Source organism: Solanum pennellii, chromosome 4 (assembly GCF_001406875.1).
Source record: "Solanum pennellii chromosome 4, SPENNV200".
Taxonomy (NCBI): domain Eukaryota; kingdom Viridiplantae; phylum Streptophyta; class Magnoliopsida; order Solanales; family Solanaceae; genus Solanum; species Solanum pennellii.
The window spans coordinates 56,796,395-56,868,483 of record NC_028640.1 but is presented as its reverse complement, the minus strand read 5'-3'; the positions used below and the strand labels follow the sequence as shown (position 1 = coordinate 56,868,483).

The window sequence follows — 72,089 nt, the reverse complement described above, 5'->3', positions numbered from 1 at the left end:
TGGGACTTTCCTTACTTCAACGGTCCAACTTTCGATAGGCATATCTCCCTCATGTGATATCGAAAATGTGAAAACTTGGCGGCATTGGAAATAATTCTCTGCCGAATGAGTGGTCTTTACCAGCAAAAAGTGTGTTGATTTTGTCGTTCTATCGATAATCACCCAAATTGAATCATGTTGCCTGCGAGACCTTGGAAATCCTATGATGAAGTCCATATTAATCATTTCCCACTTCCATTCCAGAGGTTTTATATTTTGAGCGAATCCTCCATGTCTTTGGTGTTCTACTTTCAATTGCTAGAAATTTGGGCACTTGGCAACAAACTCAGTAATGCCCTTCTTCATACCTTCCCACCAATATATCTCTCTCAAATTGCGGTACATCTTTGTGGAACCCGGATGAATGGAAAATCTGGAGCAATGAGCTTCATCTATGATCCTCTCTTGGAGTCCATCCACCATAGGTACACATGATCTACTGTGATACTTCAGCACATCATCTCCCTTGTTCAAAAGTTAATACCCTTTGCTTATGAACATTTTGCCTTCAAATCAAGAAAACTGGGATCTTGGTCTTGATTCTCTTTCACTTCTGACACTTATGATGAATCAGCCCCATTTGTCACCACTATTCCTCCTTTTGTGGAATCCATGAGTCGGACTCCCAAGGGTGCAAGTCTATGCACTTCTTTTGCTTGTTCCTTCTTCTCTACCTTCAGATGGGCGGTACTACCCATAGACAACCTGCTTAAGGCATTAGCAATAACTTTAGTCTTACCTGGGTGGTAAAGAATGCTCATATCATAATCCTTGAGCATTTCTAACCACTTCCTTTGTCTGAGATTAAGCTCTATTAGAGTGAACACATATTGTAGGCTCTTGTGATCAGTGAAGACATCCACATGAACTCCATACAAATAGTGACTCCATATCTTCAAGGCGAATACTACATTAGCCAACTCTAACTCATGGGTTGGATAATTATTCTTACGAACTTTCAACTGTCTGGAGGCATAAGCTATAATCTTGTCATTCTGCATTAAGACACAACCCAAACCAACTTTAAATGCATCACAGTACACCACAAAACCATGAGTACCTTCTGGTAAGGTCAAAAATGGGCCAGTAGTCAACCTCTTCTTCAACTCCTGATAGCTTTTATCACAATCTTCAGACCATTGAAACTTGAGTCAACTTGGTCAAAGGAGATGAGATAGATGAAAACCTTCAAGAGACCTTCTATAGTAGTTATCCAAACCCAAGAAACTCTTTATATCATTTGGAGACGTGGGTCTAGGACAACTCTGAACTGCTTATATCTTTTGGGTATCAACTCTAATCCCATCACCGGAAACTATGTGGCCTAAGAATGCCATAGACTTAAGCCAAAACTCACATTTTGAGAACTTAACATATATCCTTATCTTTCAAAGTCAGAAGGACTATTTTGAGGTGACTAGCATGATCTTCTTCATTCCTTGGATAGATTAATATGTCATCAATGAAGACGATAACTGATATATATAAATAAGGTTTGAAGACTCTATTCATAAGATCCATGAATATTATAGCTTCATTGGTAAACCCAAAGGAAATGACAAAAACTCATAATGTCCATATCTAGTTCTGAATGTTGTGTTTGGAATATCACATCCCTAACTCTCAACTGATGGTAGCCTGATCTGAGATCAATTTTTGAGAAGTAGGAAGCACTCTGGAGCTGATCAGATCATTATCCTTGCAAGAGGATACTTATTATAGATGGTAACCTTATTCAATTGACGGTAATCTATACACATCCTAAGGGAACCATCCTTCTTTCTCACAAACAAGACTGGAGCGCCCCAAGGTGAGACACTTGGTCAAATGAAACCCTTATCTAACAGATCTTTCAACTGTTCTTTCAACTCAGGTGGTGACATTCTATATGGAGGTCTATCTCTCTCATTTCGAAAGACTTCTGGGAACTATTTCAGTACTGGAACTAATTTAATAGGAGGTATCTCAACACTTGAGTGATTAACTCGGACTAAGTGATAGACACGCCCCTTAGAAACTAACTTCCTCACCTTAAAGACGAAATGAAATGACCCTTAGGCACTGTGGAACTGCTTTTCCACTCTAAGACTGGTTCATTTGGAAATTGAGACTTAACTACTCGAATTCTACAATCAACTGAAGCATAGACATGAAGCCAGTCCATATAAGAATGACATTAAAGCCTACCATGTCTAACTCACTAAATCAATCATGATACTCTTGTGATTGACAGAAACGGGACAATCACGATAGACCCTTTCTGCTAGAATCGATGCGCCAACAGGTGTGGAGACACTGAATGGTTAACTAAGTTGCTCAGGAATAATATCAATGTTCATGGCAACATATGGAGTTACAAAAGATAAACTCTTTCCTGGGTCTAGCAATGCATAAATAATAAAGTCAAAGACTTTAATCATACCAGTGATCACATCTGGATAATTCTCATGCTCTTGGCGATTGTTGAGAGCATACAAGCGGTTGGTTCCCCTTCTAGTACCGTAAATAGATCCCCTAGGTTCAGTCATGTCTGGTGGAGCAACTGATGAAGACTAGGCTCTTTTACCACTTTCTTGCTTATTCTTTGGACACTCTCTCATGAAATGCCCGATCTGACCGCACTTGAAACAACCAGTGGAACCCTCATGAAAAACACCGGAGTGTTTTCTCCCACATTTAGCTCAGGCATGAGGATTACTACCCACTTGCGCCGCACTACCTTGTGAATATGCAGGTTTAGCTCTAGAATTCTTATCATAGTACTCACCCTTGTTCTTAGGTGCAGGTGCACTAGTAGATGACGGGGCAGGACCTTTTTGTTTTTGTTGGAAGGATAATCGGTTGGCATTACTCTATTGATGCCCAAAATCATTGCTCTTATGTTTTTATACTCTTTTTTGTCCTTCAGCTTCTCCCGTTCAACCTGTTGCACATAAACAATCAACCTGGATATGTCCATGTCGCCTATCATCATTGCAAATCTTCCCTCTTTTCTTAATATACGATCCAAGACAGCGACAAACAAGCTCATCATGCTTCTCATATCCTTAACCATTTCAGGAGCATAATGGGACAGTTGGGTGAAATCAACCCATACTCATGCACACTTAAAGAGTCCTTTTTCAGTGTAAGAAACTCTCGTACCTTAGCCTCTTTCAATTCTTGGGGGAAGAAATGCCCCAAGAAAGCCTCTTCAAAACAGGCCCAACTCGGATGTGGTGCATCCTCATCTCTGCCCTCATTCCACTAACCGAACAAAGTCCTAGCCATATTTTTCAGTTGATATACAGCAAGCTCAACTCGTTCAGCATCAGTAACATGGATCACATCAAAAACCTTCTTCAGTACCTCAACAAAATTCTACGGATCCTTAATAGTTATCGAACCTGTGAAACTTGGATGATTCATCCTCAAGAACTCACCAATCCTTGAAATGTCAGCCTCTTCTTGTCAAGATCCTCTCTGCTGCCCAACTTGATTGGTCACGACTTGGCTGAGCATTCTTATTGCCTCTCTAAAATCAGCATTAGAAACTTATCCTTGTGGTTGCACTTCAGGTTCATTGGGCAACTCTGGTTCCTCACATTCGTCCTAGTTGGACGACCTCTTAATGATCTTCGTGGAGGCATGGTTATCTGAAAACACGCGCAAGCACAAATTAGAAGAAAACTTTTAGAGATGAACTCTAACGCACGAAAAGGATATGAAAGAAGTGAAGTATTTCCTAAATGTCACATCCTCCTAATTATAGATTTGGCGAGCTTCACACCTATACTAGGACAGACACGGCTTCATAGACTCCTTAGGACTCTTAAACTCTATGCTCTAATATTAAGTTTTTCACTCTTCGGGCATACAACCTGGACGTGGCCAGTAGGGGTAGGCATTCGGTAATTCATTTCGGTTTTAGGTTCTTTTTCGGTTTTTGATTTTTGTACGTGTACCGAACACCGAACCAAAATAATTTGGTTCAATTCAATTTTTATTATTTCTGTTCGGTTTATATTATTTCGGTTCGATTTTGTTATTTCGATTTTTTTAATAGTCCTTTTTAGTGAACTTTTAAAAATTTACAATTTTTTTATTTGATTTTTCAGCTAAATAGGATAAAAATAATTACATCAAAGAAGTGCACTGTAGTTGCATCAAAGAAGTGAATTCATTTTTCAGCTCTGATTTTTTTGTTTGATTTTCCAGTAGTGTCATATGCCCATATCTATTAGTAAATGATTAACATCAAAGAAGATATCATAATTACCTTAGGCATTAATACCAAAGAAGCTCACATTTATGTAGTAAATTAAAATAACACCAAAGAAGGTCCCATCAAAAGTCAAAACGAAGTGTCATAATTAGGCATTAACACCACAAATTTATAATTCACAATGTCACTAAAACACATAATTTTTTCATTAACACTGTCACTAAAACAAAAGTGCATGTATTTAATGTCTTCACAAATACAATGATCAATTAATCATTCGAAAACACAACAACATAATAACAATCTAACAAGTAACAATAATGTCTTCCATGAGACCACTTTCAAGTTTCAACTTTCTAGTGCCAACATAACAAACAATAATGAGCAACAAACAATGTAACTTCTTGCCTTCTTCCATGAGATCAATTTCAAATGTCAACAATAACAAAAAACAATAATGAATTTTTTTGACTTTGTTCCATGAGACTACTTTCAACTTTCAAGTCTAAAGTGCCAACAAAAATACTAACAAACTTAGTACTTTACGTCTTTCTTCATTGTCTTGACTCTTGGACCTTTTAAAATAAAATAAATTGTTAGAAATACTAATTTTAAGATTAATAATGATATGATTAAATAAATGACATATTGAACTCACCGCTTGCAAGTCAATCATAAATCAACAATGGAAGAGTTTCTTCCACTATTTGTCATCTATATAAATAAGAAAACAAATATGTCATACAAGATACAACACAATAAATATTTTATTTTTTTCCAAAAACAGATAAAAAATAAAAAGTCTTTATGTTCAATTTTTCAAGAAACTTCAAACTTTTTCAATACAAATAGGCTTAGTTTCTTGTCTAAGCCAATCTTGAAAACAAATAAGGCATTGCACACATTTGGGAGTCAATGAACTTCTAAAGGGATCAAGAATACGACCACCGGTACTAAATGCACATTCGTATGCCATACTCGACATAGGAATATCCAATACATCTCGAGCCAACTGTGAAAGTATAGGAATCTAGGAGAATTAACTTTCCACCAAATCAAAATATCAAATACTCATATTCAGGCTCTTGGTCTTCAAGAAGATATCTATCCAACTTAGATTTAACACCTAAACTTCCGGAATCTTGCTTTTGTTTCTTCTTGTACAACTTAGTTCTTAAAGAATTTTTAGACACATTTTGAGAAAGACCACAAGTAAAAGAATTAGATGAGTCAGATGAAGATGATTGATTTTTAGGACCTTTTTCATACTTACTTACATATATCACAAACAAATTCTTTAAGTAATCCTCTACTTTCTTATTCACTATATTTTTCGTTTCTTCCCCAAGTAATTCTTCAAGAGCAAAACTAACATACACAAATTTATTGCGAGAATTCAAAACAGAAGCAATAAAGAACATTTTGTTCATTTTTTCAGGAGTACCCAAATATTTCTTGAACTTTTCTTTCATTCTCGAATCCATTTTACTCAAATTAAAATCATCACTTGTCATACATACTTTAAAATAAGCATCAAGTTCATATATATCCTCAAAATGAACATTACAAGTAACTTACCGTGAACCTGAAACTTTCAAAGTGAGTTATAAAATTATTCAAGAAACTTTGTGACATTCCTCACGTTAGCCCAATCTTCATAGTGAATTGAACTTGTGATACTTCCATCTTCACAAACATCAGTAGCAAGAAAAGAATTAAAATTACCATCATAAAGATTAAACCTCTCAAAAGCCTTCTCAAACTTTTTTGTTCTGTCCAACATCAACTAGGTGAAATTTCACCTAGTAGGCACATCTAAAGACAACATTTTATCACATTTTATCTTTTGCACTTCAACACATTTCAAGAAGTTTCTTGTCCTTGAAGAACATGATCTACATATTTCGCCATTTGTCTCACCCATTTGATAGAAGGACTAATCTCTTTCAAACCATCATGCACAATTAGATTAAGTATATGTTCATGCATCTCACATGGAGATGCTTACCTTCCATCATATTAGTTTCCCACATATCTAATTTTTTGGACAACTTTAAGACTGCCACTCATTTTAAGAGGCATTATCAACTGTAACAGTAAAGACATTGTCCAACTTCCAATCAAGTCAACAATTAATAATAGACTCGGCCAAATGCTCACCTTTATGATTAGTGATAGGAAAAAAATTCAATATTCTTTTATGAAGCATCCAATCCCTATCAATTAAGTGAGCAGTCAAAAACATATAATTGATTCTTTGCACCAGAGTCTATGTGTTTGTTGTGAGATAAATTCTTGGTTGTATTTCTCTTAAAGATTGTTTCAAGTTTATTCTCAATTCACCGTAAACTTCGTAACAATCCCTTGTTATGGTTCTACGAAAAGGAATATGAAACAAATGTTGGACTTTACTCATAAACTTCTTAAAGCCTTCTTATTCAACAAAACTAAAATGTAATTCATCCAAAATTATCATCTCAACTAAAGCTCTCGTACGTACCTCTTTCTCAAATTTCCAAGTCTCTAAACTGTACTTTGAATATTTAACAACTCTTTAATACCAGGAGCAATAGTCGGGGGCTTATACACTTTACACTGATAAGTCAAATGTTGTTTTAGTCCACTAGTTCCATTTCAAGTCATATTAGCAGCATAGTATTGTTTACAATGTAAGCACTTTGCTTTAACTAAAACCATTTTCAAAAAAAAATTCAAAGTGTTGCTAAACAAGAGATCTAGGATCCATTTCTTTTCTTCTTTTTGTTTTCTCTGTGACAATTGACACATCATTGCTATTAGTAGGTGTATTATCCGTAGAACCAACCATACTTATTTGATTTTGATTAGCCACACCCATATTTAATTGATTTTGTTCAGCCATCTATATAAAAAAAATTATTTCACAATAAATTCACACACTAACTAGTAACAAAAGCAAAAATCAAAAAGAAAAATAAATGAAAGAATAAATTCATTTTGAAACTTGTTAGCTTAAATTGAAAGAAGAAATACAGACTTGATGGTGGTCGCCGCCTACGGGAAGTCGGCTGGCACCTGTGGTGACTGCTGCCGCATGTTGCCGCCTGCCGTAGTGTCACTGCCTGCTGGTTGATTGGTGGTTGTTGCTACTTCTGGTCGCTGGTCGCTGGTTGTCGTTCACCGAAAAACGGAATGGGTCGTTGTAGATATGGGAAAGTGGAATTTTATTTTGGTCTTTCACCTTTGAAAGTTGAAAGATGAAAGGAAGATGGATTGGTAATTTGGAGCTTGGTGGTAGGTGTGGGTCTGTGTACTCTATAAAGTGTAAAGTGGATATTGGAAAAAGAAAAAGTAAATTTGAAAGTTTGACCTACTTTTACTTTTTAATTTTTTGTTTTAAATTATAATATTTATTATTTAATATTAATAATTAATATAATATAAATATATATTATAATATAATATTTCGATAAATCGGAATATCGAATAACACAAAATTACATACCGAAAACCAAATCAAAATAACAAAAATACAAAGATCTATACCGAATACCAAACCAAAAAATGAAATATCCAAACCGAAATATCAAAAAAAAATGGGATTTGGTTCGGTGTTTCAATTTTCTGGTTCCAGCTCTAGTGGCTGGCACTCAATAACCATTGTTGGTCTTGAGAGGACCCTTGTCCTAGCTTACTTAACTCAGCGGAATACTTAACTCAATGACATAGTCTCATTCAATAATGAAAATAAGTTGACCAAAATAGCATTTAAGTCTCATAATAGAATATTTGCAATATAAATAATGAGAGACTCAAAAACGAATTGTATGTCTTTCTATGAAGCCTTTATAATACTAAAATGGATGTTGTGACAGACCCCACAACATCCTATAAAAGAAAGACTGAAAAGCAAGTAAATGTGTCCTCTAGAATTCAATGAGGCTCACCACTGACTCTGAGTGCTCAGCTGGATCAACAAGGCGCAGGATGATGCTGATCATGATTACCTGCTTCTGCATCATAATACGATGCAGGTCAACTAGCATCACTACATTGAATGTACGAGTATGCGAGTTGGAATGCTAACAACAACTTAATCTTGAAAGGAGTAAGAACGAACACTTACCTTGACTCTACTCAACTCATGAATAACTAACTCATTTCAATATAAAGCAATTTAAAAACAAGTGCAATACATAGAAAAGTTGCTTGAAAACATGTTATACACTCTGAATATATATATATGGATACAATTAACTCTGAGATGTATGTAAAAATATAAATAAACTGATGTATATAAATAAATACATTTAACTTCTGTGTGAGTTTATCTAACCGACAACCATCACTTAAGATCTAGAGTGATGATACAACGATCTGCCTCATACGGTTCGCATCTTATACCCAGCCAAAGGTATAAGACCTAAACTGCCTAATGGATCCACTAGTCTACTTTAAAAAGGGTACATCTAAAAAGTATGACTCTTTTCTACCCATGGTGGCTACATGGTTCTATGAATATGAGTTATCTGAACTCATGTTTGTCCCCAGATTGGTGTTCAATACTACACCCAAAATATACTGGATCTTATGTTTTTAAAAAATATTGATTCTGTGATTTGAGATTACTGCGCAAAATACTTAACTCAAAGGCTATCTTGAAAATCTCAATTTCCATGCTTGCTTTATTTAGAAAGCTATTTTTCTTTAACTGAAAACTAGCCCTAAGTCTCTTTGGAAATCTCAGTTTCCCTTCTTTTAAATGTGAAAACATTTTAAGTTCTTTAGGGAATATTTAGTTCCCATATACTACTTTGAAGGAATACTTCACTTTACTCTGAACTGAACTCGAGATTAAGTCTTAAAAAGACACTTAAAACGTTCTAGAAAGACCTATGAAACTTGAAATGAATTTTTCCTTCTTATATTTATTCCTTACTCAAACTAATCTTTAAGTCTTAAAACAAGTTTGAAGTAATTGCAAAAGACTTCATGAAAGGACTTTAGGAATTCTCTATACTTGGCTCTAACTTTTCCTTAAATTTGAAGTTATAGATTCAAGGTTATAAATTCGTGTTTCTGGATGATTTCTATATTATTAAAAGTCATTTATAGTAGTTAGAATCATTAGGTTTTAAAACACCTTACAAGGGCTTAATCGGAATGAACTACGAAAACTGGCAAAAAACGCCAATTCAAGCGCGTCTTGGGTGTGCCCTGCCAGACACATTGGTTTGAAGATCCATTTGGGCGCACTACAGGCACGCTGCCCCAGACCCTCTGGTGCATATGGGGCGCGCCGCGCCTGACCCTGTCTAGGTGACGTATGACAAAATTTTTATTTCTTTTTTTCAACACTAAACCCCCTAAACCTTCATAGTTATTTTCCCAAACCCTTAGGATTATTAATACCTTCAATACCCAATAGATCTATATCAAAAAAACAATTTGGAATTACGAATAAAAGCAACAATAGGCATTCAACAACTCAATCAATAAGAATTCAACAATGTCCTTCAAGAACTTCACTATTCACATTCAACCAATTCGAAAATCGTATGATAGAAACAAGCTTGGTGTGTGGGTGAACTGACCCAACACTAAAAGATCTCACATACCTTGATAGGGATCACCCCCGACGAATTTCACTCGCAAACCTTGGCGTTCTTGGCGAATTCTTGACTTTTCTCCCTTTCCTTTTTGTTTTCTCTCTTCTCCAAGCTCTAAGCGTAATTTAATTTTTCAGTTTGAACTAAAACTTATTTTTAACCCAAATAAACCCCTAAAATAAAATAGAAAATTAATTGGTGAAAAGACTAGTTTTCCTTTCCTTAAATCCGAATTGGGACTTCCGTTACTTTTACAGTCCAACTTCCGATAGGTATATCTCCATCAAAGGATACCGAAAATGTGCAAACTCGGTTGTGTTGGAAAGATATCTCCAAGGGCTTTCCAAACTTATCAAGAACTACGCCTAACTCATTCTGAGCTAGAAGTTATGATCGTTTGAAAATTACCAAAACTCACTTTCTTAACTTAGACAATTTTTTTTTTTCCAGATTTCTCTTTCTTTCCAAAAATGAATTATTTTTAGTTTCTTAGTCTATTGCTACCTATTTCAAATGTGACATGTTACATAAAATACTTCCATCATTGATGGATAAATCTTCAAGATTTAAATTGGGTTAGCAATGAATCACAAAATTTGAGCTCAAATTTATTTTTTCTCGGTCGGGTGAATTGAACCAAGTGCACCATATTTTTGTTGTTGTTGTTGGAAAGTCTTTTATTTTAATTTTGCACAGGATTGAAAACATCCTTACTATCTATTTATGTTGTTGAAAGAGGTTGAATAATTGTTAACTACCAAAGGAACCTTAATTACCAACAAAAAAAATTGTTGGTAAATGTATCAAATTGGTTAGCAAATCTGAGTTACCAACCAAATGTCAACTTATATTAATCCGTTTCTAAAAGGCTCGTCGGTAAATATTACCAACTGATTTTAATTTGTTGGTAAACTTACCAATCAAAAATCAGTTGGTAAAACACCCAAAGATGTTGTTACAAAATTTTGAAACATGGCCCTGAAATTTTCGTTGGTAAATTCACCAACTAATTTTTGGTTAGTATATCGATAGTACCTTTACTAACAAATTGAAAAGGAGTTAGTAAAAAAAAGTTCTTCATTATTCGATTCCGTTGGTAATTATACTAACAAATATCTGATTTTCCGGATATATTAATAATTGATTTGCAATTTTCAGAAAATTTATGTTGGTAATTTACCAATAAATTTGAATTTTTTTTTGGTTTTTCATCCGGTGTCTGGTACCCACATTAGAGCTCGACTAAATTCGGATTCACGCCGGGAAGTCCTACATTATGAGGTAAAGTGTTCCCTAACAGAAGTGACTTTGTACCCGAGGAGAATCAAAATGAGACATCTTAGTTAAGGATGAAGAAGTACTTACCACTCCACCACAACAATTGTTGGTAACAAATTTTAAATACGTTAGCATGATTATTCGTTTTTCTAATAAATTTACTAATTGACTGTTAGTTTTTCTATAATATATCACTCAAGTTCAATGCTAAGTTAGTATTTGATTGACAATATGTTCAAAATATTATTAACTAAATCGTTATTCAATAGTAAAATATTTATTAATTTATTGCATTTAAAAACCTAAGAGCACCAATATAAATTCAAAAATAGTAATATCAATTTTATAAATCATATTTGAATGAAACAATGCTAAATCTATGATAACAAGTAAAATTAATCTCAATATGACATATCATTACATCAAAATTTTTAATTTGAGCACTTTGAACAAAAATATTGATCAAATCTAATTTTTGGCCAAAACTTAAAAGGTAAAACGCCTAACAGCACAACCTGAAAATGGAAGCCTCAAAACCTGAACCAACCAGCCTATTAGATATGAAAATGACATTCCTAAGATAATTGCGCTGACGAGGTTCTCATTTGAGCACATTAACCAAAAATGTTAATCAACGTCAAATTTTGACCAAAAGTTAAAGTTAACACGTCTAATGGTACAAACTAAATATGAAAACCTCAAAATCCAAATCAACAATCCTACAAGATGAAAAATGACCTTCTAGAGTTAGCCGCGCTGACAAAATTCGAATTTGAGCATGTTTCCCAAAAATAATAACATAATTCAAATTTTAGCCAAAAGTTAAAAGTTAAAATGCTTAACGACACAAACTGAAAATAAAAGTCTCCAAACCCGAATCAACCATCCAATGGGATCAAAACTGAACTTATATGGCTAATCCCAATGACAAAATTTCAATTCGAGCACAATTACCAAAAATATTGACTAAAGTAAAATTTTGGCCAAAAGTTAAAAGTTAAAATGCCTAACGGCACAAACTAAAAGTGGAAGCCTCAAAATCCGAACCCTCTATCTTATTACATAAAAATGACATCGTATCTAACTACACTGACGAAACTTTCATCTAAACACTTTTATCAAATATGTTGACCAAAGTTAAATTTTGGCCAAAATTTATAAGTTAAAACACCTAACGGCACACTTAAAAATGAAAGTCTCAAAACCCGAATCAACTATCCTATTAGATGAAAAATAACATTTAGAGTAAATTATGCTGCAATAATTCTCATCTGAGCATGTTCAAAAATTGACCAAAGTCAAATTTTGGCCAAAACATAAAATTTAAAACACCTAAAGGCACAAACAAAAAACAAAAGCCTCAAAACTTGAATCAATCTTCCTGTTAGATCAAAAATAACCTTTCGAAGCTAATGACACTGACAGAGTTCTACATGAGCTACAAAGAATATTGACTAAAGTCAAGTTTTAGCTAAAAGTTAAAAGTTAAAACACCTAACGACACAAATTGAATATGAAAGCCTCAACATTAGACGTGATACACAAAAAAAATTAAACTTCAATTGGTAATTTACCAACTATTCAAATATAAGTTAGTAATTAATAATTTACCAATAAATTTTATCACAGTTGGTAATAGTTACTATTCAACTTTACATTAATATGTAACATTACCAACTAATAATTAATATGTTGGTAAATTTTATCAATGGATTAATGATCGGTTGGTATATTAAAAACTATTTTAATGATGTTAGTAATTTACAAACTACAATCTTTATTCATCGGCAAAATTCTAACTAATTGGATATTGGTTGACAAGTTCACCAACAAACTACATTTCGTTACTAAATTACCAAACACATTCGTATTTGATTGGTAAATTTAGCAACACAATCTTGTCGTTGGTAAATGTTTGGTTAGTAATTCATTGGTAATATGTTAATAAATTACGTAACCATTTTTTTGTCATATTTACCAACCGATGTATACTTCATTGGTAATATTACAAACAAAAGGTATTCGTTAGTAATATTTTCGTTGGTAATCCATTATAAAATATTGCTAAGTTTGGCGCCATTTTTTTCGTCGTATTTATCAACTAAAATACTTAGTTGGTAATATTTTGTTGGTAATTGGTTAGAATTTCGTTGTTAAGTTGTAAAATTAATTCATTTAGACATATGTTGGTAATTTGTTGGTAGAATACTAACCAACTTAAGTTGTTAGTAAAATATGTAGGCAATTTGTTAGTAGAATACAAACCGACTTTAAGGACGATGCGGTGAGTTTATTCCAGATGAATTTTTTTTTATTTCTCCTTTTTTTTTAAATAAGCAAGGAATCAATGATATTTCCTTACGAAAAAATGAAGGGTTATTAGGTTGTGGGTCGGGTAGATATTTTAATTTTAGGTAAATAAGCAAATAAAATTGAGTAAATAGTTGAGATAAAGTCATGTGTCCGTCCGTTAATTTTAAGGGTATACACAATCTAAAAGTGTAATGGTAGGGGTATATACAACCCTAAAGTATAACGGATGGTATTAACATACCATTTGTGATAGTTCGGGGGTATATTTATCTTTTTTCTCAACTAACTTTAACCCAAAAATATCAAATTGTTCTCAGGAACCTTTGTAAAAATGAACCAAGATCTTATCTATGCCTAAAATTATCTCATGAATACAATGAAATCATCTAAAATCGAATACTGAACGTTAACTAAATTCAATTGTTATTCTAAACTCACTTAAACTTCCAACTCTGAAGTTCAATATCACATAAAGACATTGCAACTAAGAACAACACTCCTAAATCAAATTCCAAATTTCTGAATTGATGAAACTTACATAATTTTATTTTGATACTCGTAGCTTTAGATACTAAAGTCACTTATATCAACATAAGATTCTTCAAAAAATCTAAAACTCTCAAAAATCACAATTTTTTGTCTTTATCTAAACTAGTCTCATAAACTATTCAACATGACTCGAGCCAATTATCCAAAGGGATAAAATAATAATTTTTCAAATTTTTCAAAAAATAACCTTTAGGGTCATCACAATATTCAACAACAAATAACATCAATATAGGTATACAAGAAAGGGAATTTAGCACACCAAGAGAATAATGATACTAGTACTAAGGAAGTGAATCTGGATGAGGATGATCTCAGTCTGAATATTCAGAATGAGGTTGTTGTTAGGGAATCGTCACCCAAAAAAAATAAGGTCAAGTCGCAAGAGAATAGAAGAAGAAATAGAACGAGGACAACAATGAAAATCAAGTATTATCAATAGTAGATGATATATAACCAAAAACGTAATATATATATATATATATATATATATATATGAAGAAAAAATTAAACCACGAATCTCTGGCCTCCACAACGCCTCCTAGCTCTTTCAAAATTTCTCTTAGCATTCTCCTCTTTGTGCAGTTTAAAATCTTTTTCTTTGGTTAAAAATTGTACTCCACAATGTTTTAAAAGACTTGTTATAGGAGTAGGAAAACTTCTAAACTAAATAACTAAGTGAAAAATTGAATCGAGAATTAAAGATCAGGTCACGCCGCACAAAGTAGATAGATAGATAGGTGTTGTCCTTGTCCCATGAGGTGTATAGCTAGCAACGCAACTGACCTTTCTGCAAAGAGCTAACTGCATTTCACTGGTCATTTTTGGCTCATGTTTTGTCATTCAAACAATTTCATGGCCATATTCACAGGTTACCTTGCTTAATTGTGGTTGTGAACATTTGTTTCTTATCATCAATAGTATTATTTTCAATTGTCATCATAGTTCCTCTTTTATTCATTTTACTTCAAATCTCTTTATATTTACATCATTTAATTTTACAGATCAACAAAATAGAGGTGAAACATCTATTGCTTCCACGAGTAAGTCTCTCCAATTGTGGACTCTACTCCCAAAAGGAAGAGGAGTTTGATAATATTCAACTAAACACATAAAATTTAATGTGTAGACGGTCGTATGCAATATAAAATCTAACAAAGATTTGGAATCGATCCCACAGAAAATGAATGAATATAATTCACTTTATAAATTTTTGTGCTTAAGCTCACTAGAAGTTTGTGAGTTGATACAATTTATGCATATCAATTAGCCATCAGAAATTATTTGGGTTTTATCAAATCGCAACCTGTATAATATTTAAATCGATCTAAGACTTTAACTCAATCAAATTGTTTTAAGTTTTAGCTGTCAGACGAACTAAATTAAGTCATTATCAATCATCTCCTTTCTCTTTAACGATTTTTCACAGCCAACATTAAAGATTTAAATTAAACAAGAATTTCAACCTCAAATTGTAGATGAAATCACAAAGGGAAACTTTACCCAATAACATTTCAATGAGCAAATTGTAATTAATCATCCAAAAATTACATATCGCTAACAATATCGAGGTTAAATAATTAAAATAAAAGATTAAAAAAGTTTACCAAAATTCCTAAGAAATAATCCTCCAGACCTTCAATCTCAAGAAGGTTAGTTTCACAAATTTTCAAGTGCATATCACAGGTGATCCATTGCCAATCGGACTTCTCAAATTTGATTTTTCCTTCTATTGTTGCAATACCAAAATCCTTCGCCGAGTTACTTCAACGATGCATCAACTTCTCCCTTTTATCGTCAAACTGATATGGACTTGGGGAGTTGGAGAATTGTAACCTTTGGTGATGATTGTTCCACTAGGTGCTGCGCCAAGTTAACTTGGGTGATCCTCAGCTTCGCCCTTTACATATTTTTTTTTTTTCAGTATTTGACTTTGTTTAATCACTTTTAGTTTTATATCATCCTTATGCTTTCATTACTGAAATATAAACACCCTTTGATCAGAAAAGAGTATATATAAATGGGCCTCGAAGACATTACTTTGGTGAATTAGAAACCTAAAATGAGTCCAACATCTTGGACTCATCAACACCCCTAATTTAAATTTTTTAAACATGATATCAATTAGTTCAACAAAGATATCTTCAAAGAGTGTTTCTTGAGAATTAAAATGCAAGCTAAGTGTTATCATCAAGTCAATTTCAGGGCTTATAACTTCTAATTATGCATTAAAAGCTTGAAGCAACGACTAGCCGATATCAATCAATGTAAATGCTTACAATAACTTATTAAGACGCAAAATTATATTCAGCAAAAACATTTAAATTCTCTCCAATAAAGAATGATCTCAAGCCCTCACAAATCATAAGTACTTTTATTAATTAGGCATTATAACGAACTCTCACACTCACATCAAGAATAACATGCATAAAATGCTACCTCTACCTCCCCCTTCCCTTCTATAAAGAAATTATAATTATTATTTTTCCAAAAAAATTCTATCCATCTCTTAAAAGAATTTTATTTTAAAAGAAAAAAATTCCTACATATCTCTCAAAAGAATTTTATATTTTTAAAAAAATTCCTACCCACCCCTTAAAAGTTTTTTCTTGGGGTTGGATATATACAAGTAATTTAAAGAGAACATTTTCTACTTGCTTACCGAATATAACAAATCTAAAAAACAATTAAAACTGAAAATTCTAACAAAGAAAAAAGTTCAAATGGTAAAAACTTGATATGAGATTAATTATTTGAATTTGAAGTTCTCAATTGCTAAACACTTTCCAATGTTTTTTTTCTCAATGTAAATATCATGTGGCAAAGTTTTTTTTTTATAATAAAAGAGTGCGTAATACACACACCAACAAGAGAGTATAGTAACAGAGAGATGTATTCTCAAACTAATGAGTAATAGTTTGGATATAACATTATAATTTAAATGGGTTTTTAAACCTTTAATTTTTTTTATTCATTCTGTGACAGATAGACATTTTGTCAAAGAAAGCATTCACAAGAAGTTGTAAATTAATTGGTTTAATCCACTCATGTCTTCAATTGATCTTTTATTGATAATTCTACGAGAGCTAACTCGTGATGACTACATACTCTCTCTATCCCTATTTATTTGTCCATTTTTTAATTGACACACTTATTAAGAAAATAAAGGGATAATGCACAAGTACCCCCTCAACCTATGCCCGAAATTCCAGAGACACACTTATACTATTCTAAAATCCTATTACCCCCTAAGCTTATTTTATAAATATTTTTCTACCCTTTTTCATTCTACGTGGCACTATCTTGTGGCTCAGCGTGTGGTGACATTTTTTTTAAACTAGTGTCACATAGGCCGAAAAGGGGTAGAAAATTATCTATAAAATAAGTTCAGGGAGGTTATAGGACCTTAGTATAGTATAAGTGTGTCTCTGAAATTTCAGGCATAGGTTGAGGGGGTACTTATGCATTTTCGCAAAAATAATTAATAACGTAGTGATTTTATCATTTTACCCCTATAAATAATGAGGTGAATGAAAAGCTCTACAAATTTCAAAGTAATTAGTCATTTAATTGAGGGTATAATAGGTAAAAGAAAATGTCCAAAGGAAAAGTGAACAAGTAATTAGGGATAGAGGGAGTATGAACTACTAGGTTATTGTGTAAATTTTATGAAATTATGACCTATATTATATAATACTTACATAGTCTCCTCTTCTTTTCTTTTGAAAAAAAGCGGGCTAGAAGGTAAATCAGTTTTACCTATAAGCAAAAATTGTGCATTATAGTAAACTATGAATTCAAAATAAATGTAATATCTTTAATTTCATTTAATTCTAATTCGCAGCAAACACTTTGACATTATATTCTCGTCTCTCTCCTGAATCTTGCTCGCCACTCTCAATTCACTCCCTCGCCTCTCTCACTTTAATACAAACACAAATGTACAGATTGTATTTATATTTGTATAAAGAGAGAGAGGTTGTATATACAAATAAAAATACATATTTCTCCACCCTATACACTTCCCTTTTGTCTTTCTATTTTTTCGCTTTATGCAAGCACAAAATTAAAGAGATTACGAATCAAAGAAAACTTGAATGATCTTATTCAATCGTAACATCAACTTAAATATAAGTAAGATTAAATTAAACTAAGAGTGGGTTAGTTTTCTCTCTTCTGTGCATCTTAGTGAGGAATAGCTAAATTATGCGACTTTCAGGAAATGCCTTCTAGCTCAGCTAAAACGCCGCAATGGTGATGTCGGTAGAGGGTTTGTGTAGTAAATGCCTTCCAATTACTTTTTCGGAGCTATCTCTCTCCTCCTTTTAGCTCCGTTCCAGAAGAGAGGGAAAAAACAGTGAAAATTCCTCAGGCATCAATCTTTGATGATTTGGGTCGAGTGGGTACTTCTCCGTCAGTACAGCGACTTCAGTTCTCTGCGATGACTTCAACAACTAAAACGCCGGAGGTGAAACCTGTTTTCAAGAAGAATATTCTAACTCAGAGGGGGAAAACACCTGAATACATTGCCCCGAGTTCTTGTCAAGGGAAGCGAGTAGACATGCTCAATGAAGCAGATCTCAAACCCCAAGAGAACTATTTGAAGAATGCAATTATAGGGTGTGTAATGGGAGATACCCCTAATTTGAAGAGAATGGAACTCTACATAGAAAATGTGTGGAGATTTGCCCAGAAACCACAGACTCTCGCTTATGATGATGGATACTTCATTTTTTATTTGATTCAAAGGAAGTTTGTGACAAAGTTCTGACGGGAGGACCTTACACGTATCGGAATAGGCCTTTCATGATTCAGGCCTGGAAACGTGATTTTGAATTCAATCCGGACTGCATCACAACTATTCCATTGTTGGTCACTTTACCCAACTTGTAGGTAGGTTTCTGGTCCAACGGCTCTCCAAGTAAAATTACAAGTGCACTGGGTAAACCACTATATTTCGATAGAATAACAGTGACTATGGAACGTAACTCTTATGCTCACGGACTGGTGGAAGTTGATGTTAGCCAACCTCTAATTGAATTTGTGGAAATAGCTTCACCAGATGGTATCTATGCGCAACGTATTGACTATGAATGGCGCCCATAATTTTGTCATCACTGCCTCAAGTTTGGGCACATTGAAGATCAGTGTCGCGCTAAACAGAAACAACCAGAAGATGAATTTCACCAAGCACCTCGGCGGAGACGAAACAGAGGGAGGCGAGGTCAACAAAAGAATAACAAGAAATTGTGGATTGTTCGGCCTGTGGAGGAGCCTAAACCTCCAGTTTCTAAAAATCCTGAAGACTTCTCATGTGATGTAGATGAACATTCAGGAAGAATACCAAACATCACACAAACTTGATGGAGTATCCGCAAATAGGTGTGGATGCTTGCCTGAGTTGGTAAGTGAGGAAGACAGTGGTTAATAGAGGACCCAGGTATTTCTTCACAGTTCCTATGGTTATTTCGACATGGAATATAAGGGGCTTGAATCAGCCCCAAAAGCAAAAAGAGGTGCAACTTATTTTGCAGAAGAATAATGTGGATGTTTTTGGGTGTCTTGAAACTAGGGTGATGGATAATAAAATCAACAACTATCATTAACAAGGATGAAACACTAGACGTAATTACTCAATGGCCTACAATGGGAGAATTTTGTTGTGCTGGAGGCAACATATTCGAGTACAGGTGCTCCAAATCAGTGACAAATTCATTCATTGTACAGTGGAGACTACTACTTTCACTACTATGCTCACAATAATTTATACAAAAAAATGAGGTACAATTGAGGAAATCTCTATGGAGTGACTTAATTCAGATAGGGAGGACCATTCACAAACTATGGCCTCTTAGTGGGGATTTTAATGTTGTACTGGCAGTTGCACATAGAGTTGGATCTCAGGTGACTCTAGATGAGACTCAAGACTTTCAAGAATGGATTGATGAGCTCCAACTTAATCCTATCAAGTCCAAAGGTTGGTTTTATACCTTCTGTAACAAGCAGGAAGGAACAGCTAGGATCTATTCTAAATAGGCTTGACCTTTGGGAATGTTTTTTGGTTGTAGAAATATGGGGGTTTAGAGACAGAGCTTATGAATTCAAGGGTCTCAGATCATACTCCACTCATCACAAATTGTAAAGTGGTGATTATTATGAAGCCAAATCCATTCAAGCTTAACTCCATGATTATGCAACACTAGATTCTCATATAAGGTGCAGAAGGTATTGAATCAACAAGTAAAAGTACACATATGTACCAAACTAAAAATTTGAAGGTTGAATTAAAGGACTTAAGTGCTTACTTAGCTTCCTATACTCAAAGACTCCAGCAGGCTAGAGGAAAGCTAGATATCATTCAGGCTAATCTCTGTTGAAGTCCATATGCTCAACTTTTAATCGTTGCAGAAAAGGACACATTTCAGGAAATCACTAAATGGAGATTATTGAAAAACAAGCACTCAGACGAAGATCTAGAGCTATATGGATAAGAGAGAGTGATGCCAATACAAAAATTTTCCATGCCCAGGTTAATATGAGAACTAGTAGAAACTCAATCCACTCCATATATACTGAAAATGGCACCAAGTTTACTGACCCCTTCGACATAGAGCATGAGTTCATCTCGGTCTTTAAATGCCTTATGGGTTCATCAGTTGGCTCACTTCTTTTCCCAGACATTTCTGTCATACAACATGGACCATGCCTCTCTTATAAACAAAATGTTCCCTAGTGAAATACATTAAGTGCATACAACCATCAAGGGTTTGCCATAGGAGAAAGCACTGTGTGTGGGTGGTTACCCTGTTGATTTTTTCAATCATCAATGGGCAACAATCCAAGAGTTAGCCTGTAATGTTGTGTTATAATTCTTCAAACATGGTAGATTGCTTAAATCTTTCAGCAATGCTTCTCTCACATTGATCACAAAAGTCCACTATCCAACAATCGTGAAATATTATAGGCATATTTCCAGTTGTACTACCTTTTATAATATCATTACTAAAGTCCTTACTAATAGAATCAAAAAATTCATAGATTCATTAGTTAGCTCTTCATAATCAGTCTAGACAGAAGGAATATAATCGATAATGTACTCGTAATCCATGAGATAATGAAGTGGTGGTACACAAGGAAAGGAATGTCTCCAAGATGTGTAATGAAAGTCTATCTCCGCAAAGCTTATAATCTATTAAATGGTCCTTTTTAAAGGATCTTCTTGTAGGTATGGGTTTATCCCCGACTTTCATAAATTGGGTAATGGAATGTGTTTCAACAGTCTCTTAATCATTGGTGATGAATGGTATTCTTAATCAACCTTTCCAAGGGAAAAAAGGTATCAGACAGGGGGATACCATGTCACCCTACCTGTTTCTTTTGGCTATAGAGTACTTACAAAGGGAGTTAGTTGTGGCAACAAGAGATAAAAGCTTCACTTCTATTCGAGGTGTCAAAAGTTTAATATCTCTCACATATGCTTTGTGGATGATTTCTTGATGTTTTGCAAAGCGGAGGTGAAATCAATACAACTGATCCAGTAGACATTTACCAAGTTCTCAAATGCCTCTGGTTTGCAGGCAAATTGTGACAAAAGCTCTGAATTCTCAGCGGTCACACCAAATATCAAACAAGAAATCTTGAGGCAATTAGGCTATAATGAAGGTAGTTTACCCTTTAAGTACTTGGGCATCCCTTTATCCTCAAAAAAGCTTACATCATTCAATGTATGCCTATAGTTGAGAAAATTACCGAAAGACTAAATTGTTGGACTTCCAAATTGCATTATGTTGGGAGACTACAATTAATTAAGTTTGTGGTTTTCAGTATGCAGACTTATTGGGTTCAAACATTCATTCTCCCTAAAAAGATTATGAACCTAATTGAACAAGTATGTAGAACTTACTTATGGAAAGGATTTGTTGGCACTTCCAAAAGGGCTTTAGTTGCTTGGGAAAAGATCTGTCAACCTAGAGGCACAGATTGGCTAAATGCCATACACTTATGTGCTAGAACAAGGCAGTGATATTAAAACAATTATAGGTTCTAGCTTCAAAGAAGGATTATTTATGGGTTAAATGGGTGCACATATACTATATGAAAAGTATTGACATCAGTTTATGTCAAATCCCATCAAATGCAACGTGGATTATCAGAAAAATCATGGAGGTAAGGAGATATGTTTCAACCATTACCTTGTCTTAGGGTAGCCTTGGTGATAGGCTGGGGGAAATGGTTCAAAATGGCAAGTTCAGCATAAAGTGTATGTATACAGATTTGCGCCCACAATATCCCAAATCAGTTGGAAAAGCTTGTTAACTCACCCTACAGTCCATCCACAACACAAATTTTGTTTATGGCTAGGCCTGCACCAGAGATTACCAACGTGGACATACTATAAAAGTTTGGTCTAGATGTTCCTAAGGCTTGTGTTTTCTGTGCAGCTCCAGACGAAACCTTGACTCACTTACTTTTTGACTGCCCAATTATGAACTCATTATGGAGTAGAATGTTAAAATAGGCAGGTGAACATAGGCCTATTGGTTGTTGGTAGGAAGAGGTGGATCATGTTGTAAAATGGGTTAAGAAAAGCTCGGGGAAAGGCGGCATTCTCAGCAACTTATTCACAATGGTGGTTACTTTAAGATGGAGGGAAAGATATTTGATGCGATTTCGGGGGGTCACTTCAATGAGATAGAATAGTAAGAGAGATGGCAATCTATATACATACAAGAGGGGCAAGACAGAAGAAATGGCAGGTGAATCTTTAGTAGCAAAACCATGTCTGTTAACTCATGACTACAGTGAATGAGATTAGTTAGATGCAATTTGTAGCTAGATGTTTAACACTGTTTTTTCTTTACTTCATTCTAGTTTATGTTAAATGTTGAGGAAGGGTACTGAGAAATAAGTGTCATTACTTGTTTAGTATTGTAATGTTGCACTTTGATAATCAATAAAAAAAAATTATATACAAAAAAAATATAACTAACCTGACTAATTCTAAGGACTACTCTAACAACTTGGTCAATAACTAACTAACTAAATCTAAGGAACTACTTTAACAACATAATCTAATCTTGTGGAAAATATTGAATCAAATTATTTAAACTAAATCTACTCTAACAACCTAATAAGTATTTATAACAAACATCTCAACATACCCCCTCAAGTTAGGTGTGGTGCAACAACGCCTAACTTGGATAAACACCGAAGTTCCGCAATTTCATCCACGACATAAAGATATTTGACTATCACTCTAAGTGATATCACACTGTTCTTAAGATAATGAAAGTTTACTGCAATGTGCTTCATCTTAGTGTTGAAGAGTGGGTTTTTACTAAGATATGAGACACCAATATTATGTAATTCATTCAACAGGTTGTGGACCCAAGTAAGTTCAAAGATTACATTGGTAATCGAGTATTCTACTTTAGTAGAAGACCGAGCAACTGATTGTTGCTTCTTAGAGGACCAACAAAATAGGATTTTGTCCAAGAATAATATATAACTAGATGTGGAGATTCTGTCACAAGGATTACCCTCCCAATCAACATCGACATACATATATAGATTATTATCAGAGTGAAAAGAGATTTACAAACACGATCTTCTTGATCCCTTGAGATATCGAAGAACCTTTTTTACTGCTTTATAATGCTCCAGACTCAAAGATTGTATAAACTGAGCTAATTTGTTTATTGCAAATACAATATTAGGATGAGTGAATGATAAGTATTGTAACTTATCCAGAGTGCGTCGATACAAGGTTGCATTGGCAGGAGGTGAACCATTATCTGCTTTGGGTGGTGAACTTGAGCACATAGATGTCATAACCCTTTTGCAGTCGACCATATCTACACCTGAGAGAATATCAAGTATGTATCTAGACTGTGATAAGACAATCCCATTCGGAACATGTTTGACATTGATTACCCAAAAAATAGTTGAGTTCACCGAGGTTCTTTAGGGAGAACTGTCAGCCAGAAAGGTGATTACATGTGCGACAAGGATCGGGTAATTACCAGTAATGAGGATATCATCAACATACACCAAAATATACATTGTGACAACTTCAGATGTTTAAACAGCGAAGTATCTTAATCGGACTTAACACCCAATTTTAGTCAAGTGATATTTTAGAGCTTCTTATCAGGAGCGTGGACCTTATTTTAGGCCATAAATGTCCTTTTTGAGATGGCATACATGATTGGGAAAATAAGAGTTAGCATAGCCTTTCGGATGAGCCATGAAAACTTGTGCATGTAAGCTACCTTGCGAAAATGCATTGTTCACATCAAGCTGGTGAATTTTCCAGTTATTTTTAATTGCAATGAAAAAGAAAGATTCATATGGTGGTTGGTTTGACAAACGGACTGAAAGTTTCATGAAAGTCCAATCCTGGACATAGATAGTCGCGCCTTGTACTTGTCAATAGTATTATCAATTTTCTTTTAATACAAAATAGCCACTTACAGTTAACTACATTGTTCATCGGGTCCCTAGGTACTAGTTCCCAAGTTTGGTTTCTCATTAAGGCTTCGTAGTCCAGATCCTTGGCATTCTTTCATTCAATTTTTTTTAAATGTTTGCTTAAAGATATTTGGTGTGGGAGAAAAGGTGATCCAAGAAGCTGAATTGTTTCTTCGATTTGAAGATATTATTTTTGGAACTTGTGACCACACTAGAGGGTAGAGGGACAGCGGCAATTGGCATAATTTTTGGAGGATTTGGTGGCTGTTGGATCACTACTGGTGGGGGAGGACTAGAATCGGGTAATGAGGAAGAGGTGTTGTGGGCTTCATAATTAAATAGTGAAGGAGATAGGGAATCAATAAGGATTATACCTAGTGAGTGGAGACTACTGGTAGTTGCCTTTCAACTATGGACTCTTGAATGTTTGAATGAGAGAGAGTTGTTAGGGGGATAGGAATACGCGGCGGGAGAGTTGGAACCAGATTGGAGTCCTAGTTGTTTTGGATTTTTAGATGAGTTTACAGACCTTGGAATTTATGATTTCCCATTTTAATGTGAAAAATTTATTTTTTATGTGTGAGAACATTTCTGTAAAAGGAAAAATATCTTCACAAAATTAAACATCATGACTAACGAATATTTTTTAGTACACTTGATCAAAACAGAGGTGTGTATGATGAACAATAGAAACTCCTAAGTAAACACATGGTGTAGATCTAGGCTGAAATTTATTGTGTATACATGATTTAAGCCAAGAATAACAAAGACAACCAAAATATTTTACTGAAGAGTATTTTGGAGGTTCGTCAAATAATTTTTCGTAAGGAGAGTCATTATTTAGGCCAGGTGTAGGGAGTCGATTTATGAGATAGACATCATGATGACAGACAAAGGACCATAATTCAGATGGTAGTGAGGTCTCATTGAAAAGATTTCGAGTTGTTTCGATAATGTGACAATAACGTCATTCAGTTATGGCAACTCATTCGGGTGTGTAGTGTGGGAAAATTAAATGCTCAATGTCATCGCATTGTAGGTAGTTTTTAAGACATCTGTATTCACCTCATTCATCAGTATAAAGTGAGGCAATTTTGTGTTTAAAAAAATTTTCCACCAAAGGATGAAATTGTGCAAAAATAGAAGCGACTTCACTTTTGTTTAGAATTGTATATAACCAAATATTTTTGGTTTAATGATCAACAAAAATGTAGTAATACAACTTTTTATCAATGGATAAAATGGGTGAAGGAACCTATAAATCACTAAATAAAGTTTGAAGTGGTGCTTTATTTTTTAAAGTGAGTTGTTGAAATGGCAAACGATGATCTTTATTTGATGAACAAGAATTACTAAACTCAAACTCTTTTTGGTGGAAAGATAAGTAAAAATTTACTCAGTACTAAGTCTTAGATTTTTAGGTGAGGATGACCCAAGCGACGGTGCCACAATTGATAAGAGGCTCTGATGGAGGTGAAGTTGGCTGGAGGTGACATATGATCCCTCTAGGCCACTCATAGAGTCCGTGTTTATTCCGACATTGTACGAACATTCTCCGAGTTTTGATATCCTTCACAAGAAAATAGTGTGGAAAAAATCAAGTGAGATTAGATTGTCAAAGCAAAACTTAGAAACATAAATAAGGTTATTTTTGTTAACTGGAGAACAAAGAGTGTTAGAGAGCATGAAATTAGAGTTAGAAGCCTTAATTTGAGCTAAATCAGTGTGAATAATGAGAATAGTTTTACCACCGCTCATGGACACTTCCTCATTGCCAGTATATTCTTCAAGATTATCTGAATCTGTCGTGACATGATGGGTAGCTCCAGAACCAAGGATCCAAGGATTTGCATTTGAGTGATGATTTGACACAAAGTTAACCTTAGCTTCAAAGTGATTATCCGATTTTGAGTGACACATATCAGTTGTGTAACCAATTTTTTGGCAAAGTTGGTACTTCACCTAGGTTGTCTCCTATTTTGTTGATTTTCAGGGTACGCCTATTGTGGAGCTTGTGGTTTTGAAGATTAATTGGGGAAGCGATGATTATTCTTCTTATGTTGGGGCTAAAAGTTGGTCACTTGTGCAACTGCAGTCGTGATGGAGGAGGATTTCTAAATATACTGATGTTTGAGAAAGAGTTATTGGTCCGTGAGTTTCTGAAATGACTTTTCAAAGGTTAAGGTTGTGTCACGTGCTCTTATAGCTGCGGTGCTTTCACGATACTCATGACTTAGGCCACTCAAGATCTTGATTGCTAGTTCGTCATCAGTCACTAGAGAGCCTGCTACTTTGAGAGCATCAACAATTGATCTGATCTCCTGTAGGTAGGTAGCAATTGTCTTGGAGGCCTTTTTCAAGTTTTGCAACTGATATCGCAAGCTGAAGATGCGAGTGAGAATCTTATCGGCATAAATTGTATGAAGGATATCTCATGCTATTTTTGTCGAGGAGTCAGTTGCAATAGTGGGAGCAATAGTGGGGTCAACAAATTCCATCATGGCCTGTTGAATTAGTTGATCTTGGTAAAATCACATCTCATGTTCAAGATTTGAGATAGTGATATCAGAATTTGTGTTTGTGTGATAGCGTTTGGAGGGGCAGATTTGACACCAGTGAGATGCCCAAGGAGCTTTTGTCCATTGAGTAGCATCACTAGTTGTGTGTTCCATGTCGCAAAGTTGAGGTTACCTTGTAGTTTGATGAGTAATTGGGCAACTGGATTGAATTGTACCACATGAGTGGCAGTCGGGACTGCAGCGGTAATGGCATTGGTGGTAGCGGGTATAACTAGGTTTATGACACATAGAGATAGAGAGAGAGAGAAAAATTGGATCAAACTAATGAGAGTTTTAAAGGAGCTCTGATACCATAAAGAGATTGAGAATCAAAGCAAACTTGAATGATCTTATTCCGTCGTAGCATCACCTTAAATACAAGTAAGATATAACTAACTTGACTAATTCTAAGGAACTACTCTAACAACTTAACATGTAACTAACTAACTAAATCTATGGAACTACTTTAACAACTTAATCTAATCTTGTGGAAAAAGATTGAATCAAACTTGAACTACATCTACTCTTACAGCCTCATAAGTATTGATGACAAGCATCTCAACAAAATTATACAAATACAATGTATAATTTGTCTTTGTATAAAGCAAGAGTAAGATTTTATACAAATATAAATGTTTTCGATTCAATTGTATACACATACAATTTTTATGTAAATCTACATATACATAGTAGTTACATATATACTATTATCTAACTAATATACATATATAATTCACCTCTCTCCACTCTCTGTCCTCTATTGCTCGCTTCTCTCTCCTAATATCGCTCGCCTCTCTCTCCTAATCTCAACTCGCCACTTTAGCCTAACATAAAGAACATATACATATTCAAATGCAATTTTCATAGACACAAATGCCCGATATTTACAAAACGCCATGATTATCAGATGCTCCACTGTAAACTATATTAGTTTTTTATGGAGCACAAATAGCAAAATTGTAGCTATAGAACGCTAATATATTTTCTTATTTATTATTCCTAAATTTATCGTACCAACGGAAAACTATAAGATTAATATAATTTCAGAATAAGTCTTTTATTAAAGAAAGAACATTCAAGCAGATATAGCGTGTGTTGTTATAATTTATCATTAAAATTGAGTCAAATTTGGAAGTTAAAGAAGCTGACAAATTTTTATTTTGAATTGGATGAACACACACAAATACACAAAAAGGTATTCGAAATTCGAGATAGAAGCTCACACTCATAATTAATGCTCCATTTAAATATTCTAAAACTTGATTCCCTTAATATTCTAAACAAAACAAATTATTACTATTGATAATATTATTAGGTCCCTTATTATTATTATTATTGCTACTCAGTCTGTTTAGAAGAAATGATTTTATTTTTTTTAATATGTTTTAAAAAGAATAATTCTTTTTCTTTGTAATATTTTAACTTTGATTTTTTATGTGGCATGTTTAGAACCATAAGATTAAATGATATTTTGGTACATTTGACATAATTTTAATTTAGAATCACAAAATTAAAAAGTATTCTTTTTTTTTCTTAAACTTCGTTCTAAGTCAAATCTTTTTGAGACGGAGGAGGTATTATTATTATTATTATTATTATTATTATTATTATTATTAAAATGCATCATGTACACCATGGAGAGTTGTGAATTGAAGCATAGATTAAGGGACTTCTTCGGTCCCAATGTTGAGAAACAAACAGAATAGAAGAAACATTTCTTTCCCCAATAAGGTTGAATAATCAATAAAATAAAAATAAATTATCAATTCAAAACTTTGTAAGAATCAAAATTTTGTAAGACTTGCGAGTTTAATGTTAATTAGGACCTTATTTAGACTATTTTTCCTTAATTCCTATTTTCTCCGACTCAATTTATGTAATACTTTTTAAATTTAAAAATTTAAATAAGTATATTTAGACTGTGAATTTTTCGTATATCTTTTGAATCTTTTGAATTATCAATTATTCACATAGTACTTTTTCGTAGTTTATAAATATATAAATTTCATTTCAAAAAATTTAAAGATCTCATGCATAAATTTTCGATCAAACTTAAATTATTTGGCTCTCGAAAAATGAAAAGTCTCACATACATTGAGATAGATGGAATAATTCACATCTATATAAAAGTTATTATATTTCCTTGAAAAAGGCATCTCAAAAAATATCTCATGAACTCTTGGGTAGGGTGTAAAAAATTCAAACGAAATCACAAATCGAGTTGAATCGGAAAAAAAAACGACTAGTGATTTTATTTGACTTGGTTTGTTGTTGGAAAAAAACCACGATTATATTTAGGTTGGTTTGGTTTGGTTTCAACTAAAAAAGACCAAACCAACATTATATTATAATTTTAAAATTTTATTTTATACGTAAAATATTTACTTTGATATAATTTTTAAATACACTTATACTTTTTCATACTTTTTAGCTTTTAATATATTTATTTCTTGTTTGTAAGTTAAAATTCTTAATCATCTAATAAAGATTATAGTTCATACATGTTGATAGTTATAGTTTAAATAAAAATCATATTAATACTAATGCAAAAAGAAATCAATTCAATATTAAGAATGACAATAATATTGAACATTTATTTTTTAGTTTTACATAGATTTAGACAATTTAAAATACATGATCTAATTTTACTTTCTTTTATTATTTAGTCATGTAAATAATACTAACTGAACTTATTTTAGCATGTTTAGTACTTTAAATTATGATCAATTTCATTATGACTTATTAATTTGCATTATTTGTTTCAAACGATTTTATTTTTTTTGGATATTTTAGTGTCATTAATCATATCATATTTTTTGTTATTTTTTTAGAAATAACTTAGATAGTTACATTTAAGTAGGACTAAAGAAATATTTGAAGTAAAGTATATTATATGTTTGTATGAATATTTTATCGAAAAAAATCCGAAAATCCAAAAAACTTGAAAAATTCAAAGTTGAAAACCCGAGTTTATTGGTTTGGTTTCATTTATAAATTCAAAAATCCGATACAAATGATTTAGTTTGGTATTTGAAAAACTCAAACCAACCCGGTCATGTAAACAGATATTCATGGAGATCAAAATATGCTACTCTTTTGTTATAATCAAATACTTTAAGAAGATCCACAAACTTTTCATAGAGATCAAGTCCAAATCATCTACGTTTGAGAAATAAGCTACTAACAGCCCTCGAACCTGAAGGAAGGAATTGAGGGAGGAACACAATTGTACCAACATGTTTTATCAATTAAAATAGAGGATAATGACAAATGTACCCTCGACCTATTGTAAATGGTACGTTGATACCCTCTGGCATACTTTTGGAAAATTGATGCTCCTACCATCCAAAAACTATAGCATATATACTCTTTATACTAATGAGCGTACACGTGTCATATTCTTATCCATCGACTCGACATTTATAGAATATTAGATCGACGGATAAGATTGTGTCACATGTCCCTGTTTAGTCTTCTGTTAGAGGGAAAGACATATATCTTCTAGGTTTTAAATGACAAGGACACAAATGTCTCAAAGGTATAACAGAAAGTGTAAAAATACTATTTACGATAATTTAGGATATATTTATTATTTTTTCCATAAAATTATGTTTTTTCATATTTTATTTATGATCAAAATTCATTTTCTCAAGAGACTAAAATTCAAAATATTTAATTAATAGTAAAAAAATATTTATCACTCCGGAGATTGTGAGGTCCAAAAAATATCTTAGTAAATTCAAGGTTCTAAATCAAAGTAAAGAAAAATCTAATAAATTCCTAGAAGGCACTTGGAATTGAGGAATGACGAATAAAAAACAATAGAGTGCCAACCCATCAACTATCGCAAATCTTAGCAAGGCAGCATTATATTAGCCTTTGGTACAACTTTTGTTTTGTGGGGTCACTCTTTCCCACTATGTATTTATTATTTTATAATTGTAGAATAAATTATTGCTCACTCACTTCTCATATCCTTTTCATTATTAATTACTCGTATACATTTTCTTAATGTAACTTCAAGTTAGATACAACATAACAAGAAGACTTACTACATACTTTGAATTTTAGGTAAAGAAAAGTGAAAAGGTTTTATAAGTTACTCTCTAAGTTCTTTTTTAGTTATCACGATGAGATTTGATACAATTCTTAAGCAAAAATTAATAAAGAATTTTATTTGATTAATATATCTCTTATTAATTTTTTAATCTTTATCTATATATGTAATGTTAAGGGCAAAGTTAAAAAAAGATAATTGATTCTCTCTGATTATTTAAACTGATAATTATTTTGAAATAAATATTTTTAGTATACATGACAACTAAAAATATTCATTTATTATTTATATTATATTAATATAAAAAAGTGAAGTCTAACCACTACCAGCTTAATTCGCAAGTATAGACGGCAAATTAATTAGAGATTTAACCAAAAATGCATCTCTCTCCCTCCTACCAACCTTAACTTCAAAACTATTATTACAACACTTATGGTTGTGCTATCAAAATCATTTTATTAATAACGTGTTCACATCAATAATAGCATTATCCTAGCTTAGAAGGGGAGTTGAATTGATCCCAAAAACAAATTATTTGATCGATCCATTCGGATTTTTATAGGTTGAGGTAACATAAGATAATTTGAAATTAAATAAAGTTTAATTCAATCAAATATTATCCATTTTAAAATGATTGTCAATTTGATCCAGTTTAATTTTCGATTTCAATTCATTTTTTTTCTTTGCTAAATAGGAGGTTTTGCCCAAGTATTCTTAATCCATCCAAAAGGATCAAATCTCAACTTTCAAATCGAGGGTCCCAAGTCAAGGTTGGGGGGTCCCGAATCAGAGTGAGGACTCAAAGCATAGGTTCAGGATCAAGGTTAGGTTCAAGTTTGGATCTTGGTTCATGTCTCGGGTCAACTTTTGAGTCTCAAGTTAGTCTCATGTCTTGGGGAGGGTGTCGGTCTTAGGTCTCAGGTTGGAGTCAGGACGGAAGTCTACAATCAAGGTTAGGTCTCAAGTCTTGGTTCGGGGGGCAACTCTCAGGTTGGAGTCGGGTCAAAAGTCAGCAATTAAGGTCGATCACAAGTCTTGAGTCAGGGGGTCAACTTTCAAGTTGGGATCGGTCTTGAGTCCCAGATCCTAAATTATTTTTTTCTGTATTAGGTTGGGGATGGGTTCAGTTAATAATCAACCCTTAGGGTTAGCTCTCTCTTATCGAGTAAAGTCTTAGGTCAATCTTATGTCGTGGGTTGGGGCACATGTTTCGGGTTGGGGTTGAATTAGAAGTCGGCAATCAAGATTGGGTCTCGAGTCTAAGTCGACTTTCTCTTTCTAGGTCAGGTCTCTTATCCTAGTAACTAGGCCTTAAGTCGGGGTCGGGGACTATGTCTTAGGTTGGGGTTGAGTCTCGAGTCCCAAATCAGGATTGTGTCTCGCATCGAAAAGGGGGCGAAAAGAGGACTCCGAAACTCAAAGGGTAGAAAATATTAACAAAAATTCTAAAACGGTATATAAAATTTTATATAAACCAAAACGGTAAAATCGCTGCCGACGCAGCGATTTACTTCAACTGAAAAAGTAAAATCGCTGTTGAGGCAGCGATTTTGCCAAAAATTTTTTTTTTTAATATAAAAATGAAATCGCTGCTCAAGCAGCGATTTCAAAATTTTTCTTCTTACAAATCGCTGTCAGGGCAGCGATTTGACATTATTTTTTAATTTTCTTTTTTTAAAAAAAAAATAAGGTATATCGCTGCACTGGCAGCGATTTATGAAGAAATTTTTTTTTTTAAAAAAAATCGCTGCCAGTGCAGCGATTTATAAAAAAAAAAAATATTTTCCAATATAAATCGCTGCCTTAGCAGCGATTTATAAAAAACAAAAAAAAAAATTGATATAAATCGCTGAGCAATTTTTTAAATAAAAAAAAAATTTTAAAAATGTTATAATAGCGATTTTTATATATAAAAAAAATTATAATATTTTTTAAAATTTATGTATATAATTATAAGAAAATATACATTATTTTTAAAAAATTAAAAATAAGTAAGTAATAAATATATTTTCTTTCTAAAAAAGATATTATATTGAATTTAAATTTAAATAATATTTGAATTCAAATAATTAATTTTTTTAAATAAAAAATTAAAGGAGAAAAATTATTTAATTTTTTTTTAAAACAAAATTATATACTTATATATATATATATAAAAGTATATAATTTTGTTTTAAAAAAAAAATTAAATAATTTTTCTCATTTAATTTTTTATTTAAAAAAATTAATTATTTGTATTCAAATATTATTTAAATTTAAATTCAATATAATATCTTTTTTTAGAAAGAAAATATATTTACTTATTTTTAATTTTTTAAAAATAATGTATATTTTCTTATAAATTATATACATAAGTTAACATTTTTAAAAAAAATTTTTATTTAAAAAATTGCTCAGCGATTTAATAACAAAAAATTTTTTTTTTTTAAATAAATCGCTGCCTAGGCAGCGATTTATAAAAAAAAAAAATTTTTTTGATATAAATCGCTGCCAGGGCAGCGATTTATATCAAAATTTTTTTTTTGTTTTTTATAAATCGCTGCCTTAGCAGCGATTTATATTGGAAAAAATATATATTTTTTTTTTATAAATCGCTGCACTGGCAGCGATTTTTTTTTTAAAAAAAAAAAATTTCTTCATAAATCGCTGCCAGTGCAGCGATATACCTTATTTTTTAAAAAAAAAAGAAAATTAAAAAATAATGTCAAATCGCTGCCCCTGGCAGCGATTTGTAAGAAGAAAAATTTTGAAATAGCCGCTTGAGCAGCGATTTCATTTTTATATTAAAAAAAAATTTTTGGCAAAATCGCTGCCTCAGCAGCGATTTTACTTTTTCAGTTGAAGTAAATCGCTGCGTCGGCAGCGATTTTGCCGTTTTGGTTTATATAAAATTTTATATACCGTTTTGGAATTTTTGTTAATATTTTCTACCCTTTGAATTTCGGACTCGCGAAAAGAGTCTATTTATCTTTACAATATTTCGAAATGTATCATGGCTCTATCTATTCATTAAAAAAAAAGAAGTCGGGGTTGGTTAATAGTTGGTTGACGGGGTTAGTGCTCTCTTTCCGGATCGGGTCTCTTGTCCCGATTTCCAATAGTCGGGCCTCATGTATTTATTTTGTACCTTTTTTTCTAGCAAAATTGGTCTTATTTTCTTTAAAAGTTACATTAGTATGTCAAAATTATTTAGATTAAGAGAGTGTTTATTTAACCTGATTCTTACATCAGTTTAGCCTTAAGTAAACTTATGAGTCATGGTCCAATCCTATTTTTAATTCAACCTACTTTAACCTTTCCAATGCCATCCTATAACTTGCTCAGTTATAACACACACACATGTATATATATAGCTCCACAATATTTTTTCATACAAGTCAGCTTCTTCTCACCAAACTTTTTAATTCGAAAGTCAACACGATTTGTGCAGGCTATTTTGGAGATCTAATAGAATTAAGAAAAAGAATCACACGCTACACTTTTAAAATGGTACAGAATATATTAATTAAGTACATATCTCTCTGTCTCAATTTATAGGACTCACTTTTTTTAGTCAGTTCTAAAAAAATAATATATTTCTATATTTAGTAATATTTTAATTTTAAATTGTCTAATTTATTCTTAATGAAATGATTTATAATTACAGAAATTTCAAGAATCTTTTTTTATTATTTAAACTTCACGTCAGGTCAAACTAACTCATATAAAATGAGACGGAGGTAGTAAATAGTTTAATAAAAGGGTGGTGGAAGAAGGAAAGTAGTGAGTATTAATGGTGAAGATTGTATGGTGGGCAGAGAGGCAGATAGAAATATTGAAGGAGAGATTAAGTAAGGTGTAAACCAATAATAAAAGAATGTGGGGATAGGTTTTATTACTCTATTTTTCTGCCCCTAGTATTAACTCCCTTTTCCATCATTGTAAAAACAATGTTTTGACTGTCCATTTTTATTTATATGTTGCTGCTCTCCTCTCAATCATCATGAATCTCAACCACCTCTTTTCCTATGCATTTACTACATTTATGTGTTTAAAACACTTATCTTTTTTTCTAATAATGGTGCTCTAGTCTCCTTTTTTTCTCTTTCCTTTTCTTTGGCACTGAATGAAATATGGTTAAAATTAAGAAGAAAGATCAAAGTTTTCTAGTCTTGATTTTGTGTTTGTTCTTTGTTATGTGTGAAGCACATAATTTGAACTACACAAAGTATAAACAAGTTAGCAATATGAGACTTGAAAGGATTCACAGGCATTTGGATAGAATCAACAAGCCTCCTCTCTTCACTATTCAGGTACATATATTATGTTGTATTCATTAAATCATTTTGATATGTCTTTCTTTTAACGAAAATGAAATTGATATATAGAGCCCGGATGGAGATATCATAGATTGTGTTCATAAAAGAAAACAACCAGCTTTCGATCATCCTTTGCTCAAGAATCACAAGATTCAGGTATAGACTACTTTAATTTCTTCTCTCTTTTTTTTCGCCTTTTGTGCCAATGAGATATAGTAATAAATTAAATATATCAAGTTGCAACCCCCTACCTCCTCCTTTATGAAATTTGTTGCTAGCTCATTTATAGTTAAGTACGATCACGAACCAACTACATGTTTATTGCTTTGGAATTAAAGGTTGCAAATAGTCATATAACAAACTATTTATATCTCATATTTTATCGCGAGTTTTAAGACAGAAATGATGTTCTATAAGCTCTGAATAAAAGAAAATAACTTTATAATAATTGAAATAACATTTGTAATGAGTCTATAAAAAGCTCTCTTTTTTGAAAAAAAAACAAACCCAAAATTAAAAGATGTGGTGCTATAATAATAATAATTATTATAATAATGATAATATTAGGATTTCAACTACCAACTACCCTTACTTTCACTTTAGTTTTTCTTTTCTTTTCTTTTACTCACAAGCAACAAGTTATTAAATCATCATAAATTTTTATTATTTTTTAACTTCAAAATCATTGCAATGTACTCAATTACAGAAGATTCCACCAGAGATTCCAAAACTGAAAACGTCTGTGAAAACAGACGCGATGATGAGTAGAGACGTTGTAAGTAACAATAGCAAAAGTGCAGTGATAGATTGGCAATTATGGCACCAAAACGGAACGCGGTGCCCTGTAGGCACTGTCCCGATACGGCGGAGTGAGGTTCATGATGTGCTTAGAGCAAAGTCATTGTATGATTTTGGTAAGAAAAAACGACATGGATTGCCTATTGCTCGTCGTGTTGATGCTCCTGATGTTGTTAGTGGCAATGGACACGAGGTATCTAACTTTTTTTACCCGTCTCTAATTATCTGTCATTTCACGTCTATTTTTAACTACTTTAACCTAAAGTATATTTACAATAAAAATCTCTCTTTATTAAATATTTACCACTTAATTATGTCTATCTTTATTATTAATGAGTATGCAATTGTCAAAGTCATTTTATCATCATATATAAAAAAAGAGAGTAGAAGATCTAAAATAAGACACCTAGAAATAAATGAAATTGACAAATTCAAAAAAAAATAGAAGCAGACAAGATCGGAACTCGTTTTGTTAGGTTGAAACGATTGGTGTCTACCTTGTATATTTGTAATAGTATTAGTAATGCCCCTCCCCTAATCCGTCACTCTTATGTAATGATGCATATTAGCAATACTAATATTTAAGGACTTTGTAGCCTTTAAAAACAATATAATAGGAATTTATTAATGCAAGTGTAATTTGAAGGAGATGGAATTATAGAAGCCGTATTACATTAAAGAAGAATGTAGTACATATATATGTTTTGGGTAGTTAATTCATTAGTCATTACTACTGGTAGTTGTAAGGCGTAAATGTCCCAAGTTAGTGAAATTGAAATATGACTAGTAATTTAAGGATATTTATTGTAGTTTAGGTAGAGTGTATGCTATCTACTTAATTATTATTATTATAGCTCATAAATAGTAGTTATGACATTTTTAATTAATCATATGTTAATTGTATGCGTATATTATACCCCATTTCATAAGTATTTTCATTAATATATCGAATGAATGAATGCTTTAAAACAAAATATGCTATGTATTGTAGCACGCAATAGCATATACTGGAGGGTCTGAAGAGATATATGGTGCAAAAGCAACAATAAACGTATGGGAACCATCAATCGAAGTAGTGAACGAGTTTAGTCTATCTCAAATTTGGGTTCTATCTGGATCTTTTGACGGGTCGGATCTTAATAGCATCGAAGCTGGCTGGCAGGTACGACTAAAACACTAAATTAATGTTTTAAATCTTTTATTCATCTTTAATTAGGTTTTTTTTTTTAAAAAATTATATATTTCAAATTTGTAAAGCTTTGATTCTTCTACTAGTCAGGTTAGTCCGGAGCTGTATGGTGACAGCAGACCTAGATTATTTACATATTGGACGGTTAGCTTTCTCTCCTTTCCTTTATTCTTTTTTTAAAAAAAAAAAAATTAGTTTGAGAAAGATACAATATAGATAGATTTTACTTTTATTTTTTCGTGAAATAGTATAATGTTTCATGGGAGTATGCTAATTAGCATACTGCTAAGTACAAATAATACTTTTTGTATCCTTAATTACTTGTCCACTTTTTAATTGACACACCTATTAAGAAAACAATAATTGACATAGTAACTTTATTATTTTATCCTAAAATTGAATGAATTAAAAATTTTAGATTTCCCAGAAGTTTAACTTTTTTCAAAGCAATTAATTAAAGATATAAATAAATAAAAGAAAATTATTATTTTTATTTGTTAAAATAAATAAATAATTGAAAGTAAGTAAAAAAAATAAAAACAAATAATTATGAACATACGAAATACAATATATGATCTTAATAAATAATAATGCCACATCAAATTCAAAAGTGAGAATAATATCTATAGCTAAAAGGGATATAAAAACGATTATAAATGTTTTGGAAAGAACCTCTTTTAAATAAATGCATTGCTTTTGGGGCACGGACTTTCACACTGATTTATGTTAACTTCTTTATTTAGTGGAACTATCTCGATTTATTTAGGGAGATTTAATTTCTCTGTCTTTTATAAATTTTTAAGTCTCTTTGTTTAAAGATAATTGTCCTTTAATACAATTTTAAGAAATAATAAATAATAATAGTTTTGTTATTATATTATTTTTTAAATATATTAGATTTAATTTTGAAGAATGTACTACTATTAGATATTCTTATTGAATAGTAGAGTACTATTTAATAATAAGGATAAAATAAATATATATATATAAATTATCTCTTAATTTTTTATATTAAACAAAAATTATTGGACAATTATTTTTTATAATATGGACAAATAAACTTTATTTATTTGTCAATTTTAACAAAATATAACATTTTTATATTTAATAATAATTTAACGTTAAATTTTTTATTTTATCAATAATAAAGTGATTTCTAATTACATATAATATCTTGACTTATAAAAGTCTATATATCGTTTTTTAATTAATGTTAAAGTAGACTAACTCATATAAATTGTTATAGAGGTAAAAAGGGATAATTTGAAAGTCAACTTTTTCATTGGGTCAATGGAAACTTCCCAACTTTGTTTATTTGAGGAGTTTCGTGCTTTGAAAGTAATTGTCTACCTAATAAATTATGTCCCACTTTGGATTTTATCTATTTTTTTATTACGTAACTCGAATCTTCCAATTCTAAAATTGTAATCTGAACCTTGGCACATATAGAGGAAATATATAATTAAATTAATTAAGGACGTGCAAGAGGGTAGCTGGAAAAAATTAATTAAACTAATCACTTCTCTGATTTCATGATTTTCTTAATCAACTATCTAGATCTCAATGTACGTGGTCAACTCCTTGCTAATAAATATTGTTTTAACAAAAATAAAATTATTTAAAAATAAGTAACATTTTATTCAAGATAAAATAATATTTGTTATTTTGATTTGAAATTGAGTGTGAGAAAGTAATTAAGATTTTTGATTTTATGGTAATAAATTAAAAATACGTAAAATATATCAAAATTTCATTTAATTTTATAATTTTAAACACATGATGTTAAAAGTTGGAGTTAAATAATATAGAACAAACAAATTCAACCAGAAATAAGTTATTTCTAACTATACTTTTATACAACCTCCGTTTTATTTTACTTCACCCCTGAATAATTAATTTTAGCTAATCTAAATATAAACATATTTTAAACATTTTGATATCGCTTAAGCATTAGGAAAAGGTGGATGAGAGGGTATGGAAAGAAAGAGGAATTATTAAAGTGGTTGAATTCAATGGTCAAAAACTCAAATGGAAATAATATAAAGTGAATAAGAGAATAGAGGATGGATGCATGGAGGAGGCATAAAAGCATAGTGTGGCACATGATTTGTTAAGAGTCAAACATTTAAAGAGCACATTAAACATGACTGCTCACTTCCCATAGCTAGATTGGTGTAAATGCTGGTGGTCCAAGGAAAATGACTTGCAATTTTTAAGCCAAAAGTTTTCTTCTTTATATTTATTAATAATGGAAAAATTATTTTGGCCAAAAAAGTTTGGTAATAATTTGACCATAATAATAAAAGCACATATTTATACTATGAATTAGTTTGTTTTTGGACAATTTTACCCTTTAATTCAAATAGTAAATATATTCTTCAACTATATTTTCAATGCATTAGAAATAATTGATGAGATTAATTATTTATAATTCCATAAAAACATTAAAAATGAATCACAAAATATATCTAAAAAAACAGAAGTATCACCCATCTATAATACTCAAAATTAATAATATGAAATTAATTGAGTTGGTAAAATAATTACTCCTATTTATTTAAAGGAGTTGTTACAAATCAAATTTTTAGAAAGAAGTTAAATAATAAAAGTAGAGTATATTTTATCTGATTATACTTACAATGTATGTGAACAAAATATAAGAAAACTGAAACTACAATACTGTTTCTCGTATTATGTAATTGTCTTCATATCCTCAATCCCAGATGAATCATATCATAATAAAGACTCATCAAAAGTAGTACTTTTTTTATTTGAGTAGTAGAGACGCATACAAAAATTATTATTTGGATAAAAATGTTGATGGAGCTTCGTTGAAAAATTATAATAAGATCGAACGTATATAGAAAAATCTTTATAATTTCAAAATAATCTTTTATAAAAACAAATTGAAAAAAAACATCTTCATAGTTCTCCGATAATAATGACATTACTGATACTTAATTAAGCTCTAATTAAATAATCTGATTAAGTACTGTGTAAAAAAAATTAAATTATATATTATTATTTTTAATATAATCTAAAAGATATTACAATAAAAACAGTCAAATCTCAAAATTTAATAATATTATACAAATCATAAAATTCATATAACTTATAAGTATCAATCCTAATTAATTACACTAAACTTTTGTATACTATATATGTTCAATGAAAGATAGACCCTCTATAATTTGAAATCAAACATACACGTCCTACAAATTTTATTCACCAATAATGTTATTTCTAATTTCCTAACAATATACACAAAAATTGTATAATATGAATGTTCTACATAAATGAAATTCTATCTAACTAATTATATATACATAATTCTAAAACAAGAAAATAAATAAAAAGAAATTACACATAATAAATAATGCATTTAAATAAAATTATAAATAAAGTACGTATTTATATTAAAGTAAGTTATTACTAACCGTTATATATCTTATTAACTAATTTGTATCACTTACATTTTTAAAAAATATATTAATTTTCTTTTAAATCAAATGCATGAATAAAAAATTTCTTTTCGGTTTAAAATTTTGTGAGAACAACTTCACAAAAACTGTTCTTTTTTATAATTTTAGTTTATCTTTTAATAATTTACTTTAACATATAGATAATTTCATTAAAGGTGCAAGTTTAGAATTTTCACAGTACATTAAGCTAAGTGTTTTATTTTAAAATATGAATAGTTTATTTAAAATTGAATTATAATATAATTTTTTATAAATATTAATTATTTATATAAAAATGTGAAATTAAATCTCAAAAGTAGTGTTTTTTCTGTTATCTTATAGAATTACTTTATTGGAGACATAAAGATATTTATTCTTGTTAGTATTTTTTTAATTTACTCCACATTTTTTTAAAAAAGAGAGCCAGGAAAATTAAAAAAAATAAGGTCAAAAAGTAAAATGACAAAAAAACGAGAAGAAAAAAGAATTTGACGAAAAAACAAAACTATTAAATATTTTATTTTTCTATTTTATTAGGTGGAGTCCAAAAAATTAATCTTATCAAAATAATAAATGTTTTATGCAATTTACTAGACAATAGTTAACTTTAATTTTTATTTTGAAGGAAAAAATTTTTAAGTATCTTTTCAAAATTTTGGTCAAATTCTGATAAAAAATTTCTGGCTATTTAGCATCTCTCTTTATTATTTGTACATATAGACCAAGGAATCTCTCTTGGAAATGAAGAGGAAATACTCCTTCCGTATTAAATAATTTCTTAAATATATGTGCTTCTTTCATTTTAAGAATTAATGATTATAAAATTTGAATATTTTGAGATGTACCTTTTTAATATATACATATATATATTTATATATATATATTGCATTTATACTACTTTTTTGGAAAATTTTGAAGATCTGAGTTTTAATTTTAAAATATTAAATTACTTTAGCTTTAAAAGTTAATTAGGTTTAACGTAACAACTGTTTTAAAATAGAGGAAGTATTAATTAATTAGAAAAAGTTTTGGCTACCTTACCCTTATGTATGTTTATATCGTCTCTAGGCATTAAATATTTATTTTATTTATGTGTCATTATCTTACAATAATATTATTTGTATCCACATTCTTTGAATTTCCTTAACCACACAGCCTCCCTATATTGTTATGTTATTTATTGCACTAATAAATAACATTAACTACATTGAAAAGCCCCATTCATCAAAATTTGAACCATCTTTTCTGGCGCAATGCATGCTAAATATTTATTACTTTCTCATCACAAAGTTGTTGAAAATTAACCATGACAGCAACAATAAAACACAAATGAAAAAGTGATCAAATTAATTTAATTATTTAATCTTTAAAGATAATTTTGGAATTTTATTTTAATTTTGTCCTTTATTTGATTTTCTTTTATGTGGTGACTTTAAGAAATTTTAATTTCTTTGAAGTATTGCGAATAGTTATCATAATCAAGGACTAAATAGTAATTTAACAATGAATAAAAATGGTAAAAATGAAAAATGAAAATTAATGTCTAATTAATGTATTAATATTTTTTTTCTTAAAGGGTGTATGGTACCCCATCAATTCACTTATTTTGAAATGGAGGAAATATTATTTTAAGAGGAGTGTAAGATCCATTCGAACAAGTAAAATTGAACTGATAGTACTTCTTCCATTTGAAAATAAGTGAATTATTGAGGTATTGTATACCCTTTAAGAAAAAAATATCAAGACATTAGTTATGCCTTATTTTCCTTTTTTTACCCTTTTAATTGTTATTAAAGTACTCTTTAAAATAAATAAACATTGATTATGATAAAGTGTGTGACTTATCTAAAAATTTAGACGGTTAAAAAGAGCAAATTTTTCTTAGTTAATAATATTCTTAACAAATACTAAATAAGCAATAAAGATTTATTGAACTCATCGCAGAAGAAATTCAAATAAAAGGTAAAAATGGAAAAAAAATCTAAACTTATTTTTAAACATTGAAAAGTTCAGTTAATTTGAACTATAAAAAATGTTTCACATGGTTGTGTTACAATTTAATGTCATTAACATGTGGATCCTGATAATAACTTGAACTTTATTTGTTCTATGAGAACACATTACACTTAACCATGTCTATATTTAGAAGTCTAATGTGTGACAATAAGTAATTTTTTTTGTAATATGAACAGAGTGATTCTTATCAAGCAACAGGATGTTACAACTTGTTATGTTCAGGATTTGTCCAAACAAATAGCAGAATAGCCATTGGTGCTGCCATTTCTCCTGTTTCTTCTGTTGAGGGAAGTCAATATGATGTTACTATACTCATTTGGAAGGTCCCTTTCTTAATTCCCTTCTCTCATTTTTGCATTTTTAGCTAAACTTAATCTAGAAAATGGAATACTAATCTACCATACACTTTTAAATAACAATATGTTAGTAATTATTACCATACTAGTGTATTTAGACATATACTTTTATTTTACCAAACTTCTAAACTTAAAAGACATTTTTCAATGAAGTACTTTTAGTAAGAAGTTGATTTGTTGTGTATCACTATGATGAAAGAAATCAAGATGTGATGCAATGAATAAGATTGCTCCTTTCTCAATCACTGGTCTTGAGTTCGAACCCTGGATATGACAAAATTATTGGTAGGAAACGCTTTCCTCCAAAAGAAATCCTATGCTATGTGAATTTGAAATAGTCGAGCTCCCTAACACCAGATGAGAAACCAAAACGAAGAAAGAAAACAAGTTACCATTTTCACTAATTTCCTTAGACCGAAATTAATTACAAACCCTAGTTAAAATATACAAAATGTATATTTGTGTATACAACATTCAATATAGGTTTATGTATATATGTACAATATGTAATGTGTTTATTGTTTTTGTGTGTATATATAGGATCCAAAGCTAGGGAATTGGTGGATGGTGTTTGGTGACAACACACTAGTAGGTTATTGGCCGGCTGAGTTATTTACACACTTGGCGGAGCGAGCTACAATGGTGGAGTGGGGCGGAGAGATAGTAAATTCACGGGCCAATGGAGAACATACGTCTACACAAATGGGCTCAGGCCATTTTGGTGACGATGGATTTAGAAAAGCGAGTTATTTCAGAAATCTTGAAATTGTGGACTCTGATAACAGCCTAAGTTCAGCCCAAGATATATCAATCTTGGCTGAGAATACAAATTGCTATAACATCAAAAATGCTTATAGCACTGAATGGGGTACACATTTCTATTATGGTGGACCTGGTAGAAATCCACAATGCAACTAATATAATGATGATGAGGCAAAGTCTCTAGCTAGTTCTCACCAAATTTGTTCTTTTATTATTTTTATTTACATCTTTTAATGCTATTTCCAACTTTGTTTATGCTGATTAATTACACATTGTTTTTCTTCTTGTGTCTATGTTTTGTTTTGAGGGGGGAAAATGTATGTATTATTAGTTAAATAAGACAAATAGTATTAAACAGGGTAAGGAAATAGCAAATATTTAGTTGTAATGGCTACTGGTACAAAATTTGTGATCATATGTTTCTGAATCTTATTAAATGAATCAATTTGTTTTTACTAATTATCATTTGATCAGTTGGTCTTTTATATATAGTTGTTAGAATTTTTAAAGATTTGTCTGGTTTGACTTTATAGAGGATTGAGTCATTTCTTCTCATTTCACAAACTAGGATTCTTTGTTAGGAGAGGCATGGTTCAAATATAAGACCATTAAAATAATTATTTGGAGCTTTAATTCCCTATTCCAATTTTTTAAAAAGATATTTTTTTTACTATATATAAAAAGTCATAGTTAACAGAATTAGGGTGTCATGCGAAAACTTATTAATTGCAAATCATAATATCGATAAATCAGATGATAAAAACTATACTAAAAATCAAAATATTGTTATATGGAAATAGCCTACACATTAAAAAAAATAAAAAACATTAAAACTGTAAAGAGAAATTTTTTCCATAAACAAGTCTCTAAACAATTACATTGTGAGTACTATTGTGTTATGCTATGAAATATGAATCTTCAATTTATAAATCTCCAAACTTTTCCTCCTAAATAAGAAAAAACCAAATATGGAAGAGAATTATATTTTTCTTCCAGGAAAAGTAAAAATAACTATGGTATTGTTGTAAAATGAGAGCAAAATATAATAATACTAAACTAGCAAAGAAGACAAATCGTGATGAAAAATATAGAATAGAGAGTATTCTTTTTATCCCTTCAAGTGTGTATTTTCTAAGCGTGAAGACTATCCTTTTATAGGGCGCTTAAACCATCCTTTCACAACATTTGACAATACGTTACTATAATATTTAATTAATATAATAAATGGATATATTACATTAGGATAGATTAAGAGAAACATCCACACAATTAAGTGGATTTGTAACACTCCCCCTTGGATGCTTATAGATAATGTGCGTCGTTAAAATCTTACTAGGAAAAACCCAATGGAGAAAAGCTTAGTGAAGAAAAAAAGTACACACATCTTGTAATAAGCCTTGAGTGTTGCCTTATTAAAAACCTTACTAGAAAATTCCAGTGGGACAAACCTTGGTTAAGGGGAAAAAGAGCACAACATGTATTTTACTTCCTTTGATGAAAAAATTTATTTGATATCTTGGAGACGACACATTTCAATCTTGTATCTTAGCTTCTCAAATGTTGATGTTGACAATGCCTTAGTGAATAAATACACAATATTATCACTCGAACTAATCTATTTATCATTTATCTTATCATTTTGTTGAAGCACATGTGTTAAAAAGAACTTAGGTGAAATATGCTTTGTTCTGTATCCTTTGATAAATAATCATTTAATTGAGCTATGCAAGCAACATTATCTTCGTACAATATTGTAGGAGTCTTTGTTTGCACAGAAAGACCGCATAAATGCAAAATGTGTTGAGTCATTAATATCAATCATACACACTCTCAACTAACTTCATGAATGACTATTATCTCTGCATGATTTGAAAAAGTAGCAACTATTGTTTGCTTTATCGAACGTCATAATGTAGTTGTACCTCCATATGTAAATAAATAGTTGTTATTCTTACAATAACCTGTATTTATAATGTTAATAAAAAGAAACAGAAATAAAATGAAGCAGAAAAAATATAAAATACAAGAATTAATCCGAGTCCACAGAAACTACTGTGTGTCCTTAAGAAATTTAATCCCCTCACTGTACCCAAGGTTATGGATTAATTTCTCCAAAGATAAAACGGATTAAACCTGTTAAAGAAATAGCGGTACCTCAAACTTCTTTAACTTCAACGAACTTAAGAACAACAACAAGTCACACAGACTCAGTCGATCGACACTTTGATTTTATTTGAGAGAAAAATAAATGCAGAGAAAGAAAAATTTTCAGTGTTTGAAAAAATCAAAAATTGACTTTCTTTTATAGCCATTTTCAGCAAGGAACGTGTCTGTTCAGTGAAATATGTTCAGACCCATTTTATCTAGAAAGTTGTGTCTTTTGGAAAAAATAACAACTTTTCGAAAAATTGTGTCTGTTAGGAAAATAACGACTATTTGGAAAGTAACGACTTTTCGGAAAGAGTAACAACTTTTCGAAATGTTACCATTACCCGCAAATTTATAAGAGATAATTTTAACAGAATTTATTTGATTTAACAAAAACTGATTAAATAAATTTTGTCCAAAAAATTTATCAATCAATCACATCACTTGCCAAAGCCAAAGCCAAAGCCAAAGCCGAGGCCGAGCGAGCGACGACGACGACGGCGCGAGGGGGCATCTTCTTCTTAGCTCTTTAAGAAGTAATGAAAGTGTTTCCTTCTATAAGGGAAACAATTTCCCTTTCTTTTGCCGATATGAGAGAAATGACTTTTCATTTGCACTTTGCAAATGACTTTTCATTTTCCCTCCAAAGTAGTTCCCTCACTTTTCATATTCTCTCTTTTCTTTTCCCATTCACACTTGCTAAAACCCAACAATCCCCCACATGAATGGGGAAGGCTATTGTTAAAACATATGCATGAAAAAACTTGTGTGTCTTGTAGGTAAAGGTTAATTTTATCTGGATAAGTAGGTTTCCCTTTAAACTTTCCATAGTGAACATATATCAGATATACTTGGTCAGTCGATAGATTTGATATCTTTGAACCGTCGAGCTTTGGTGTATACCTAGACAACATATGTCACACAATCAACCCTTGAACTGTTCTTAGTTCTCATTGTTTTGTTCGTTTCAGCCATGAACACATCTTGGATAGTAAGTGCTTAAAGAACTGGCCTTACCGGATTCTCCTTGAAGCGGCTTACACTTCACACTTACATAGGTGATTTCTAAATGTGTTATCCCATAGATACACCATTTGATATTCCCTGTATCAAACTTAGAAACCATTAAAAAGTCCTTATGTCTTTATCCTGGTTACTAAACATTGTCTCATCATGAGAATGGACCATAAAATAATAATAATATTTTTTTTTCCTTTGACAATGTTGAACCGTCATCAATGACTTTGTTTTATCTCCTTGAACCTAGATCTTGGGATCTCCAGTCTTCTAGGTAGAGTTACCGCCACGATGACTTGTTCTCGGCCATAGTCCCATTCCCGTCGATGATTTCTCAACTCCCTCTCTATTTAGGTCTTTTGTAAGTTGATCCGACACATTATCTTTTGACTTCACATAGTCAATTGTGACAATTCCACTAGAGAGTAGTTGTCTCACAGAGTTATATCTCCGTCTTATGTGACGAGACTTGCTGTTATACATAATGCTTCCAGCCCTTCCTATTGCAGCTTGACTATCACAATGTATGCATATAGGGGCCATTGGTTTGGGCCAAAATGAAATATCTTCTAAGAAATTCCGGAGCCATTCAGCTTCTTCCCCTGCCTTGTCTAAAGCAATGAATTCAGACTCCATTGTAGAGCGAGCTATACATGTTTGTTTGGATGATTTCCAAGATATTGCTCCTCCACCAATAGTAAAAACGTATCCACTTATGGATTTTGTTTCAGTTGACCCAGTAATCCAATTTGCATCACTATATCCTTCAAGAACGGCTGGATATTTGTTGTAATGTAAAGCATAGTTTTGAGTGTCATCTAAGTATCCCAAAACTCTCTTCATTGCCAACCAATGATTATATTAGGATTACTTGTGTATCGACTCAGTTTACTGATAGCGCAAGCTATGTCTCGTCTTGTACAATTCATGACATACATTAAGCTTCCCAATACACTAGCATAGTCCAATTGAGACTGACTTTCACCTTTATTCTTTGCAAGATGAAGATTTACATCAATTGGAGTCTTTGCCCTTTTAAAATTCAAAAATTTGAATTTTTCAAGTATCTTTTGAATATAATGAGTTTGAGACAATGCTAGACCGTTAGGAGTTTTAAGAATTTTAATTCCTAATATCACATCAGCAACTCCTAAATCTTTCATATCAAACTTACTAGCAAGCATACGCTTTGTAGCTTTTATATTAGCAATGTCTTTGCTCATTATAAGCATATCATCTACATATAGGCATAAAATAACTTCCTGATTTGGAGTATCTTTAATGTAAACACATTTATCACATTCATTGATCTTAAATCCATTTGACAACATGGTTTGATCAAACTTTGCATGCCATTGTTTTGGTGCTTGTTTTAGCCCATAAAGTGACTTAATAAGTTTGCACACTTTCTTTTCTTTACCAGGAACTACAAAACCCTCAGGCTGTTCTATGTAAATTTCCTCTTCAAGCTCTCCATTTAAGAAGGCTGTTCTCACATCCATTTGATGAATTTCAAGACCGTATACTGCAGCTAGTGCAATTAACATCCGAATTGATGTAATCCTAGTCACTGGCGAGTATGTGTCAAAATAATCAAGACCTTCTTTTTGTCTAAAACCTTTGACAACAAGTCTTGCTTTATATTTGTCAATAGTTCCATCGTCTTTCATCTTCCTTTTAAAGATCCATTTTGAACCCAAGGGTTTGTTCCCTGGAGGAAGATCAACCAACTCCCAAGTATGATTGCTTAAGATTGATTCAATTTCACTATTAACAGCCTCCTTCCAAGAGGTTGAGTCGCTAGACAACATTGCTTCCTTGAATGTTTGAGGCTCACTTTCAAGAAGAAATGTTACAAAATCTGATCCAAATGAAGTAGATGTCTTTTGACGTTTACTGCGTCTTGGACTTTCTTCATTTTGTTCATTCTCTTTTGGTTCTTCTCTGGGTTGTTTAGATCCCCCACTAGATGACTCAAGTCTAGTTTTATACGGATAGATATGTTCAAAAAATTCAGCACTATCTGATTCCATTACCGTATTATCATGAATATCCGGATGTTCGGACTTATGAACCAAAAATCGACATGCCTTACTGTTTGTGGCATATCCAATGAATACACAATCCACAGTCTTAGGTCCTATTTTTACCCTCTTAGGTATAGGAACTTGGACTTTGGCTAGACACCCCCACACTTTGAAATATTTCAAATTGGGTTTTCTACCTTTCCATTTCTCATATGGAATTACATTTGTCTTTGAGTGAGGCACTCTGTTAAGTATCTGATTTGCTGTAAGGATAGCTTCCCCCCACAAGTTCTGTGGTAAACCTGAACTTATAAGTAATGCATTCATCATTTCTTTTAAAGTTCGATTTTTCCTTTCTGCAATTCCATTAGACTGAGGAGTGTAGGGAGCAGTAGTTTGATGGATTATTCCATTTTCTAAACATATTTCTGCAAATGGAGATTCATATTCTCCACCTCTATCACTTCTGATCATTTTGATCTTTTTATCTAACTGATTTTCAACTTCAGTTTTATATTGCCTAAATGCATCTATTGCTTCATCCTTACTATTTAGCAAATAGACATAACAATATCTAGTGCAATCGTCAATAAAAGTTATGAAATACTTTTTCCCACCACGTGATGGTGTTGACTTCATGTCACAAATATCAGTGTGAATCAATTCTAAAGGATTTGAATTCCTTTCAACAGATTTATAAGAATGCTTAGCATACTTAGATTCAACACAAATTTGACATTTTGATTTATTGCACTCAAATTTTGGCAAAATATTTAAGTTAATCAGTTTTCGCAAGGTTTTGTTATTAACGTGTCCCAAACGTTCATGCCATAAACATTTAGACTCAAGCAAGTAAGAAGAAGCAAAATCTTTATTCATATCAACTGCAATTACATTGAGTTTGAAAAGGCCATCACTAAGGTAGCCTTTTCCTACATACATATCATTTTTGCTTACTACTACTTTATCAGAAACAAATACACATTTAAATCCATTCTTGGTCAGAACTGGAATTGAAACTAAATTCTTTCTCAATTCTGGAACATATGAGACCCTATTCAAAGTCACCACCTTGCCTGATGTCATCTTTAATAGGACTTTGCCAGTTCCTTCCACCTTTGCAACAGCGGAGTTTGCCATAAACAATTTTTCATCTGTAAGTGCTGGAGTATATGATGAAAATAATTCTTTGTTGGCACAAACATGGCATGAGGCACCAGAATCTATCCACCATTCTCTTGGATTTCCAACCAAGTTACATTCTGAAAGCATTGCACAGAGATCGTCCATTTCTCCTTTGGATTCAGCCAAGTTTGCTTGATCCTTCTTTTTCTTGTCCTTCTTAGGACCCCGGCATTCATTAGCCCTATGACCATGTTTACCACAATTGAAGCAGTTTCCATTGAATTTCTTCTTAGGAGGATTGCTTTTTGGACCAGATGCTTTCTTTCTTTTCTTTAATTTTGTGGGATCTTCTTCAACAAAATTTACTCCAGATATTGCTGAATTACCACGTGACCTCTTTTCTGCAGCCTTATTATCCTCTTCGATTCTCAACCTTACTATGAGATCTTCAACAGTCATCTCCTTGCGTTTGTGTTTCAAGTAGTTTTTAAAGTCCTTCCACAATGGAGGTAACTTTTCAATAATTGCAGCCACTTGAAAAGCATCATTCACAATCAATCCTACATTAAAGGTTATGTGAGTATTAAGGGAAAACTTAATATTTCTAACATAGGCATTAAATAAATTTATACCTTCAGCAAGGAGATCATGGATTATGACCTGCAATTCTTGAACTTGGGTGACGACAGTCTTACTGTCTATCATCTTATAGTCCAGAAATTTTGCCACAATGAATTTCTTCATTCCGGCATCTTCTGTTTTGTACTTCTTTTCTAAAGCATCCCAGAGTTCTTTTGAGGTTTTGGCATTGCTGTACACATTGTACAGATCATCTTGCAGACCACTCAAAATATAATTTTTACACAAAAAATCTGAGTGTGTCCATGCTTCTGTTACCAAGAATCGTTCATCAGCCGGAGTTTCATCTGACATAACAGGAACATTCTCATTGATGAACTTCTGCAGACTCAACGTAGTGAGATAGAAGAACATCTTTTGCTGCCATCTCTTAAAGTCGACTCCAGAAAACTTTGCAGGTTTCTCAGCCGGCGCTAAGGCAGCATTTGAACGATTATGTGCAACCGTTGTTGTTGCAGCACTTACTGTTCCAGCATTTGTTTGACTTGAATTAGTTTTTTTTTTTCTGTCACAAATGGCAGATAAGTTAAGTATTTGAAATACTAACAGTAAAGAACAAATCTTTACACAAACTGTTTCTGATTTAACGATAATGTTTTTATGTTCTTTTAATCGTTAATCGAATGAATTTTAAAAATTCAAGCAGAGTAGAAAACCATAAAGGTTTTAATCTCCAGAAACCTCAAATACAGAAACTGTTAAATTTCTTAAGATTGTTATTCTTACAATAACCTGTATTTATAAGGTTAATAAACAGAAACAGAAATAAGATGAAGCAGAAAAAATATAAAATACAAGAATTAATCCGAGTCCACAGAAACTACTGTGTGTCCTTAAGAAATTTAATCCCCTCACTGTACCCAAGGTTATGGATTAATTTCTCCCAAGATAAAACGGATTAAACCTGTTAAAGAAATAGCGGTACCTCAAACTTCTTTAACTTCAACGAACTTAAGAACAGCAACAAGTCACACAGACTCAGTCGATCGACACTTTGATTTTATTTGAGAGAAAAATAAATGCAGAGGAAGAAAAATTTTCAGTGTTTGAAAAAATCAAAAATTGACTTCCTTTTATAGCCATTTTTAGCAAGGAATGTGTCTGTTCAGTGAAATCTGTTCAGACCCATTTTATCTAGAAAGTTGTGTCTTTTGGAAAAAATAACAACTTTTCGAAAAATTGTGTCTGTTAGGAAAATAACGACTTTTTGGAAAGTAACGACTTTTCGAAAAGTAACGACTTTTTGGAAAGAGTAACAACTTTTCGGAATGTTACCGTTACCCGAAAATTTATAAGAGATAATTTTAACAGAATTTATTTGATTTAACAAAAACTGATTAAATAAATTTTGTCCAAAAAATTTATCAATCAATCACATCATTTGCCAAAGCCAAAGCCAAAGCCAAAGCCGAGGCCGAGCGAGCGACGACGACGACGGCGCGAGGGGGCATCTTCTTCTTAACTCTTTAAGAAGTAATGGAAGTGTTTCCTTCTATAAGGATAACAATTTCTCTTTCTTTTGCCGATATGGGAGAAATGACTTTTCATTTGCACTTTGCAAATGACTTTTCATTTTCCCTCCAAAGTAGTTCCCTCACTTTTCATATTCTCTCTTTTCTTTTCCCATTCACACTTGCTAAAACCCAACAATAGTTTGTCTAAAATCGGACTTTATGTGGGTCATACAAATAACCAACATCTACATAACCCATCAATTCTAACTTGGATGCATTAGAGTACAACAATTCAATATCAATTGTTCCTTGAAAATATCTGAAAGTATGACTTACACCTTTTTAATGTCTTTTTGTTGGACATGAGTTGAATCTTGACAATAATTTTATTGCGAAATAAATATTTGGTCGGGTATTATTAGCAAGGTATATTAATTCCTTAATAATACTGAGATATGGAGTTTTATCATCAAGAGCTCTTCATCCTTTTCCTGAGGTCGGAATGGATCTTTATTTACGTCAAGAGATGTCACAACCATCGGGATACTGAATGGAAGTGATTTATCCATATAAAATTGCTTCAAAACCTTTTCAGTATATATAGATTGATGGATAAACATTTTATTTGTCCAATGTTCAATCTGAAGGCCAAGGAAAAATTTTGTCTTACCAAGATCTTTCATATCAAATTCTTTCTTCAAACACTCAACGACTTTTGAAAGCTCTTCAGGAGTTCCAATGATGTTCAAGTCATCAACATAAAAAGATATAATTACCAATTCAGATTTTGACATTTGTATAAAAATGTAAGGACAAATAGGATCATTTTATGCCTTTCGTTTATCAAATATTCGCTAAGACGATTATACCACATTGTCCTGATTGTTTCAATCCATATAAGGATTTCTGAAGCTTTATTGAACAGTGTTCCTTTAAAATTTTATATGTTTTAGGCACTTTGAGTTCTTCAAGGATTTTGATAAAAATATTGTGGTCTAGTGAGACATATAAATAGGTTGTGACAACATCAATTAGATGAATTTCAAGCTTTTCCTGAAACTGTCATATTTATTAGATATCTGAGGGTAATTGCATCTACCACAGGAGAACATGTCTCCTCATTATCAATGCCACACATTTGTGAAAATCCTTCTACCACAAGTCGTGCTTTATATCTTATCATTTTACCATTTTGTTTCGTTTTCGCATAAAAATTCATTTGTGCCCCACTGGCTTGACACCTTTAGGTGTTCGGACTATTGATCATCATTTATTATGTCTCGGATCTGTTGATGAGCAATTGCCTCTATAGTATGATCATCTTGATTATTTATTTTTTTTTCCGGAAATTTTATCCTCGGAACCAATTGGTCTATCATATTTTAAGTGTGGTCTGGACTCGTTTGCCTTAACATTTGTCCTATAGGGACATTAACTCAAATTTTGAGCATTAGCCGCTGGGATATATGATTTAGTAACCCGTGAAAGGTTACTAAATGCATTCGGCAATTTATTTGTAATATTGTGCAAATAAATTATGTTTTGAACTTCTTGCTCACATTGATTTGTTCGAGTATCTAAATGAGACAGTAAAAGTGAATTATAATCTATCTCATTTTCCCAACTGTTTTTATTCTCCCTCTAATGTTAGGTATACTGATTCAACAAAATGACAATCAACAAACCTTGTTGTAAATAAATTTTCAATTCCAGGTTCCAAATTTTTTTTATAGACGAGTCATAGCAAACATATATCACAAACCTTCTTTGGGTACCCATTTTTGTGCGTTTGTGGTGGAGAAATTGGAACATATACGGCACAATCAAAGATTATAAGACGAAAAACATTTGGCTCCTGACCAAAAATCAATTGCAAATGAGAGATGTCATGATAATTGGTTAGCCTTATGCGCTCAAGTGCAACTACATGCAAAATATCATGCCTCTAATTATAACAAACAACTTTATCCTCATCAACAATAGTCTAACTATCAATCAAAGAAGTTTAATCAATGACTGTACTAGATCATTTTGAGTATTAACATGTGCATTAGGATGTTCAACTGTTATTCTAGTGGATAAACAAAAATCATTCAATATCTGAGATGTAAATTCATCAGCATTATCAAGACGAATTGTCTTTATTGCATAATAAGAAAATTGTGCTTTTAATCTTATTATTTGAGCCAACAACCTCGTAAAAGTCATACTGTGAGTTGACAATAAGCATACATGTGACCATCTTGTAGATGCATCTATCAAAATCATATCATATTTAAATAATTCACATGCACGATGAATAGGTCCACATATATCACCCTATATCCGTTCCAGAATTGCAGGGGATTCCACCCCAATCTTAGCCACTGATGGTTTGATAACCAACTTTCCTCGTGAACAAGCATCACAAGAGAATTCTTTTTGATTGAAGAACATTTTGATATTTCAAAGTATTCCCATGTGAATTCTCAATTACTTTTGTGTATCATATTATATCTGGAATGACCCAATTGGTCATGCCTAATTATAAAATCATTAGAACCAGTAAAACTTTGTTTACTACGACATGTAATTCAATTGGACCAGTATTTGTATGTACAACCCAGAAGAAAGTGCAGACAATTTTTCATGCACAATTATTTTCTCCGCATTTATTGTAGTAATATAAAAGTATTCAACCTTTTCTTCATTCACAGTCTCAACATGATAGCCATTTTGGCAAATAACCTTGAAACTTAACAAGTTTCTATGAGACTTACTACAATACAATGAATTATCAGTACCAATAATGTTCCTCCAGATAGTAATAAGCCGCTCTTTTTTAAGAAACCTCAATTAATTTTGTACTACCGAATATTGTATTACAATATTCCTTTGTCATTACCAAATGAGAGATATTTCTTTTTTCTTAGTACTGTATGAGTTGTGGCACTGTCCAGAAGACATATATCTCCACTACTCATCTTGGATCCAACTAAAGACTAAGAAATTTTATTTCTTTATAAGAAAAAAATATATAATAAGAAGTACGAAACATAACCAAAAAAAATTTAAATATATGAACTTTAAATAAGACATTAAAAACAAAATGACATTATTTATTTCCAGTTCTATTATCAACCTTCAACTGTGATCCCCAAAGAAGTCCTCGGGTTCTATATGAGTAATATCATCGAGCCCATCAAAAACATCATCTTTTAATGCTAAATTCGTCTGAACACTCTCACCATATCTTTTAGAAGATCCTGTCTGAAAATCATCTTTGAAAGTCAAATATGACTCTACTCGGGCATTAGAAGAGGAGGAGGCGCCTTTATTTCCTTTGTTCTTATAGAAAATTTTGTACAGCTTGACAAAATGCTCAGGTTCCTGACATTCATTTTTCCTGTGACCTTTAAGGCCACAACAATGACAGTGATCGCCCTTACCTTTTGAAGGGTTATTTTGAGAACCCATATTATTTTCTCTTTTGTTATGACCACCGCCTCAACCATTATTATATCATCTTTTGTCTTTGCCACCTCCGCGCATATTATCATGACCCCTATTATTTTATCTTATTTCAGACCGTGTGCCTCTAATAATGGAGCACTTCTAGCAGGACGGGCTTAATGATTATTCATTAAAAGGTCATATGCTACTCAGCCACTAGAAGGATATGAGATTAATTCATAGTACTTTTTAAAATATTTTTCACGGTATTGTTGTTGTAATATCATATTGGAGGCATGAAAAGTGATTCTAAATAGGGCAACTTTCACATATAACAAATAAAAAATTCATATTTGTATGCTATAGCAAAGTTTGCATAATTGCGCTCCATAGCAAACAAAGAAACTGTATACTTCGCTATACATATACAGTTGAAGCAAATTGTATAAAATGAAGTGTATAAAACAAGAAAGAGAAAGACACTTGGGCAGAGAACTATATAAAAACGAAGTGTATAAAACAAGAAAGAGAAAGACACTTGGGCAAAGAACTATATAAAAAAGAAGTGTATAAAACGAATTGTATTATTATAAGTGTATAGAACGATTATATACAATTTGAATTTGTATAAAATGAGAAAGAGAGAAAGACAAAAGAGACTTGACAAGGAATATACAATTGAATTGAATTGTATAAAATGAGAAAGAGAGAAATTAGAAACAATTTGAAAATTGTATAAAACGAGAAAGAGAGAAAGGCAAAAGAAACTGGGCAGGAGAGTATTTTTATTATATAATTATAAGTGTATAGGACGAAAATATATGTACTTGCATGTGTATATACAATTTTCTCACGCTTTATACAAACAGAAACGCAATTTATACATTTTGCTTCTGTTTGTATAAGTAAGAAAGGCGAGGGTGGCGAGCGAGATTTGGGAGAGTGGCGAGCGAGATCTGGAAGGGGGAGAGAGAGGAACAAAATTATATGTATTTATACAATTTTCTCTGCTTTATACAATTAGAAACAATTTTTATACACTTGTGTTTGTATAAAAAGTGAGGAAGCGAGCGAGAGATTGGAGAAGAGTGGCGAGCGAGATATTTGGGAGAGAGGCGCCTGACAATTTTTTGCAAGCGTTTGCTATGGAGCACAATTAAATCAAACCCTAGCTACTCCATTTATTTTAGGTTATTAGTTTGCTATGATATACAATTTTCCCTTCTAAATATAGAAGAGTTAAACTCAATAAAAAATTTATAATCTTGAAATATGTAAGTGCATTCACTCATAACGAGCCGTTGGCAATACCGTTGCCTTGAGGTGATCATACCTTTCTTTCAAACATATCCATAATTCAAGTGGATCTTTCACTGTTAAGTATTGAACCTTCAGACTTTCATCAAGATGACGACGAAGGTAAATCATAACTTTCGCTTTATCCTGACTTGATGCAATTTCCTTCGATTATACCATCACCAAGACCCTTAGCGGTAAGGTAAATTATATTTCAGCATCACGTACCCTTGACAAATAGTTCTTTCCAGAATTGTCAAGTGCCACAGATTCTAAGTGTTGACAAATTCGACATGATGAAAATCATCATAATGAGTTAATATTATTATGTTGGTTAGTTTATTATAAATGAAAAATTAATACTTTAAATAATAAAGTATAGGATAAGTATAAAATATACTATATGCATGAACGTTAATGTTAGAAAAAAATTTGTAAACAAGCATTGAAAAGGTAAGAGTTAAATATATTTTCTACTTATTTTAAGCATTTGTTACTAATTTAAATTAACGTCAATGTTTAGTAATAATTTCAAGTTATATTTAATACGATACTATATTCTTTATGACACACAAAATGTATGACAAGAAAATACTTACGAGTATTCTAACTATAATGCTATCATATTGCTTAGTATTAAATTTAGACTTATGAGTTAGTAGCATAAATACATAAAAATATAAATTTAAAACATATTGATTATTATGCCTAGTAAATTATCGTAATAATACCTAAAAAAGCAAGTTATATATGCAGTAATTAATTTGTTCATCAAAGACTTATGTAAGTCCTATTAAATATGTTATAAACATATAAATGTAAAGCTGACTCTAAATGAAAATTGATTAACTTTTAGGAAAAAGATAATTCTGAATTAAGTAGGTCTCAGTTGGTTAGATACTTGTGCTGATAACGTGTTGTAAAATGAGAGCAAAATTTAATAATACTAAACAAGTTAGGAAGACAAATTGTGATTAAGTATAGAATAGAGAGTATTCTTTTTATCTCTTCAAGTGTATATTTCCTAAGGGTGAAGACTACCGTTTACAAGGTGTTTAAACCATTCTCTTACAATTACATCTGACAAAACTTTACTATAATATTTAATTAATATAATAAATGAATACATTAAGTAAGGATAAATTAAGAGAAACATCTACTCGATTAAGTGGATTTGTAACAGATATTAATTTTCTTCAAGAGAAAATTAAAACTCAATTAAGGTAAGAAAATTAGGGCAAAATCCTAATAGGATAAACTTATAAAGACTCTCATTCTTCAAGGATAACATGCGACTCAACGTATTTGAAGGTCTAAAGCAAAATTTCAATTAGAGGCCTAAATTTTTTTTGAATAATGCAATTATTATACGATTTGTTAACATTATTCTATAAATATTAAGTTGACAAAACTACTTATTATTTATTTTTTGATTTAAAAACACATAAAATAAGTCAATCTAGACAAACTTGCGATTCATTTTATTCAACACATTTTTACTATTGATTCACATTTTTGACATAGTACTATTCTAAATTAACTTAGAGTACAAAATTGGTTTGAAAAATAATAATATGAGTGCTAGTGAAAATAATAATAATTGAGGTCAAGGAGAATAAAATAATTTTAAAAATTATTTATCACAATTAAATAATTTTTTCTATAAAAAAATAATAAACAATCTCTTGATAAAAATTTAAGGTACCTGATTGATTTTTTGCAAACTACATTCTCCATCTTTTATTTCCCTTCTAGAGATTTCTTTCTCTTTTCCTTTAATTCTTCATTAAGAGAGAATGAGATGACTCAAACAAAGAAGTAGCAGGCAAAATGCCCTGTCATCTTCCTTAAACATCTTCTTTTTCTTTATTCTCAAGTTGGAAAGCCACATGGTAATAGACATAGTAATGACATGTCTATTCAGTGAGAACAATTTTAATGATTGAGAAGCTCATATTCAATAAGAAAAATATGTTAAAACGTGGCAGACTTCATCGAGTTGTCAATGACTTTTTTATGAAGAGAAAATCGACGCACTTTCATCAATCATTTTTCATGTTAAAATGTGCAAAAACTATAACAAGAGATTTTTATTTTTTGTAAAAAAAGTGTTTGTTCATCAATATTATTTTATGAAATCTAAACAAAGTCTATTGAGTTAAAGTACAAAAGTGCAAATGAAGAGCATGATAAAAATAATAGAATCATAATTAGAATTTTGTAATTAAACGGTATTTTAACTATGAAGTTGAAGGGTTAAAATACAACAAGACATAAACTGACAAAATTATGAAAATCGTGGACAAGTAGAAGAGGTTGTAGGTATTAATTTGTCCATATTAAAATCTTGTATATTCACACAAAATAGTACCTAAACAAAATGAAACACAACAATTTTTGTAATAGTTTATACGTCTATCAATATTCACATTTAATTTGGAAATCATATCACGAAATATTAAAGTTTAATATGAGAAGCTTACTTATATTTTATAAAATGCAATAGAGTCTGGAGTCGAAAAAAATCATATTTTAAAGGGGAAATGTAAAAAAGGATGACAAAGAATTTTTGGATTAATCAAAATATACAAAACGTGAAACTTCTAGCGAGAAAGAAATTTATTATTGTTAATGAATACAAGAATTTTTTTTTTTTTTTTTTTTTTTAATTTTCCTCCTAGTTGTGCTAAAACACATGACTTCCATTTTTCTTTCAAAAAAAAAAATAAAATTAGTCATGTCAAATTACATAATAAAATTTACATTTTTTTTGAATTTTTAATCATGGGACATTGAATGACCAGTATATATTAAGTCTTTCTTGTTTTGACAACAAGATCCTGGATAAATTTGGGTTTAGCCTGTTGGGATATTTTGAAAATATTAAAACTCAATACTAACATTCTTAACTTTACACTTTAATAACTTTGTTGCGACATTTCGATTAAAGCTTTTTGTGTGAAGTACCACAACTAAAAAAATAGTATGCAGATTATGCAACGTCGCACGACTAACAAATAATAAAATCTATAAGCCTTAATTTTGTAATTTGACACAAATAAAACAATTTTTTTTCTTGAAGTTCTTGTGATTTAGCATGACTATGAAGAAATTATTATTTTTTAAATATATCAAATGAGTCGTGTATTCAATCACGACAAACAATTATGTAAATGGAGAAACGAATGTTTGCATTAGCCACTGATGGTAATTTGAAGAGGATGAAAATTATCAGTCTCTAAATGTTGGAGTTGTGAAACACAACAAATAGAAACAATGTGTCACCTATTTCTAACAGCTTCTATAGCCCAAAATCTATGGAGGTATTTTCCTTCATGTGCAAGTGTAGATATAGAAGGTAGAAACCTATTGCAGACCATAAATTATTGGTGGTATATGTTGAAGCCCCTAACAAGTTTAGGATTTTTCTTAGAGCTATACCAACATTGATAATGCGGAGCTTATGGAAGAGGCGAAATCATATTATGCATGGAGGACAACTTAACTTCGAAGGACTGATACAACAAGTAACAAAAAAACATCTAGTGGCTTAAGTTTCAACCTAATTGGAAAGACATGGTCTGAGATGGTTAATATATTAGGATTCTACAAGTCTAAAATATACTATCACATTGTTGAGTGGAAGGCACCAAAGATTGATCAAGTGAAATGCAAAAAAGATGGAGTTCTGTTTCAGCGACATGAATGAAGATATTAGGTCTGCTCAAGCTAAAGAAATAGGACTTGACACAAACATAGAAGCAGAGCCCACAACAATTCAAGAAACTTTGGAAATCGAAGAGATTTCAAAATCTCTTATTTGAAAAGAACATCATACAAATGACATAGAGGATATCATGAGAAATTGCAAAAATAATGGAGGACATAATGAAATAAATGCAGACACAGAAGGATAAAATCAAACATATTTTCAGAAGACAATTCTATAGCAGTTTATTTAGCTAACCTAGCTATTAATAAAACAGATATACAAAAATTCAATGAATTTTCATAATTACCAATAACAGACAAACACATTATAAATAGACAAACAAGGAAGGGGAGCAACAAAGCAACTTACATAAAAGTAAGCCCGCGGAAAGGGATCATTAAAATTGACAAAATAAAGTTTTTCTTAATCTATGTTAGCACACAAAAACTTTCAAAAAAAAGGAGTACTCTTCATCTATAATACTCAAGCATCGAGTGTTAGTTTTATGGTCCACGTGTGTTAGTTTTTATGGTCCACCTTAATATTATTCTGGTTTAATATTTAATTACTAATTAAATTCAAATTTTCTAATTATATAATTGGAGAAGTTACTTACATGTGTGGAGAACTGGGGAAGTTACTTTGTAACTTCCAACCACCCATTAAGTCTTCCACTTTATCCATTATCTCTTTCAATTACCCATTATGTAGGGAGTTACTTGGTAGTTTTAAAACTACCCATTATCTCCACTGCTCACCATGATGAAAAGGTGGGAATGATGTTAAACGCACTCTTATTTTAAAGGGTCCTCTCACTTCCATAAAGTTATGGTCCTATCTATCAAAGCTATTCATAAAGTATAACGCAAGAGAGAGAAACAACTTTCGAAGAACGAAAACAAAAAGGCTTCCGCTCAATTCAAGTTAAGATTCTTAAAAAATAACTATGGCTGATTCGGGTATGTATTCTTGACTGAATTATTATAGTAATAGATTTGTGTATAAATCATATAGTTCTACGATCATGAATAATTGATAGGATTTATGAATGCATAGATTGTTTATGTTTTCACAATCATTAAAATCCTAACATGTGGTATCAGAGCCTGATTCAAGAACTACTGACTTTTCATAAAATTAATGTTTTACTTATTTGAAAATGGTAATAGGTAGTATTAAGTGAAATAATTATTCACTATCATGATGTATTTTATTTTGAAATTACGTATATGAAATCAGTTAATCACCAAAATGGTCTAATCTTTGAAGAATTAATTCAAAATAATAATGACTAAACGTATACTTAATTATCCATTATTTTGATGCATATAACTGATACAACACTTATGGATATATTGAAGTTTTTGGTTCTAACATATTTATGGATTACCCAAAGGTTGATTATTTCATAAAGAGATAATTTAGATGTGTCGTTAGTTTCATTTATTTATCCAAAGATAATAAATTTTATTGATTGACACATTAAAAATTATTGAATTACGTTAAATTCACATCTAAGCATCATTAAGTCTAAAGCTGTGTTTTGATGTTTCACCCAAAGGAGGACATCAATATACATTTAAGAATTCGTAAACCATTTCTGAATTTGATAATAAGTTTAAAATTCATAACTCAAAATATTAACAAATGAGCATATTATATTTATATCATTTGCTCTATTTTCGTACTCAGCCTCTGTTATGAGACCTTTAAAGGTCTTAACTTCTCAGATTGGTACGAACAGATCAAATTCCATCTCGGAGTTTTAGATCTTGATGTTGCACTTTTCACTGAGAAGCCAACTGATATTACTAAAATTAACAGTACTGAAGAAAGGTCTCATTATAAGCACTGGGATCGATCTAACAGATTAGGCATAATGTTTATGCGAATGAATACTGCGAGCAACATTAAGACTACTCTTCCCAAAATTGAAAATGCAAATGATTTTCTGAAATTTGTGGAAGAATCCTCTCAAATTGCTAATAGGTCTCTTGCTGGGACACTAATGAGTACTTTGACCACCATGAAGTTTGATGGTTCACGTATCATGCATGAGCATGTCATTGAAATGACAAACGAATCAGCAAGACTTAAGTCTTTGGGAATGGAAGTGAAACAAAATTTCCTTGTAAATTTATTATCAACTCATTACCATCTGAGTACGACTCTTTCCAAATGAACTACAACACCATGAAAGAAAAATGGAACGTGTATGAATTGCACGGAATGTTGGTTCAAGAGGAAGTAAGGCTCAAGAATCAAGGAAACCACTCCACTAACTTTGTAAGTCATCAAGGAGTTGGAAAGAAAGGAAAGAAACATGCTAAGGAAAAACAAAGGCACCATAATGTTAATGAGTCCTCTCTCAAGTACATAAGAAGAAACACAAGAATGATAAGTGTCGTTTTTGTGAAAAATCTGGACACTTTCAGAAAGATTGCCTAAAATTTAAGGCACGGCTCGAGAAGAAAGGTAAGCCTAGTGCTTTTACATGCCTCGAATCAAATCTAACTGAAGTTCTTTATAATACTTGGTGGATTGACTCTGATTGTACTGTTCATGTTTCTAATACGATGCAGGGATTCCTTACAACACAAATCATAAACTAAAATGAAAGATGCATGTATATGGGGAATAAAATAAAGACTCGAGTTAAAGCTTTAGAAACTTACGATTTGATTTTTGATACGGGGGCTTAGATTTACTTAAAACTTGTTACGTACCTTCTCTTTCGAGAAATTTAGTTTCTTTGTCTAAGTTGGATAAGACTGAATACTCTTTTAATTTTGGTAATGGATGTTTTAGTTTATTTAAACATAATTATCTCATTGGTACTGCTACTCTTTGTGATAACTTATACAAGCTGAATCTTGATAATCTATTTGTCGAAACACTCCTAACTCTGCATCATAATATTGGAACCAAACGAAGTTTGGTGAATGAACAATTTGCTTTCTTGTGGTACAAATGTTTAGGTCATATATCCAAAGAATACTGGAAAGATTAGTTAAGAGTAAAATTCTTTTAAATTTAGATGTTACAGACCTTAACATTTGTGTGGATTGTATTAAAGGAAAACAAACAAGACACACAAAGAAAGGAGCCACAAGAAACATACAACTTTTTGAAATTATACAAACTGATATATGTGGTCCTTTTGATATTGCATCTTTCAGTAAAGAAAAATATTTTATCACTTTTATTGACGATTTTTCACGTTATGGGTATGTCTATTTGTTGCATGAAAAATCTCAAGCGACAAATGCCTTAGAAGTCTTTATTACTGAGGTTGAAAGATAACTAGATATAAATGTGAAAATAATAAAGTTAGATAGAAGTGATGAATATTATGGAAGATATGATGAGAATGGACGACACCCAGGTACATTTGCTAAATTTTTCAAAGAATATGGCATATGTGCTTAATACACAATTCCTGAAATACCACAACAAAATGGTATAGCAGAAAGGCGTAATTGTACATTAATGGACATAGTTAGGAGTATGTTAAGTAATTCATCTTTACTTACTTAATAGGGTTCCTAGTAAAGCAGTCCCAAAGACTCCTTTTAAACTATGGAGTGGTAGGAAACCTAGTTTAAGGCACCTGCATGTTTGAGGTTGCCCGATAGAAGTTAGAGTTTATAACCCACAAGAAAAGAAATTGAATTCAAGAACAATCAGTCGTTTCCTCATTGGTTATCCAGAAAAATAAAAAGGGTATAGATTTTACTATCCTAATTACAGTACAAGAATAGAAGAAATTGGAAATGCTTGGTTCATTGAGAAAAATGAAGTTAGTGGGAGTGAAGAACCACGTAAAGTGGAAATTAAAGAAGTTAGAGTGAGGGTTCCTCTACCTTTTACTTTTTTTAAAGATGTTGTTCCTAAAGTTGTTATACAACCTAAAAATCAACAAGAACAACAAATTGATACTCCTGTTAATCTCAATGAAGCGATAATTGATGAACCTGCAACAAATGTACCACAAGAAGTAGCATTAAGAAAATCTCAAAGACAAAAGATATCTGTTATTTCTCATGACTATTTGGTATATTTACACTAGTCAGAAATTGACTTGGAAATTGATATGATTCAGTTTCATTTTCACAAGCTGTTGAAAGTAATAATTTTGATAGATCGATAAATGATATGAAAGATGAGTTGAAATCTATGGAACAAAACGAAGTATGGGATCTTGTTGAATTATCAGAAGGTTGCAAAAGAGTTGGGTGTAAATAGGTCTTTATGACCAAACGTGACTCAACTGGCAACATCGAACGTCAAAGGCCAAACTTGTTGCAAAAGGTTTTACTAAAAAAGATGGCATAGACTATAAAAAAATATTTTCACCTAGAAAAGATTAACTCAAAATCATAATGACTTTAGTAGCACATTATGACTTAGAACTACATTAAATGGATGTGAAAACATCCTTTCTAAATGGAAATTTGGAGGAAAAAATTTGTACAAATCAACCTGAAGGTTTTTCTTGTAAAGGAAAGGAACACATGGTGTGTAAACGTAAGAAGTCATTATACGAACATAAACATGCTTCTCGATAATGGTATCTTAAGTTTAATGAAACTATTGTAACCTTTTGATTTAAGGAAAACACTGTTGATCGGTGTATATATCTGAAGGTTAGTGGGAGTAAGTTTATTATGTTAGTCCTGTACGTTGATGACATCTTGCTTGTTACTAATGATCTTGTCTTGTTGCACGATATCAAGAGATATCTATCTAACAATTTTGAAATGAAAGATATGGGAGAGGCATCCTATGTGATTGGAATAGAAATATTTTGAAATAGATCACAATGATTATCAGTTTTGTCTCAGAAAACTATATTAATAAAGTGTTAGAGAGATTTAGAATGAAAAGATGTTCATTAAGTCCCGTTTCAATTCAGAAAGGAGATAAATTTAGTCTCAATCAATGTCCAAAGAATGAATTGAAACGTAAGCAAATGAATGATATTCCTTATGCATCAATAGTTGGGAGTTTAGTGTATGCCCAAACATGTACTAGACCAGACATCAATTTTGGTGTTGGAATGTTTGGCCGTTATAAAAGTAATCTAGGAAAGGATCACTCGAAAGCTGCGAAAAAGGTGTTGCGATACTTGCAAGGAACTAAAGATCATATACTCAGTTATAGAAGATCTGATCATCTTGATGTGATTGGATATTCAGATTCAGACTAGGTTGTTTGTGTGGATACAAGAAAATTCACATTTGGATATTTGTTCCTATTAGCTGGAGGAGCAATATCATGGAAGAGTGAGAAGCAGTCTCTTATAGTCGCATCTACTATGGAAGCTGAGTTTGTGGCATGATTTGAGGACACAGTTCAGGCTAATTGGTTGCAGAACTTTATTTCAAGACCTGGACTAGTCGACAGTATTTCCAAGGCACTGAAAATTTATTCTGATAATACTGCAATAGTTTCTTCTCTAACAATGATAAGTATTCTAAGGATTCCAAGCATATGGAATTGAAAAACTTTTCAGTTTAGGAAGAAGTCCAGAAACATAAAGTGAATTGAACAAATTAGCACCAAACTTATGATTGCTAATCCTTTGACAAAAGGATTACCGCCCAAAACATTTGTTGAACATGTTGAAAGAATGGGTCTTATAGATAAAATGAATGACTTTTTATAAAGATTTTTTTACGTTTATGGAATTGACACTTTGAGCTCAACTATTTATATGTTTCTGTCATAACCTTTTTCTCTTGTATACGTTATGTTGAGAATAATGATGACATGTTTTGTTCTAGATAAAGATATTCTAAGCATTATGGTGGACCCATTATGTATTTGAAAGGTTCTGTAAGGCAATAGATTAATATTGTAGTGCATGGAAGAGACTATGCCAAATAAAATGGTGTACAACCGCTATGACTCATATTAGTTGATTTACTTAATCACAACAAATAATGTTGAATTTAGTATATGTGCACATTGAAATTGAAATTGAAATGTTTATTAAATCATTAAGTAAATGATATTACGTGTGCCAAGTGGGAGAATTTTAGTTTTATGGCCCACGTGTGTTAGGTTTTATGCCTCACGTATATATTATTTTGTTTTAATATTTAATTACTAATTAAATTCAAATTCTGATTGGATAAGTGGAGAAGTTACTTACATGTGTGGAGAAGTGGGGAAGTGGGAAAGTTACTTGGTAACTTCCAACCACCCATTAAGTCTTCCACTTTACCCATTACCTCTTCCAACTACCAATTAAGTGAGGAGTTACTTGATAGTTTTAAAACTACCTATTATCTTCACTACTCACCATGATGGAAAGATGTGAATGATGTTAAACACACTCTTATTTAAAGGGTACTCTTTCTGCCATAAAGTTATAGGCTTATCCATCAAAGTTATTCATAAAGTATAAGGCAAGAGAGAGAAACAACTTTGAAGAACGAAAACAAAAAGACTTCCGTTCAATTCAGGTCAAGATTTTTAAAAAATAACTATGCCTGATTTCGATATGTGTTCTTGACTGAATTATTATAATAATAAATTTGTGTAAAAATTATATAGTTCTACGATCATGAATAATTGATAGAATTTATAAATGCATAAATTGTTTATGTTTTCACAATCTTTAAAATAACAATCATTAAAATACTAACATGGAGGTCAACATAAGATCCAAGAAAGGGGTGGGGGTGTTATATTTTTTTTATTGAAATAAAATCTTTGATTCAACAAACATTTTCTTAACTTCAATCATAGAATGCCATGCACGAGATCCAAGAGAAGGGTGGGGGTGTTATGTTCTTTTTATTGAAATAAAATCGTTGATTCAACAAATATTTTCTTAACTTCAATAATAGAATGCCACGCGAGTTTGGTCAATATTCAATAATCAGAAAGACTTAATTAAAATTCCGTTTGGAATATATTCAGATTTTGGTGAAATCTTATGAAATATAAAAGTTAATTGTGTCAAGTTGGTACTCTCTTTGTCCAACAATAGTTGTGAAACTTGACATACCCCTTAAGAAATTATAAATAGAAGAATGATTTAACTATATCATCCTTTAAATGTAATATATACGATGTCTTGAAAAATGTAATAGGGAAATGACTATAATTAATGATAAGGGTAAATTAAGAACTTAATGTAAAATTATTCATTAATTTCATGAAGTGGATAAAGATTGTTGAACATCTATTTTTAATATAGTGGACATGTATTATTGGACAGGAGAGTATAAGTAAAGAGAGTACAAGTAAAATTAAGACATTAAATAGTCCATGGGGTAATCCCTATTGGGAAGAAATGATTAGTTCATTATTTTCAAAATATTTAAAATAAATTTGAGCTATTTTTAATTCGGTATATGTCATCTTTAGATTTAAGTTAACGAATTACAAATATACTCTTCGCATATGCAATATCATCCGATTAAAATATCAAATATGAAAATTTTATTAGCTTAGTTGTTTAGGTATTTAAACTCTAATAGCGAGGGTCTCATTTCCTGCTACTAGCATAAGTTTATTTTGAAATTGATTTATATAATTTTTTTACATGATAAAATTTGAAGAAAAAAAAACCTTAGAATAGTTTTATTTTGAAATTAATTTAAATAATATTTTACACGTGAGATTTTTTCAAAAAAAATACCTTTTATAAGGAATACGTTGATAAGAGTGTTAAGCTAACAAATTAAAGTAAGAATGTTGAACCACATATACTTTCCATAAGAATGTTCATTTTAAGAAATGCATACAAAGTAAGAATGCTGAATTACTAATATTTAATAACAACAACAATTTCCTTTAACCAATTAAATTAATTATCCGTTTTGTCCTCGTTCAATTAATATTCATGTGATGCAAATGCATACTAAAACGTAAAAGAATGCTAGCTGAAAATCAACGGATCCTATTTCAATGGGAATCAGTCTAATTATTTTTTATAATACAAATGTTGAAATTTTCCTTTAGCCTTCTAATGCTAATAAATTCTACTACTCTATTTTAGTACATCTCAAACGTTTACATATTTATATGGCAATGACTTCAAAATTTTAACACAACTAGTTAATTATACATAAATCTATATAATAAATATGATGCACAATATTTGTTAGTTTTATGGCCCACTCACACTAGTATTTTTTTTATTTAATATTTAATTACTAGCTAAATTTTAATTGGATAAGTGTGGAAAGTTTATTATGGTTATAACTCCCTACTATTTATAACTCTCCACTACCCACTACCTACTTTGATGGAAAGTGATAATTAACCGCTTGGTCCTCTCTCTGCCTATAAAAAAGAAATAACCTATCACATCTACGGTATCCTGAAATGCACAAGGTAAAGAGAGAGAAAATAAAACTTAGTTCTTATTTTTAAGAATAAAGAACAATAAAATGCTTCTGCTAATATTGGTCAAGAGGTAAACTATAGAAAAATCAGGTATGTCTTTTCACTGACTTATTGTTATAAAAATTGCATGTGAAAATCATTAAGTTCTACGATTACGAAATCTTAATAGATTTACATGTGGTATCAGAGCAAGGTTTCAGAACTAATGATTTTTCATAGAATTATTGTTTTCATTATTTGAAAATGGTAATAGGTAGTATTAAGTGAAATAATTATTCACTATTATGATGTACTTTATTTTGAAATTATGTATATGAGATTGATTAATCATCAAAGTGGTCTAATCTTTGAAGAATTAATTCATAATAATAATGATTAAACTTATATTCAATTATCCATTATTTTGATGCTTATAAATGATATACCACTTATAGATATAGTTAAATTTTTTGTTGTTATGGATCACCCAGAGATTGATTATTTTATTTTTATAACCATTGAACATTAAGGAGATAATTTAGATGTGTCGTTAATTTTATTTATTTATCCAAAGCTAATAAATATTATTGATTGACACATTAAAAGTTATTGAATAACGTTAAATTCACATTTAAGCATCATTATGTCTATAGTTGTATTTTGGTGTTTCTCCCAAAGGAGGACATCAATATACATTAAATAATTTATAAATCATTTCTGAATTTGATAGTAAGTTTAAATTCAAAAGTCAAAGTATCTACAAATGAACATATTATATTTGCAACATTTTCTCTTCATTCGTACTTTGCCTCTGTTGCAACCTTTAACGATCTTAACTTCTCAGATTGGTGCGAACAGATCAAATTCCATCTCGAAATTCTAGATCTTGATGTTGCACTTTACATTGAGAAGCCAACTGCTATTACTGAAACTAGTAGTACTGAAGAAAGGTCTTATTATAAGCACTGAGATCGATCAACAAATTAGACATAATATATATGCGAATGAATATTTAAGCAACATTAAGACTACTCTTCCCAAAATTGAAAATGAAAAAGATTTTCTGAAATTCGTGGAATTAAGAATCCTCTCAAAATGTTAATAAGTCTCTTGCTGGGACACTAATGGGTACTTTGACCACCATGAAGTTTGATGGTTCACTACCATGCATGAGCTTGTTATTGAAACAACAAATGTTGCAGCAAGACTTAAGTCTTTGGAAATGAAAGTGAAACAAAATTTCCTTATACAATTCATCATCAACTCATTACCATCTGAGTACAACCATTCTCAAATGAACTACAACATCATGAAAGACAAATGAACGTGCATGAATTGCACAGAATGTTGGTTCGGGAAGAAGTAAGGCTCAAGAATCAAGGAACCCACTCCATCAACTTTGTAACTCATCAAGGAGTTGGAAACAAAGGAAAGAAACATGCTAAGGGAAAACAGAGGCACCATAATGTAATGAGTCCTCTTTTCAAGTGCATAAGAAGGAACACAAGAATGATAAGTGTCATTTCTGTGAAAAATCTGGAAACTTTCAGAAAGATTTCCTGAAAATTAAGGCATAGCTCGAGAAGAAAGGTAAGCATATTGCTTTTACATGTCTTGGATCAAATCTAACTGAAGTTCCTTATAATACTTGGTGGATTGACTTTGGTTGTATTGTTCATATTTCTAATACGATGCATGAATTCCTTATAACACAAACATAAACTAGAATGAAAGATATGTGTATATGGGGAAAAGAGTGAAGGCTCAAGTTAAAGCTATAGGAAATTAGGAACTTACCTTTTGATCCTTGATACTGAGCGTCACTTAGATTTACTTGAAACTTGTTATGTACCTTCTTTTTTGAGAAATTTAATTTCTTTGCGTAAGTTGGATAAGACTAGTTACTTTTTTAATTTAGGTAATGGATGTTTTAGTTTGTTTAAACATAATTATCTCATTGCTACTGGTACTCTTTGTGACAATTTATGCAAACTGAATCTTGATAATCTATTAGCCGAAACACTCTTAACTCTGCATCATAATATTGGGATCAAACGGAATGTGGTGAATGAACAATCTTCTTTTGTGTAGCACAAACGTTTATGTCACATATCCAAAGAAAGATTGAAAAGATTAGTTAAGAATGAAATTCTTTTAAATTTAAAATTTAAAGACCTTAACATTTGTGTGGATTGTATTAAAGAAAAACAAACAAGACACACAAAGAAAGGAGCCACAAGAAGCACACAACTTTTTGAAATTATACACACCGATACATGTGGTCCTTTTAATATTGCAATTTCAATAAAAAAATATTTTATCAGTTTTATTGGCGATTTTTCATGTTATGGATATGTCTATTTGTTGCATGAAATATTTTTTAGCAATAAATGTCTTAGAGGTCTTTATTACTGAGGTTGAAAAACAGCTAGATAGAAAGGTCAAAATAATCAGGTCAGATATAGGTGGTGAATATTATGAAAGATATGATCAAAATGGACAACACCCAGGTTCATTTTCTAAATTCCTCGAAAAGCATGACATATGTACTTTATACATAATGCCTGGAACACCACAACAAACTGGTGATGTAGAAAGGAGTAATGTACATTAATAGAAATGGTTAGGAGCATGTTAAGCAATTCATATATTCCTCTTTCATTGTGAATGTATGCTTTAAGGATTGTCGTTTACTTTCTTAATAGGGTTCCTAGTAGAGCAGTCCCAAAGACTCCCTCTAAACTATGGACTGGTAGGAAACCTTGTTTAAGACACCTACATATTTGGGGTTTCCATGTAGATGTTAGAGTTTATATACCACAAGAAAAGAAACTGAATTCAAGAACAATCAATGGTTTTTCATTGATTACCTAGAAAAATCAAAAGGGTATAAATTTAATGTCCTAATCGCAGTATAAGAATAATTGAAACTGAAAATGCTAGCTTCATTGAGAATGGTGAAG

At 31.4% G+C, this 72,089-nt stretch overlaps 1 protein-coding gene across 1 annotated transcript; it reads left to right on the top strand.

Annotated features, from left to right (window-relative positions):
• The first annotated feature begins 34,869 nt into the window (after nt 1-34,869).
• LOC107015601 lies at nt 34,870-44,388 on the top strand. Its single transcript, XM_015215924.2, has 7 exons — nt 34,870-35,345; nt 35,421-35,507; nt 36,058-36,342; nt 37,141-37,311; nt 37,429-37,482; nt 42,992-43,138; nt 43,712-44,388. The coding sequence occupies exons 1-7, from the start codon at nt 35,166-35,168 to the stop codon at nt 44,087-44,089; spliced, it is 1,302 nt and encodes a 433-aa protein (XP_015071410.1). The 5' UTR covers nt 34,870-35,165; the 3' UTR covers nt 44,090-44,388.
• The last annotated feature ends 27,701 nt before the right edge of the window (nt 44,389-72,089 follow it).

Bases quoted from the DNA above. Each gene is read 5' to 3' on its own strand.
- LOC107015601 (XM_015215924.2), top strand. From the start codon at position 35,166: ATGGTTAAAATTAAGAAGAAAGATCAAAGTTTTCTAGTCTTGATTTTG. The intron at 36,343-37,140 runs GTATCTAACTTT...TATGTATTGTAG, and splicing joins TTAGTGGCAATGGACACGAG to CACGCAATAGCATATACTGG. The intron at 37,312-37,428 runs GTACGACTAAAA...TCTACTAGTCAG, and splicing joins GCATCGAAGCTGGCTGGCAG to GTTAGTCCGGAGCTGTATGG.